This window comes from Triticum urartu, chromosome 4 (genome assembly GCF_003073215.2).
Source record: "Triticum urartu cultivar G1812 chromosome 4, Tu2.1, whole genome shotgun sequence".
Taxonomy (NCBI): Eukaryota; Viridiplantae; Streptophyta; class Magnoliopsida; order Poales; family Poaceae; genus Triticum; species Triticum urartu.
The window spans coordinates 415,831,546-415,903,366 of record NC_053025.1 but is presented as its reverse complement, the minus strand read 5'-3'; the positions used below and the strand labels follow the sequence as shown (position 1 = coordinate 415,903,366).

The 71,821-nt window shown below is 49.7% G+C and overlaps 2 protein-coding genes across 3 annotated transcripts in view; one reads left to right on the top strand and one right to left on the bottom strand.

Moving 5' to 3' along the window:
- The first annotated feature begins 24,548 nt into the window (after positions 1–24,548).
- LOC125551825 lies at positions 24,549–32,341 on the top strand. 2 transcript variants are annotated; one of them, XM_048715195.1, is made up of 9 exons: positions 24,550–25,025; positions 27,661–27,846; positions 28,104–28,196; positions 28,387–28,569; positions 28,671–28,773; positions 28,859–29,044; positions 29,316–30,439; positions 30,762–31,720; positions 31,970–32,341. In XM_048715195.1, the coding sequence occupies exons 1-9, from the start codon at positions 24,816–24,818 to the stop codon at positions 32,034–32,036; spliced, it is 3,111 nt and encodes a 1,036-aa protein (XP_048571152.1). In that variant the 5' UTR covers positions 24,550–24,815; the 3' UTR covers positions 32,037–32,341. The 2 variants fall into 2 exon arrangements, with proteins under 2 accessions (XP_048571153.1, XP_048571152.1); XM_048715196.1 differs by lacking the exon at positions 31,970–32,341 and having other exon boundaries at positions 24,549–25,025; positions 30,762–31,724.
- Positions 32,342–71,245: 38,904 nt separating this feature from the next.
- Positions 71,246–71,821, bottom strand: part of LOC125553887 (transcription repressor OFP1-like) — a 1,261-nt gene continuing 685 nt past the window's right edge. Inside the window, exon 1 of the mRNA XM_048717538.1 lies at positions 71,246–71,821. This exon is cut by the window's right edge and continues 685 nt beyond it. Coding sequence (XP_048573495.1) covers positions 71,538–71,821 — 284 coding nt within the window. The 3' untranslated portion in view covers positions 71,246–71,537.

Here is a 71,821-nt window from a genome sequence, read left to right as displayed (position 1 = left end):
AGTTTCTGACCAGTTCAGAGGGGTTCGACACTTTCGTCCATATAGCACTTCGAAGGGGGGCAACTTCAGACTAGCTTGATAGCTATTATTATAAGAGAACTCGGCATATGGAAGAGATTCCTCCCATTTCTTGCCGAAGGAAATTACACAAGCTCGAAGCATGTCTTCGAGAACTTGGTTGACACGTTCAACCTGTCCTTGCGACTGAGGATGAAACACCGTACTGAACGACAGATGAGTTCTCATAGCTTCTTGAAAACTTGCCCAAAATCTTGAAGTGAATAAGTTGCCACGGTCTGAACTGATAACCAGTGGAATACCATGAAGTGAAACAATTCTGGACATGTAGAGAGTAGCAAGCTGACTAGCAGTGATTGTCTCTTTGACCGCCAGAAAATGTGCAACTTTAGAAAGCCGGTCAATGACGACAAGAATAGCATCATTACCTTTCTGTGATTTGGGAAATCCAGTGACGAAGTCCATTTCAACATGGTCCCATTTCCATTCAGGAATAGAGATAGGTTGTAGAGTTCCAGCAGGCCTTTGATGCTCTGATTTGATACGGCGACAAACGTCACACTCAGCAACATAACGAGCAATATCCTGCTTCATATTAGACCACCAGAATCTTTGACGGATGTCTTGGTACATCTTTGTACTACCAGGATGAATAGACAAAGGCGTATCATGAGCTTCTTTCATAACCCCTTTAGTCTGATCCAGGTTTTTCCTTGAACGTGGTACCACTAGGCGGCCTTTGAAGTACAAGGCGCCATCATCGGAGATAGAGAAGAAGGAGGTCTTTCCTTCTGCTAGATGACGTTTAATCTTATGGACTTCAGAGTCACAACCTTGAATAGTCTTTATACCAGCTACGAGATCTGGTACGACGGCCAGGGTATTTAGAGAACCCTTAGTAACAACACGAAGATTCATCTTCTGAAACTCTGGGGGAGGGGGGCGACTGCTCCAGGAGGAACAATATGAAGGTTCAGCTTTCCAAATTCTTCGACAAGCGAGGGCTGAACTTTGTGAACCTAGAGGTGATTGCAGTAAGACTTGCGGCTCAAGGCATCAGCCATTACATTAGCCTTGCCGGGGGTATAGGATATACCCACGTCAAAATCTGCAACAGTCTCCATCCATCTCTGCTGACGGAGGTTCAGATCTAGCTGAGTAAACAGATACTTCAGACTTTGGTGGTCGGTGAAGATCTCAGAACGATTACCGAGAAGGTAATGTCGCCACTGCTTTAGTGCATGAATGACAGCAGCAAGCTCGAGGTCGTGAACTGGGTAGTTTTCTTCATGAGGGCGCATTTGACGAGAGGCATAAGCAATCACTCTGCGCTCTTGCATTAGGACACAGCCTAATCCTTGACGGGAAGCGTCGCAGTAAATTACGAAGTCCTTCTTAGTATCAGGTGGAGCAAGCACTGGGGCAGAAGTCAACTTGTCTTTGAGCGTCTGGAAACTTTCCTGACACTTTTCTGTCCGTTCGAACTTGACACCCTTATGCAACAGATTAGTCAGAGGCCTGGCAATCTTGGAGAAGTTCTCGACGAATCGACGGCAATAGCTGGCGAGACCAAGGAAACTTCGGACTTGTTTGACATTCTTCGGAGGAGTCCAATCGAGAATAGCCTGAACTCGTTCAGGGTTGACGGCAATACCATCCTTGGAGATGACATGCCCAAGATAGGTTACTTCGGGGAGCCAGAATTCCCACTTGGAATACTTAGCATACAGTTGATGCTCTCGAAGATTTTCCAGCACAAGACGAAGATGTTCAGCATGTTCTTCCTCGTTCTTGGAAAATACAAGGAAATCGTCCAGATAAACCACAACGAACTTGTCGAGGTAATCCATGAATATATAGTTCATCAGGCGAGAGAAGGTGACGGGAGCATTCGTTAAGCCGAATGACATGACGGTGTACTCGTATGATCCATACCGAGTCACGAAGGCGGTTTCTGGGATATTCTCTTCACGAACACAGATCTGGTGGTAACCCAACCTCAAATCGAGTTTGGAGAACACTGATGAGCCAGCCAGTTGATCATAAAGATCATTGATCCGAGGAAGAGGATATTTATTCTGAATGGTAGCTTGGTTTATAGGACAGTAGTCTTGGACTAATCGGTTTGTCCCATCCTTCTTCTTAACAAAGAGAGAACGTGCTCCCCAAGGAGAGCAACTTGGGCGAATGAAACCTTTTACAAGAGATTTGTCGATTTCCTCCTTAAGCTCAATGAGTTCATGCGGTGGCATCTTATAGGGTCGTTTAGCTATAGGGGTGGTGCCGGGTTTCAAGTTGATGATGAATTCGATAGCTCTAGCAGGGGGAATCCCTGGAAGTTCTTCTGGGAAGACGTCTTGGAATTTACAAACGACGGGAATGTTTTCAATGCCCTCGAGTGGTGTAGCGTTCAACGCATTCAAGGCATAAAGACGTGCCTCGGCGTTCTGAACTAGATGAGCCTGGTAAGCAATTATTTCATCAGAAGGGTGTAGCAGATGGACGACCTTAGTGGCGCAAACTATAGAAGCAGTATGTGCTTTCAACCAATCCAATCCCGGAATGAGGTCGATGCTACAGGACTTTAGTACGATGGGAGAGGCAAGGAATTCCAGTCCTTCAATTTCAATGGGAACGTTGTGACTAACCATAGAGGTTTGACACTGGCCCGCAGGAGTGTGTACCACAATCGCTGTGTTCATCTCTTCGTATTTAATGCCATGCATGAATGCAAACTCAGCTGATATGAATGAATGTGATGCTCCTGTATCAAATAAAACAGATGCTGGTACTGAATTTACGAGGAGTGTACCCATCACGGTAGCAGGCTGGTCTAGAACTTCATTGAGATCAACATGGTTGGCATGAACACGACCATAAGACTTGGCATTGGTGTTGCGGGGCTGGTTGCTTCCACGACCAGTTGCTGGGAGGGCCAGTTGATTCTGGTTCTGGTTGCATTCCCTAGCACGGTGTCCTGGTTGACCACACCTGAAGCACAGACCATTATTGGGAGTGGGAACAGGAGCTTGTGGTGGTGGAGCTGGAAGTCTTGGCTGCCTAGTTGGTGGAGCAGGCAGACGAGGTGCAGCATAGGGCTGCCTTGGGGCAGGTGTAGTTGGCTGGTACATGCTGTTGGGAATCCATATCTTACGCTTCTGCGAGGACAGGCCCGAAGATGAGTCCATGTCATGGTTGCGCCTGTGAGAGCCCTGGTATTCCTGCAGACCCGTTTCGACATTGATGGCCTTGTTCACCAGGGTGGAGAAATCAGCAAAGTCATGCACTAGAAGTGCGAGCTTGATGTCAGCTTGAAGGCCATCACAGAACTTCTCCTGTCTGCGTGCATCAGTTGCAATGTCCTCTTCAGCATAGCGGGACAAGTCCAGAAACTCCCGCTGATAAGCTTTCACAGTTTTGTTGCCTTGGGTGAGGTTGTGGAACTCACGCTTCTTCCGGTCCATGACTCCCTGAGGAATGAAGCGAGCATGGAAGGCAGCTTGGAAGTCTGGCCAGGTGATGATTGTTCCAGCTGGCAGAGTACGCCTGTGGCTGTCCCACCATTGAGCTGCGGGTCCTTTCAGGAAGAAGGAAGCAAAGGTGACATAGCTGGCAGGGGCTACATCAGCAGACTCCATCTCATAGGTGATGTCACGGAGCCAGTCATCAGCATCCAGAGGCTGAGTTGAGCTGCGGTACACGGTTGGGTTGAGGCGCATGAAATCCTGCAGAGTCACTTGGATTGGCTGCTGGTTCATATTGGGGCGAGGAAACTGAGCCATAATATTCTCCATGAACTAACGATTCAGCTCAAACTGTTGCATCATCCCAGCCATGTACTCAGGCGGTGGTGGGGCGTTGCCACCACGACCACGACCACCTGGTCTAACCATCCTGCTAATTTATAACAGGGGTAGTTCAGCATTGAGAAATTTGCAAAGACAAGAATCATTCATGATGAAACATGCACAACGAAAGCAGCACGATAGATACTACATAGTAGTTGGCATATCTTACAAAAGAGATCATGCATAGAGTTCGGTACACAGAGTTAAGTACATAGACTAAGACATCATAGGCGGCACGCAGGCTCGCAGCGAATGCATCTAACACTAACAAACAAGTCTACATCAGTCCCACTGTAGCGACCCGACCCGAATGGATCAAGTCTCTGTGCTTATGTGTCATCCCTGGATCAGTATGCTGACACACACAGTACTCGAAGGATTTATAACAGAGGTAAATCACATGTATAAAGTAACGTAAATACTATTACCTCAATCCATATATAGCGGAAGCAACAAGGTTGTGGATTCCCATCAACACCAACGGCAAAGTTGAGTGTAGAAATCGTAACCCTAACGTATCACTTACTCGTCGTAAGAAACCTGCAACATAAGACGTTGCAGCCCGAAACGGGTCAGTACATTGAATGTACTGGCAAATTCACACCATAGAGAATGATGAACAATGGCTATCACTACATGCATATTTGGCTGGTGGAAAAGCTCTGGTTATAAAGTTTTTGCGTAAAGCCAATTTTTCCCTACTGCAAAGGAATAAGATTAATTACTATCAGGGTGGTTGTGAAACATTGAGAATGGTTGACAGCATTCTCAATCCCAATTAAAAGTAATTAAAACCCAACAACATTAATTAGAAGTAACATGATGAGATTCACAATGATATTCAAGTACTAGATACTCAAGTTGTCCATAACCGGGGACACGGCTAATCATGATTAGTTTGTAAACTCTGCAGAGGTTGCGCACTTTTCCCCACATGACTCGATCGCCTCCGTTTGTTTTCTCGCACTACATGGTGTTTGAGAGACGGATGACCGAGACATAGTCTTTCAGAAGCACTAGCACCTTACATGTGGGGTAGACCGGTACACCTACATCCCCTACATCTGCTAGTCCACCCCGTAAGAGTTCGCACAACTTAGTCAACTATGCCAGAGCCCATAGTGGCATGTGGCTGCATACGGAAGTTTCTAGCATGAATGATCTTATGATCCCTTTGAGCCTGGGTGGCGGTCCAAAAAAAACAGGCAAGTCCTGATAGACATCAGGTGCCTCAATCCACCCAGATGTGTGTTTAAGTTGCCACCTTAGATAAACCATTAAAATTATCAATCTCACATCTGTCATGGATATCACTCACCCAATCCACGTCTACTAGCATAGCATGGCATAATAAGCAACGTAGAAGTAACTCCCAAAGGTTTCATAATAATACAGGTAATAGGTACTACCTCATCTACTTCCCATCCCACAATTTAATTAGATCCTAATCATGCAATGTGTGAGGATTGATCTAATGCAATAAAACATGGGTTGTAGAAAAGGTATGATCAAAGTGTGAACTTGCCTGCAATGTAGATGAAGATGATTCGCACTTAAAACTCTTGATAGATCTACTCGTCACACTCCGGTCAATCTATCGTAAGCAAACAATAGTAACCACACAATAAGTACTCATCTAATGCACAAGTAAAACTCAAACGAGAGAACGAACCAGAAAGTTCAACTTAAGAACTCCGGTTGCAAAGAAAGAACGAGCCGAACAAACAACGAAAAACAAACGGCGGAAGAAAACAAATCGGTTCTAGCAACTTGAAACTAGGTCAAATTTTACTGTAGCAAAAGCTTGTTCAAGTTGATTAGACGGAACGGCGGTTTCGAGATGAAACTTCAGGCGCTTGAATCACCTGATTCCGATAAACGAGCGAGAAGATAAACTAGAACGAAGATCGGATCTGAGATCGCGATCGCGGAATAAATCCGACGAGATGAAAAAGAAGAACGGTTATACGAACAGGCGTCGTTAACCGGGAAATAATCGGTGATCACGTTCGTTGAGACAAACGGTCCGAAAGAAGAACGAAAACCAATCTAGGGTTTTCGGGAAGGAGATCGAAACGAAAAACCGATCTAGAACACCGGAACGGTTTAGCGAAAAATCGGAAAGAAAACGAATCGGTAGAGAAGAAAAGAATCGGAACGGTTTATAAGAAAAACCGAACCGAGGGAAAGAAGAGACGCGGCGCGGTACCTCCGCGAACGGCGGCAACGGCGACGTTGGGCGGCGGCGGTGGTGCACAAGGCGGTGGCGGTGGTGACGCAGGGCGGCGGCGGCGCGGCAAGGTGCGGCGGTGGCGGTGACGCAGGGCGGCGGCGGCGCGGCAAGGTGGGGCGGTGGCGGTGACGGGTGTGGGGTGGCGACGCGGCTTGGGGAGGAGAGGGGCTTGGGTTTTGGTGTGAGGAGAGGGGGGGTGCTTGGGTATTTATATGGGTGAGGGGAGACAAAACTTGGGGTAGAGGGCAAGGAATTAGAATAGGAGTAGGAAAGATCTAGAAAATAAACGGAGTAGGACTAAAGAAAACGAAATAAGGAAAAGGGGACAAGGGGGCGCCCTAGAATCCTAAAAGGATTCGGTCCTAGCAAGAGGCGGCGGCGGCCGGCCGGCTCCTGGCTCGGCGCCTGGCGCCTGGGAGCGCAGCGGTAGGTGGCTTGGCTTGGGCCTTTGGCCCAAGGCGCTGCTCAATTTTTTTTTTATAAACAGATTTCGCGCGCAGACAAAAAACGAAAAAGAAAACTAAACGGGCTCCAAAATTCTAAAAGTAAATTTTCCCCGACTCCTAAAAATGAGCCGAACAAAATGAACTTTTCTCCGGACTTAAAATAAAAAATTTCAAAAACGCGCATTTTTCCCTATCCAAATAAAATGCAAATAAACTCCGGAAAAACAAAATTGATCTATTTATTAAATCTTCATTTTTTCCTAAATTTGGGAAAGTCATATTATTCCCTCTCTCATATTTTTTTGATAACGAAAAAATAATTGAAGATGAAATAAATCAATCAAATGATCCTCTTTTCCAATTCGAGAAAACTCTCAAATAAGAAAATAACGAAATCTCCAACTCTCTCCGAAGGTCCTTGAGCTGCGTGAAATTTCTAGGATCGACCAAAAAGCAAGAAAATAAGATATGCATGATGATCTAATATTCCAAATTGAAAATAAAATAAATTCAAAGAACTTTGAATTTAATTCTTTGAAACTCCCAACTCATATTTCATATAATTTGAAGAAGTCATTTTATCTTCTCTCGTGAAAATCATTGAGTTGCTTAAAGTTTCTGAATTGGAAATATTTTCAAATGAAATTCAAATATTTTCAACACCCCTTGTCATTTAAATAAATGGAAGAAGTCATGTCATCTTCTCTCCGGGGTTTTGTGTTGAAAAGAATTTGAATTCACGAAGATCAGAAAACCAATATGAAAGTTTGGGAAAGTCCTTTTATTCCCTCTCATTTAACTTTCAAAAAGAATTTGAATTTCACTCAATTCACGCAATCAATCAAACAATCAATCAATCTATCTATGTGTTTATAACATTCCAAAATTTAGAATTTTGGGATGTTACAAACCTACCACCCTTAAAAGGAATCTCGTCCTCGAGATTCGGAGAGGCTAGCAAGAAAAGGTTAGGGTTTGGGGGTCTCCTCAAAATCCATCGATCATCACACGGGGTCTGGGGTGCTACCACCCTTAGAAGCATGGTTACGGTTCCATCAAAACTCATATACTTCATCCATATTCTTGCAGCGTCAGTCTTCTTAGATCTTCAGGATAATTCCTTATCCGGGCTCTTCCGGTAGTGGCATAACCTTACCACAAGTCTTTTGTCCTTTCCTCTTGGTCAGGTTATTTCGAGATTGGGTCTTCTTAGCTGATGGGTCTGGCGCCATTACTAAACAACTATCGATATCTCATGGTGGTTAACAATTTTATAGCTTCTCCTGCAGGAAATGGGTCTGGGTGATCCTCACCGTATAACCTACGGTTGGCAACAACTGCCGTGTACAAGGGAAAAATACCTATATCATTCTAAGGTTTAACAAGGTTTAATATCGTCATCTCTCTACTATAGGTAAGTCACTCAGATTTACCATCCCATATAGCAAGGCGAATAATAAGAGTAAGTCGGTATGGTGATCAATCCATCCCGCACCCAAATCATTACCATGTATACAGTTTAGCGAATCTCGCATTCTAACACTCGGTCATCCTCACAAGCATTGCAGAATTTCTCTTGTCGACGAACTAAGTTCGGATAATCCATGGATTCTGCAAGCCAGACAAACATCTATCGTTCCTTCACAACTCTCAGGTTTTGCGTAAACTCCTATAAAATCGTCTGTCGACAAAGGTATATCCACTTCCAGGGTTTTTCCTTCAGCAAGAGGGTGCTTGCTTCTTGGCAGGTCCTGGGGCCTGTGGGTTATGGCACATCTCATCACTTGTAGTCCTTGAACTTATCATCGGGCAACTGTTCATTATTCCAACTTCCAACTTCCTAGTATTCTTAAATCCATCCAATTGTATCATCTTCCTTCCTTCTATTGGTACCAATATTAGGACATGATTACTCTGACTCATCATGGAGTTTCCATTGATCCATATTTCCGACATCATACCTCCTTTATATCCAATAGTAATTTATTTCTTCATCTCGGGGAATATCCCTCATACCGAGATAAAAACTTATACTTATGACGTCCATATTCCACTTCGTGGAACATCATTATCCTTTCTAGGGTCAAGCGTCCTTACAAGGGAATATTGGCCATCTCTGCATGGCACTTCTTCAACTGGGAACCGTGAAACACATCTTGAACTCCTGACAGTCCTTCGGGTAACTCAACTTGTAGGCCACTTCTCTCATACGCTCCAAAACTCGGTATGGTCCTACAAATCTCGGGGCTAACTGTCCCTTAACTCCCATCCGTTTAACTCCTCGCAGAGGGAACACATGAAGACATGCTCTATCTCCAATTTCATAGACTACCTCCTTGAGTTTGTGAGTCTACATAACTCTTTTGCCTGGACTGAGCTACCTTCAGCCTATCTCGAATCAACTTAACATTCTCTTCTGACTCCTTGATCACATTTGGTCCAAACAACTGTCGGTCTCCAACTTCATCCCACATACTCTTGGGGCATCACACATATCGAGACAAAACTCGTATTCATTTTGTCCAAAATCCACGCAGTGGAGTATCTTTATCCTTTCTGGGGGTCAAAGGTTCTTACAGGGTACTTTCACCCTTAAAATGCACAATCTTCCATAGACCATATTTCTCTTATCCTCAAAATGGTCAAAATTCTTCTTCATAGAGTAACAACTCATAAAATCCATATCAGTACCAACGATGCTACTTTATTCCTTCTCAAATGATTACAATCTCCTGTTTTTCCATTACATGCCTCAACTCAATACCTCAATATAAAAGAAAATGTTCTCACTACCACTACTATATTACTTCTGTTACAAACTCAACTATTTATCACAAGTCTCCTTCTCCTTCGGACAACCTCTGGCAAAGTGCCCTGCTCCATTACAACGGAAACATATTACTTCGGGCAAGTTTCGAGGTTTCCTTGTGATTATATAGCCTATTTGGGTCCTTGGCTCCATTTGTGGGCAATTGCTGAGGTAGTGCCCTGACTCCTTGCATTTGTAACAGATGATATGACTCAGGTTCCTCCTGGGCTCCAATCGGTTTCTCTTCCTGGACCTTTCCATTCCAATCATGGCTTCTATTTCCTGTGGGTCATATTCTACTTCCTCTGTCGGGAATTCTACTAGATCCCCCTTCATACAATTTTGAGATACGTGTCCTTCTTCTCCACATGAATAGCAAGACTTGGTGCAGGGTTTAATTGGTTCCTCTTTCGGTGTGTCCTCCACCTCTTCCTTCATCACGGGTTCTTCTAAACTTTCCATGAGGGCTCCTTTCATTGCTTATTCCTTCTGCCGGATGGTTCTTTGTACCAAGGGGTAAATGTGACACTATGCAGGGTAGTGGGTAGTCCCTTCACACAAGAAACAAGTAATCTACCTATTTGGGCATTCTTCAACTGGGTGACTCTCTTTACAATTAGGGCATTCATCCTTGTGTTCTTTATGGTTGTGTCCGATTTCTCCACAAATCTTGCATGCACATGGTTTCCTCATATCCTTTCCATAAGGCTTCAACTTCTGGGACACAAACTGTGACTTTAGCAAAGTCAACTTAAATTCTTTCCAAGTGGTTACTCCTTGCCATCCATTGATGATTTGGTACATTCTCCACCAAGTAGCAGCACCTCTTTCAAAGCACTGAAGAGCATGCTGGGTCATATCATTTCCAACTATAGGGTTACTCTCCATGTGATCCTCCATGTTCTGGATCCATCGGTCCGTCTCCAATTGACTCATCGGTCCAGAAAATACAAACTCATCTCCATTCATCCTCTATTGGGTCCATGTGGGTTTAGGGTGAGATAAGAGAGATAGAGAGGGATACACAAAATGCAAACAACAGTTTTGAAAAGACAGATTTTTGTTGTGGCTGTCGAAAAACATCAAACAAGTGACAGCTCACAATCGTCGCATCTAACGTAGGTATATAATAGGGGTTTGGTCTTCTAAAGGTCTATAAATCTTCAACGTCTCCAAACTCTTCAAGCCTTGTTCATGCCTCCAATGGCTTCTTTCGGTCGTGCTTGATCTTTCTCAAGTCCTTTCGCCAGATCAACTCTGTTGACGCGAAGTCTCTCATGACATCCTTGAATATTCTAGAGTTGCATTTCAAACTTCTGGGTTTCAACATCCTTGGCATGATCCATGGTCATACTGTCCTTCCGTTCCTGATAAATCTCCGGTATCTCGAGGTTGTAGCTCCTCCAGATTGGCTATTTTCAGCTTTTGGTCCCTGAGTTCTTCACGAAATGCTCCTTGTCAAAATACGGCTTCTTGTAGCTCCACCTTAAACTTCTTGATGTACTACTCCAAACCCTGGTGTTACACCGGCTAAGGTTAAAACTTCATCTTACTATTAGGTGCTCCATCAGCCTTCTTCCATCAAATCCATTCTGAAGAAATGCATCCTTAACTCAGCACGGTGACAGTAGCATCAGCGGGCGATGACATCACGGATAACCATGTTTCTGCTCTTGTCATTCATGAGCTATCATTCCATAGTTGATATCTTCTGCCTTAGGGTTTTTCTTAACAGAACTTTGAGTTCTCATGCTCCTTGTTTCGGTCTTTCTCCCATACACCTTGATCTCGGGTATTGACAGCTTCCATAGTCTGCCAAGTTCCATAAGGGTAGCCTTCCTAGGCCATACAAATCTGGGGATTCTTCAGAGCCTTCCAATTCTACTTGTCTTCGGCCTTCAACCGTTGTAGTTTCCATTATCATAATGTATGGTAAAATCCCCTTCCTTCCGAATGGTCTCGGTTGTCCGATATCTTGTACTTCTTGGAGTGGTCTCATCCTTCGAATCTTCGAATGGTCAAAAGGGGAAAGGGGTATGGTCTCACTAAAGGGAATTTTTGAATAAGCTCAGAAGAGAAGAGAGGTAAAAGATCTTTTTGAAAGGGAAAGTTGTAGAGAAAAATCTTTGCTATGGGCTTGCCAGTTTCTAGGGTCACGTCCTACAGTCAACATGTGCTCTGATACCATCTTGTAGCGACCCGACCCGAATGGATCGTCTCTGTGCTTATGTGTCATCCCTGGATCAGTATGCTGACACACACAGTACTCGAAGGATTTATAACAGAGGTAAATCACATGTATAAAGTAACGTAAATACTATTACCTCAATCCATATATAGCGGAAGCAACAAGGTTGTGGATTCCCATCAACACCAACGGCAAAGTTGAGTGTAGAAATCGTAACCCTAACGTATCACTTACTCGTCGTAAGAAACCTGCAACATAAGACGTTGCAGCCCGAAACGGGTCAGTACATTGAATGTACTGGCAAATTCACACCATAGAGAATGATGAACAATGGCTATCACTACATGCATATTTGGCTGGTGGAAAAGCTCTGGTTATAAAGTTTTTGCGTAAAGCCAATTTTTCCCTACTGCAAAGGAATAAGATTAATTACTATCAGGGTGGTTGTGAAACATTGAGAATGGTTGACAGCATTCTCAATCCCAATTAAAAATAATTAAAACCCAACAACATTAATTAGAAGTAACATGATGAGATTCACAATGATATTCAAGTACTAGATACTCAAGTTGTCCATAACCGGGGACACGGCTAATCATGATTAGTTTGTAAACTCTGCAGAGGTTTGCGCACTTTTCCCCACAAGACTCGATCGCCTCCGTTTGGTTTCTCGCACTACATGGTGTTTGAGAAGACAGATGACCGAGACATAGTCTTTCAGAAGCGCTAGCACCTTACATGTGGGGTAGACCGGTACACCTACATCCCCTACATCTGCTAGTCCACCCCGTAAGAGTTCGCACTACTTAGTCAACTATGCCAGAGCCCATAATGGCTTGTGGCTGCACATGGAAGTTTCTAGCATGAAAGATCTTATGATCCCTTTGAGCCTGGGTGGCGGTCCAAAAAAAACAGGCAAGTCCTGATAGACATCAGGTGCCTCAATCCACCCAGATGTGTGTTTAAGTTGCCACCTTAGATAAACCATTAAAATTATCAATCTCACATCTGTCATGGATACCACTCACCCAATCCACGTCTACTATCATAGCATGGCAATATAAGCAAACGTAGAGGTAACTCCCAAGGGTTTGATAATAATACAGGTAATAGGTACTACCTCTTCTACTTCCCATCCCACAATTTAATTAGATCCTAATCATGCAATGTGTGAGGATTGATCTAATGCAATAAAACATGGGTTGTAGAAAAGGTATGATCAAAGTGGAACTTGCTGCAATGTTGATGAAGATGATTCGCACTTCAAACTCTGGATAAGATCTACGTCATCACTCGGTCAATTCTATCGTAAGCAAAATAATGTAACCACACAATAAGTACTCATCTAATGCACAAGTTAAAACTCGAACGAGAGAACGAACCCAGAAAGTTCAACTAAGAACTAACCGGTGCAAAGAAAAGAACGAACCGAACAAACGACGAAAAACAAACGGCGGAAGGAAAACAACTCGGTTCTAGCAAGTTGAAACTAGGTCAAATTTTACTGTAGCAAAAGCTTGTTCAAGTTGATTAGACGGAACGGCGGTTTCGAGATGAAACTCCAGGCGCTTGAATCACCTGATTCCGATAAACGGGCGAGAAGATAAACTAGAACGAAGATCGGATCTGAGATCGCGATCGCGGAATAAATCCGACGAGAAGAAAAAGAAGAACGGTTATACGAACAGGCGTCGTTAACCGGGAAATAATCGGTGATCACGTTCGTTGAGACGAACGGTCCGAAAGAAGAACGAAAACCAATCTAGGGTTTTCGGAAAAGAGATCGAAACGAAAAACCGATCTAGAACACCGGAACGGTTTGGCGAAGAATCGGAAAGAAAACGAATCGGTAGAGAAGAAAAGAATCGGAACGGTTTATAAGAAAACCGAACCAAGGGAAAGAAGAGACGCGGCGCGGTACCTCCGGCGAACGGCGGCACGGCGGCGTTGGGCGGCGGCGGCGGTGCGGCACAGGTGCGGCGGCGGCGGTGACGCAGGGCGGCGGCGGCGCGGCAAGGTGCGGCGGCGGCGGTGACGCAGGGCGGCGGCGGCGCGGCAGGGCGGGCGGCGGTGAGGGGGGTGGGCGGCTTGGGGAGGAGAGGGGCTTGTTTTGGTTTGAGGAGAGGGGGGTGTTGGGTATTTATATTGGGGAGGGGTGAGGAGACTTGGGGTAGGGGACAAGAAATAAAAATAAGAGTAGGAAAGATCTAGAAAATAAACGGAATAGGACTAAAGAAAACGAAATAAGGAAAAGGGGACAAGGGGGCGCCCTAGAATCCTAAAAGGATTCGGTCCCAGCTCCTGGCTCGGCGCCTGGCGCCTGGGAGCGCAGCGGTAGGTGGCTTGGCTTGGGCCTTTGGCCCAAGGCGCTGCTTGATTTTTTTTTATAAACAGGTTTCACGCGCAGACAAAAAACGAAAAAGAAAACTAAACGGGCTCCAAAATTCTAAAAATAAATTTTCCCTGACTCTTAAAAATGAGCCGAACAAAATGAACTTTTCTCCGGACCTAAAATAAAATTTTCAAAAACGCGCATTTTTCCCTATCCAAATAAAATGCAAATAAACTCCGGAAAAACAAAATTGATCTATTTATTAAATCTTCATTTTTCCTATATTTGGGAAAGTCATATTATTCCCTCTCTCATATTTTTTTGATAACGGAAAAATAATTGAAGATGAAATAAATAAATCAAATGATCCTCTTTTCCAATTCGAGAAAACTCTCAAATAAGAAAATAACGAAATCTCCAACTCTCTCCGAAGGTCCTTGAGCTGCGTGAAATTTCTAGGATCGACCAAAAAGCAAGAAAATAAGATATGCATGATGATCTAATATTCCAAATTGAAAATAAAATAAATTCAAAGAACTTTGAATTTAATTCTTTGAAACTCCCAACTCATATTTCATATAATTTGAAGAAGTTCATTTTATCTTCTCTCGTGAAAATCATTGAGTTGCTTAAAGTTTCTGAATTGGAAATATTTTCAAATGAAATTCAAATATTTTCAACACCCCTTGTCATTTAAATAAATGGAAGAAGTCATGTCATCTTCTCTCCGGGGTTTTGTGTTGAAAAGAATTTGAATTCATGAAGATCAGAAAACCAATATGAAAGTTTGGGAAAGTCCTTTTATTCCCTCTCATTTAACTTTCAAAAAGAATTTGAATTTCACTCAATTCACGCAATCAATCAAACAATCAATCAATCTATCTATGTGTTTATAACATTCCAAAATTTAGAATTTTGGGATGTTACACCCACGTGGCACTGCGGAGGTAGCTGTAGCCTGAAAGCTGGTAGTGTGGCATCGGGAACTCCACGTCGGCAACCTGGGGTCCGCGGGTACTCTGGTACAGAACTCGACGCTCAAGTGGCAGAAGAGGACCAAGTCGGTTGGCCAGACGCTCTTGTAGCCTCCCACATCTGGCCAACCGACGCCCTGGGGCATCACGGTCCTGACTGGGTAGATCGCAGAACACGGTAGCTCTCTGGATCCAACAAAGGGGTGCAACATCATTAGAGCATGGTAAAGGTGCTGAGGAGTGGTGTACAACTCATGGCGAAGAGCTCGGTTAGCTCTATCCAGCCCATCAGCATGCAGAACCAGGTTCTGATGGTAGAAGGGCTCTCGGGTGACAGTGGAATAGGCAGCAGTGTAGTATCCCTCCACACCAACATCAAATGCGATAGCAATGTGCCTGAAGGGGGAGGTGTCCAACTCCTGATACTCTCCACGAAGATGTGTCAGAGCAGCATAAGCAGCATCGTGGACCGCCATATCGATAGTCACTCCAACACCATGAGCAGTGTGCAGCACGGTAGTGGAGTCATACTCCCGAGAGTAGAGGTGGGATGGCACGGTACTGCTCCTGGTTGAAGTCCTGATACTCCTCATAGACGGTGTACTCAGGGTGCCAGCGATAACCCAGATAGGTCATCATCTCAACCAACACAGCAGGTGATCCTGAGGCACCAATGGCGGTCGTGTGGCGCACGACCTGCCTCGTGGGTTCCATATGAAAACAAAGATGTTTTCACAGGAGTCAAATGACAATGTGGATAATGTTCAATATACTACTCTAATGAATAGCTAGGGCTTATCCAACTTTGGGGTGAACGTGGTCACGGGATCCTAATGTTAAAGTTAGTAAAATCGTTTAACTCGAGTAGAAGAGAGTTCAGAGTCCCAGAGTAAGGATCAAGGAGTAAAAGATTCTTATACCACCCAGATGGCGACGTGGGCCCGTAAGGCACACAGCCATGTTAGTAAACGTTTTTTGTAATGTCTAGAGTCAACTTTGGCCAAGGAGTATGGAAGGGGGATTCCTACAGGCAGTCGGCTCTGATACCAACTTGTGACGCCCCCGATTTGACCGTACACTAATCATACACGCAAACATGTACGATCAAGATCAGGGACTCACGGGAAGATATCACAACACAACTTTACAAATAAAATAAGTCATACAAGCATCATATTACAAGCCAGGGGCCTCGAGGGCTCGAATACAAGAGCTCGATCATAGACGAGTCAGCGGAAGCAACAATATCTGAGTACAGACATAAGTTAAACAAGTTTGCCTTAAGAAGGCTAGCACAAACTGGGATACAGATCGAAAGAGGCGCAGGCCTCCTGCCTGGGATCCTCCTAAACTACTCCTGGTCGCCGTCAGCGGGCTGCACGTAGTAGTAGGCACCTCCCGAGTAGTAGTAGTCGTCGTCGAGGGTGGCGTCTAGCTCCTGGGCTCCAACGTCTGGTCGCAGCAATCGAGTATAGAAAGGGGGAAAAGAGGGAGCAAAGTAACCATGAGTACTCATCCAAAGTACTCGCAAGCAAGGAGCTACACTACTTATGTATGCATTGGTATCAACTGGAATAAGGCTATCATATGTGGACTGAACTACAGAATGCCGGAATAAGAGGGGGATAGCTAGTCCTTTCGAAGACTACGCTTCTGGTAACCTCCATCTTGCAGCAGGAGAAGAGAGTAGATGGTAAGTTCACCAAGTAGCATCGCATAGCATAACCCTAACCGATGATCCTCCCCTCGTTGCCCTGTGAGAGAGCGACCACTGGTTGTATCTGGCACTTGGAAGGGTGCATTTTATTAATTATCCGGTTCTAGTTGTCATAAGGTCAAGGTACAACTCCAAGTCATCCTGTTACCGAAGATCACGGCTATTCGAATAGATTAACTTCCCTGCAGGGGTGCACCACATAACCCAACACGCTCGATCCCATTTGGCCGGACACACCTTCCTGGGTCATGCCCGGCCTCGAAAGATCAACATGTCGCAGCCCTACCTAGGCACAACAGAGAGGTCAGCACGCCGGTCTAAATCCTATGGCGCAGGGGTCTGGGCCCATCGCCCTTTGCACACCTGCACGTTGCGAACGCGGCCGGAAGCAGACCTAGCCTAGCAGGCGTTCTAGTCCAATCCGGCGCGCGCCACTCAGTCGCTGACGTCACGAAGGCTTCGGCTGATATCACGACGTCGAGTGCCCATAACTGTCCCCGCATAGATGGTTAGTGCGTAAAGGCCAGTAGCCAGACTCATATCAAATACCAAGATCTCGTTAAATGTGTTATCTTGAAATAACCGCGAATGCCGACCAGGGTCAAGCCCACCTCTCTCCTAGGTGGTCTCAACCTACCCTGTCGCTTCGCCACAAAGATCCACTCAGAGGGCCGTCGGGACAAACGTCCTTTCGGACCCAATCCATGAATCACTCGCGGGTACTCCTACGAGCCGACCCGTCTTTAGTCACCACAAGTATCATATATTATGTATATAAGTATATACCCGTGATCACCTCCCGAGTGATAATGACCCGATAGTATAGCATGGCAGACGGACAAGAATGTATGGCCACTGATGATAAACTAGCATCCTATACTAAGCATTTAGGATTGCAGGTAAGGTATCAACAGTTGTAGCAACAATGACAGGATATGCATCAGGATAGGATTAACGGAAAGCAGTAACATGCTACACTACTCTAATGCAAGCAGTAGAGAGAAGAGTAGGCGATATCTGGTGACCAAAGGGGGGCTTGCCTGGTTGCTCTGGCAAGAGAGGGGGGTTGTCAACACCGTAGTCGTACTGGGTAGCAGCAGCGTCGGTCTCCATGTCTAGCGAGAGAAGAGGGGGAAGAAACAATAAATATAATGCAAACAAATGCATGACGATGCATGACATGACAAAGCGCGATGCTATGCGTGCCCTAACACGATACGAGGTGGTACTGGTGAAGGGGGAAAACATACGGGAAAGTATTCCCAGTGTTTCACGTTTTCGGACAGCTTAACCGGAGGGAGAAAGTTGCGTGTTCACTATGCTAGGGATGCGTGGCGGACGAACGGGCTACGTATCCAGATTCGTCACATCGTTCTGAGCAACTTTCATGTTGAAAATATTTTAATCCGAGTTACGGATTAAAAGATATGGTTTTCTAAAGATTTTATTAATTTCTGGAATTTAATTAATTATTTAATTTAATTCGAAAATGGATTTACGACATCAGCATGAGGTCATGCTGATGTCAGCAGTCAACAGGGTTGACTGGTCAACCTGACCAGTGGGTCCCACTGGTCAGAGACACATTTTAATTAGTCATATCATTTAACCTAATTAGTATTAATTAGGGGGTGGGCCCCACTATCATACTAATTAATTAGCTAATTAACTAACCAGGTTAATTAGATAACTAATGTTTAATTAGTTTAATTATTTGTTTAGTTTAATTAATCAAAATTAATTAAAGTTAATTATTTCTGTAATTAATTAATTAATTAATTATATTTTTTGTTTATATATATATTTTAATATTTTTTTAATAAAACGTACTGGGGCCATGGGGCCCCCGTGTCAGTGGCCCAGAGGGCCTTAACGGGGCGTGGGCGGCGGATACGGGCGCTAGCCCGAGTGGGCACTGGCCCAGGCCAGCCACGGCGAGGCTCGCCGGCCCGAGCAGCAGCAGGCAGCGGCTGCGGCAGCAGCGGCGGAGCCGGAGCCGGAGCAAGCGGGCGAGGTGAGGTCGGTCGGCGGGGAGCAGCCGGCGTGTGGGGTGAGCACGGGAGCAGGCAGGCGCGAGGCAAGGGCGGGGGGCGACGTGCAGGGGAAGAGGCGGGAGGCGCGACGTGGCCATGGTGAGCGCGAGGTGGCACGGGTGTGTGCGCAAGGGGCTGGGAGCCCAGGGGCGACGCAACGGGTGCAGAGCCGGGGGTAGAGGGAGCAGGGGCGTGCGCGCGCTGGGCGTGCGACAGGGTGGAGAAGAGGGCGCACGGGCGCGCGGCGCGCCACGGGCGGGCGCTGGAATGCGACGGAGATGGGGAAAGGGTGAGGCGCGGGCCGCGGCTCTGAGCGGTGCTACGAGCAGAGGGCCGCGACGCGTGCGTGCGCGTGGCAGCAGGGAAGCGGGCGGCGAGGCGGAGCAGGGCCACGCGGGCGGGGCGCCGCGAGCGCGGGCGCAGCAGAGCTGCGAGGCGCGGCAAGCAGTGGTGCAGGGCGCGGGGAGCTGCGGGGAAGCGGACGCGGGGCAGAGCGCGGGGCCGGCAGCAGCGCGGGGTGCACGCTGCAGCGCGTGCGCGGGGCTGCGGTGGTCGCGGGCTGCGGTGAGCACGGACGGGCGGGTGGCTGCGCACGGCGAAGAGCGTGAGCGTGCGCAGGCGGGGTCGTGCGAGGCGGGGGCGCGGAGCGGGGTTGGAGTGTGACACGGGAAGAGAGAGGGAGAGCTCACGGTGGGGAGTAGGGCAATGGTAGCGGGGCGTGGGGTGGACGACGAGGACGAGGCGGCGTAGAGGAGGCAGGCCGGTGGGGGAGCGCCGGCGACGGGCGACGGGGCGACGGAGTCCGGGCGCGGCGTCGAGGGCGAGGGGATCTGGATCCCGATCCAGATCCAGCGGGGGGGGGGAGGAATGGTGCGAGGAGTGGGGAGTGGGTGGTTAGGGTTTCTGTGGGAGAGGGGTTATGGGGAGTGGGGTGGCCGCAGCTGGGCCGGTGGTTGCGGCCTGGTGGGTCTTAGCCCAAGGGGCCGAGGGGCTTTCTCCCTTTCTTTGTTTTGTTTTGATTTTTGTTTTTGTAGTTTCCTTTTTTGTTTTAATTAATTCTAGCGCATTTAAGGATTTTATAAAATTGTGTTTTCTTTACTATAATTACCCTTGTAATACTCATCACCGCCCGAACATTTTTGTTACAACTTTTGAAAACTTTTGTTGTTTACATTAATTTAAATTTGAATTTGACGCAGTTTGAACTAACGGAAGTTTAGCAACAGTAATCGAGGTGACGTGGCATGATTAGCGTGGAATTACTGTAGCAAGATTATCCGGGCGTTACAAGCATATTCTCATGAACATTACAATCAGTACCAAGAAATGAAAGTGCCTGATAATTTAATTTACGTGCGCGAGCTCTAGTAATTGGCCCAATATGTATAACAGCAGGGGCTGTGGGTGTAACAATGGTATTGATGTCCTCATCAAGGCCTACATGCAAGAGCTCCGCCGGCAGCACCCGAAGCTCGTGGAGGCGGAGCGGGTGATCTTTGCCGGCACGGAGGGCGGCGAGGATATCGTGCTCTCCTCCGATGACGAGGTCGAAGGCGGCAAGGACGACGACACGGTGGGCATCGAGGTGGGCGGTGAGGACGAGGAGATCGACATCGTCGAATGGAGGAGTGTCTTCCCCAACGACCCTGACGACGGTACCGGCCCGGACCCGGCTCGCGGCACACCGTACGTGACGAGGAAGGATTGGCTCGACCTCTACTTCGGCCGAAAGTAGTTTAGTTTAGTTTAAATTTATGTTTTATGTTCGGTTATGCAAAACTATCTATTTTATGTTTGATTGCATGCTACTTTCGGTTGAACCAGCTTTGAACTTGATCAAATTGAAGTTTACAACGTTAAGTTTAGGGAATCGACTAGAAACGGCCACAAATTGTTGGAGTATATATATATATATCGACTAAGGGTTTTAGTCTGTTAACTTTTAAAGGATTGGCTAGAGATGGCCTTATGCCTTGTTTATTTCAGTTTTTCACAATGTGATGCTCTATATGTGCAACTATTTGCCGTGTAGTTCAATTTCATCAATAACAGTTTCAACAATACCACTATGAATTACGATATTTGGTTGTTGTTAAGGATGTTGCAGTTAACATGCCTTTTCGTTTTTTAACAATAACTAGTGTACTTTAGACCTGCACAATACCAGTTTGAATGAATATTTGCTTGTTTTTAAATGTTATGCCTGATGCAGTTAACACACCTTTCCACTTCTTGTTTTGCTTAACTAGCGTGCTTAAACCTGCACACTGAAGCTATCATTTGTAGATTATGTTGTCTACCATGGATATATTTGGTTGATGTTTAACATGTTGTGCTTAACATGCCTTTATATGTAATCATACAGGACAATATTGAGAACAGTGCAGTTTTCCATCAAGGTTAGTTTCACCGCATTGCTTATATGTACTCACTGTTCAGGATATCGACGTTGTCTGGCGTTGTGGTGGCGTCGATGGCAGAGAGGCCTGACAAGGTCGATGCGTCAGTATATGCTTTGAGGATGGATCGATGGAAGACGGAGGTGACGGCCCTTTACAGCGTGTGCGTGTGGTACTCACTGAGAGTGTGCTGGTCCAGAGTGTTACCCAGTCCCGCCTATGTGGCTTGGATGGGGCATCTGGCATTAGATGTTAGGCTTTTGTGCGATGTTTGTTTGGTATTTGGCTCGGACATTCGGCACCCCTTCATCAAGAGGATAGGAGTAGTGACAGGTGTCGTCTAGATGGTGGCCTCGGGCTTACTGTTGTATTACCTTATAAGGTCTTTGTGAATAATAAATAAAATGGTCGCATGCATCTACCAGATGTAGAGGCCGGGGGTGCTTCCTCCTTTAAAAAAAACTGTTCAGAATATCGGTAGCTAGTACCATATAGCCTGGGGGCTGATAAGGGGTTAATCGTTGAATCGGACATTTCACTGAATAAATTTGTAATCCATTTATCAGTAGGTTAACTAGGGCCATATTTAATATATCTGAGGCTACATAGCAACATGCATTGTACTGAATGACTAAATATGCAATCACAGGCTACATAGCAACAAGGAAGAGTATTACCTTAATGTTCTGATGATGTCTACATATACATGTAATAAAATCTTATATAATGGAATGAGGGAGTGTTGTACTACATCATTTTGCAATTGTTGTTTAGCTTCTAATATTAACTTGATGCTTTTAGATACATATGTCATTACCAAAGATCCACACTTCGACCATTTCTGTGTATGGGGCAATGAGATATTCATGAACCAGCATCAAGTGAGGAAACTGATAAAGATTGTTATTAAAATGGGTCAAAATATGTCAATCGAACTATTTGTTTATACTTTATGCAAGACAACAGTGAACTGCAGGATGGTAAGTAAGAACTCTGTAGCCTTCTTTTTACTATTCGTAATGAGTTGTGTTAGATGACAATGTCTGAATCTTTTTTTCCTTTGCAGTGGATTCTGAAGCAGTTTACTCAAGTTTACCTCTCAAACTACATGATTGGCGGCCGACCATCACAAGGGGTTGGACTAGAGTCGTGCGTGCCTTCTGCATCCAGGAGAGCACAATAGGGCCATTCCGCTTCACCATGTTTAGCAACCAGAATGTCTGTCGCCTCTTTCTTTACCATCTGTAATAGTACAAGTACAGAACCCTCGTTCATCATTCTTTATTTGGTACTTATGTAATTCTTGAACATATGTACCTGTGAATCGAATAATGCATTGGTTGTTTGAACCTAATGGATATGAATAAAGCTATAACCTACTTTTAAGTTCAAATTAGGTACAATTTTAAATAGTAGCAATTAAATTAGGGTGAAATTACGGTTTGCAGGTCATTACAGAGCACACAGTCTATAAAGCACAGCGTGTGCAGTATACATCATAATCTGACACTATTCACGGAGAGGAAACATGTGTAACAACGCACACAGTTGTCGCTTGCAAAGCGTGTGTGATGCCAGACACTATCACAAACGGTGCGGGAAAACTAGATGTGTGTGATTGTCGATCTATCGTACACTGTTTACAATCATGAGTTGTTTATGATGTGTCAGGCATCGTAAATGTAGAGCCAGTTTGGTACGTGCTTGGAAAACTCCCGTGCCTGGAATGTGCCTGGTTTTAGGTAAAACCACATAACTCCGACTGCGATGGCAATGCAAGCACAAACGAGTAGTAAGGATGAAGCGTTTCGGATATTCGAGATATCAGAAACGGTTTTATAGGGACAAGTGTATGCATCAAGGCTCCCTATCCCCGACGGTCTAGGTCGTGTGGGAAAGCCCCCCCTATCGCAGTCACTCACTTGGCGACGGTTCCAAACGCCATCGCGGAAAGGGGTTAAAAACCGTTTGTATAGCACCTCGTTGTACCAGTGATGTATCCACCACGTGATTGCTCTAATGAATATGAGATGTCTCAGTCCCTCTATTGACTAGTATGGCCTCAGTTTATATAATGCACCGGAGGCCTAGAGTTTAGAAGAGTCTTCATCTTGGGCGCCAAGTCTTACGGAATCTTCCTTGTATTCGTCATGGGCTGTCCGAAGTGGGCCCATTAGGGAACCGCCATGGGGTCCTCAGCCCGGCCCTCCTGGTCGGGAGACGATGTGGTGAGTATCCCCTGGTCTGTGACTCCATGAGAAGAGGAGACGGAAAGGTAGGAGGCGACGACTCTACGGAAAAGAGGAGATTGAGGCTGGGGGGGGGGTGTGGAGGAGAGGCGTGTGAACCGTGTCTTGCTCAGTACCAGATCCGCTACTTCCTTTTTTTTCTTCACAATTTGACACTTTTGTTGCCACTTCAACACTTGGTGCGAGGACATAGCCTAATACTCAAAATAAAATTATGCTTACTAAACCCGTTCGCAGTGTCATAGAAACCATATCACTCTAGACAAAATCAGGTTGAAAATGTCCCCGCAAAAAAAACCAGGTTGAAAATGAGCGGTTCACAATCTTAAAAAGCAATCAACAAATGAAATGGAAAATATCGAAAGAAAAATAAATATGGCCAACTGTAAACGAGTTCAAAGTGGAATTTTTTCAAGGAAAAAAAATATTAAATGCCGCCATTTTTTGTAGCTGAAAACGAGCTACTCATGAAAAAGAAAAAACTTGCTAGTTCCTTTTGGACATGGGTAATCTGATAAGGGATAGTTGTTGGACGGTTAGTGCCCGAATGGAAAGCAGTGCATCATGGCGTGAGACGACGAATGCCGCTAGGGCGGCAAGGCATCGTGTGCACGAAAGGGCTGGCCGACCCCTCCTTTTGGCCGGTTGTTTGCTTCTCTCGGGATTTGGCAACGCCTGTGCTGTAGTAGTACTACACCGGGCGGGAGCTTTCTGTTTGTGCCGCGCACCGCAGGCCGAGGCAGCACCGCGGCCGTTTTTGGATGGAGGATGGAAACGCGGCTGGCGTGCGTGGCCGGCTAGGCCCCTGGGCGTGCCGGCGTCGCGCGTGGCGTACATGCACATCGGTCGACCTCAATCAACGGAAAAGAAAGTTGTTGAGTGGATTCAGCACTTGATCGACGGGGCTGTGTCGCGGTCGCATTGGCATCGCTTCCACTGGCACGCAGCGTTGCATTGCACCTGCCTGCACCGCGTTTGCTGCCGTCATCGTGTTTCCGGGGACGTGTAATGCCTGCCGATTAGGCACACCCGCACGCATAAGCAACGGAGATGCGCTTTGTGGCTTATCCATCCATCCATCGCCACACCCACACCGATCTTGCTCCAAAACAGCACTGACAGCCTGCCAAAAAAAAAAAACCCAGCACTGACTAGAACTGTGGGCTCGCTAGGCGGTGGCATGGGCCGACGAGGCCACCACCTGGCACGCCCCGTGCATCGCCACCACAACACGCACGGGCACACGGCACGGCACACACTACCTTCCCCTATAAATGCGGCACCAGATAGGGACGGCCGCCCCTTCCTCCTCCTCTCCCGGCTCGTGGGTTTTGTTCACACCCCGCAGCGCAGAGGGGTTGGTTCATCTCGTCGGACTCGGAAACTCGCGGACTTTGGCGCACCCCCCCCACCCCCCCCCCCCCCCCCCCCCCCCCCCCGCGAGTATAACGCCTCGCCAAAAACCCAAACCCCCAGAATAAGCAGGCGATTCCCCCCCAAACCCCTTCCATTACCGTCCTCCGATTTCGCATGCCTCTGCCGGCCGCCTAAGCCTAGCCCAGCCTTCCCATGGCACCGGGCGGAGGGGGCGCGCTGCCGGCGGTCATGGCGCGGGATGTGCCTGGGCCCGCGGCGATCCCGGCCGCGGCCATGGCCAGCGCCGAGGTGGCGGCGGCCGAGGTGGTGCGCCGCGTCCAGCCCACCGACGCCTCGGAGCGCCGCCGCGCCGAGGTCGTCGACTACGCGCGGAGGATCGTCGGAACCGCGCTCGGATGCGAGGTGCGCGCTCCTCCTCCGTTTCGCGAAACGCTCGCCAGCGTAGCCCCCCCCCCCGCCCCCCCCCCCCTCCTTTTCTTCTTCAGTTTCCGGTTTTGTCTGGTTAGGGTAATCCTGCGGCGTCTGGGGATCCTCGTTCCTCTTACATTATTCTTCCTTTAGATTTGTTTACTTTGCTTCCGTCGCTTTCTCTCCTCCGGACTAGTACTAGTACTACATTTCAAAGACGTCGGGTTAGGGTAGGATTATTATTATTCCTTGATTAATTGCTTCGTACGGACCAGGAGCTAAACTAATCGGTGGCGGCGCGGCGTTGCGATTCCGTGACTAGTTTTACTATCTGCTGGCATCCACAAGGATTTCTGTTATGTACTGTACTAGGACTATATTTGACTAACAGAGTTGTGTTGGACCAAGTCGGCCCATTTGTTCTGCGTGTCACGGTCTCACAAAAGCAACTTCATCCGTTTAGAAATCAGAAATAAGCTTTCTGTCTGCTCTGATCTATGCGTTTTCGCTTTTTAACCAAGGAAAAGCCACCGTATGCTTTATGAAATACTACAACTTTTACCATCTCAACAGGCTTCCTTTCAGAGGGAAACAAACTTTGGCATTTTGCCAAAAAGATTAAAGCCTTTTTGTTTTGGTTCTGGCCCCCGCCCGTGATGGCATGCTTGACTGGCAGGCGGATGCAGACCATGATGCGTACACTTCATACACGGTGACCCATCCACGTGGTTACCGAACAGTGTGGCAACTGATCAATGCTGCCGTGGTTGAATCTTGTTGTGGTTCTCTGTCTCCATCACAGCTTGCAGTGGATTTTGACATAGCACTAGTGAGATTTAGTATAGTCATTCACCGACAGCTGCCTGCCAGCATCCTGCATTCAACTCCGTCGCGATCTGTATGTTCCTAGATTGCATTATAATATGAACTCAAAGTCCATCCTTATTTACTGACGAGCATTCCGTGGTCCACTGTTTGAATCGTACTTTGACGTGTGCCCACGGGCTCATTTATTTACATGGAAGCTCTTTACTCCGTAGCCATAGAGATGGTAGGTCTGGAAAATGGTCCTTGTGGCTAGTATTATGCTGATCACTATAATGTGTACGTGATGTCTTTGTACTTGTATAGCTGGAATTGCTTCAAAGCGTGTGGCTGTTATATCTTATAGGCACTACTTCTGCAGTAGGAGTCGTGTCATAAATGTTTCCTAGCATTTGGTGCTTCTCGAAAAAGATCGGTGTAATGATGTCTGTTCTTTTTGGATTATCGTCACATGCGTGTACATGAGATGGGACATTGTTCTAGTGGTCCATTATTTTTTATGTGATGCCAAAAGTGTGTAAAACAATCAAAACGAGGACCCGTACACTGCAAGATACTATACTTCCTTACCTCCCGTAAGTGTGTTACTACAGACCAGTTCTCTATTCTTGCACTTGTTGAGTTTTGTGATCGAATTGTGTGTGAAGGTAAGAATTGGAGTGTGTCTTAGTTACCTGTACTGGTTGATGGGTCACTTTGTGAATCATGTGATCAACTCACTTTGTGACATAATGGGATGTTATTCCATTGTGGAGACTACATACTGAGTTATTTCAGATGGAGAATGGGAATAGCTAGGAGGGGACTAGGTACTATATCAGTTAACAAGAAAATAAATAGGCACTCAAATCCGAGCCGAAGATACCCACACCTCCCACCAAAGAATTTAGATCAGTTCCTCTGATTAGCCTTGAACTTCCTATTGTAAGGCCAATGGTAGCAAACAGTTAATCCTACTGCCAACATTATGGTTCTTGTAGTACAACTTGTGTATGTTGAAACAATGCTTTCTATATCTACTCTTATAAATTGGAGTTGGAAGCAGTGATGGTAAGTTCACTCCCCCACTCCATTCCAATCTCCCTTGCCCATCTAGGAACCACTAGACCCCATCCGACTTGATTTTTTTTATAAACAAAACAGAGAAAAATAATGTAGCTGGGGAGCCTCGAACCTCACACCTACCTCTACACATAACTCTGTCAAACCAGCAAACAACTGTCTATTTTGAATGGGAAGGTACATTATTAGTACTCCCTCCGTAAACTAATATAAGAGCATTTAGAACACTAAAGTAGTGATCTAAACGCTATCATATTAGTTTACAGAGGGAGTACATGACAGTACACAATTGTTTTTACCGGGACACTAACCAGCCAGTCAATCCACCAAAATTGATTTTGATTTTTTCCCCCTGCCGCGGCTCCTCCCCGATATGCATTCTCCGGTTCCCGCTCCTCCCGACACGCATCCTCTGGATACCGCCACTCCTCTCAACTTCCAATGTCATAACTTTCAAATTTCAAAATCTGGCCATGGTGCTTCAAATCTTGTAATGGTGCTCCCATGTCTGCTGCAGTTATGCAAGTGCAGTATTGTCTGCTTGCTTGAGTTTTTCTCTGCAGTGCTGCAAGTGCATTGGTAGTTGGTATACCATATTAATCCAATAGAACAACAATCATTTTTGTGGTTCTGTGGCAACACACGAGCATTATGCTAGTTCCGCCTAACATTTTTGTCTGGTATAACTTTTCAGATGCAGTTTTCTAATGTGACATCATTTCTTCTTTATTTGACTGGTTAGGTGTTTGTGTTTGGTTCGGTTCCATTGAAGACTTATCTTCCCGATGGGGACATTGATTTAACTGTAATTGGAAATACATCTTGCGGTAGTACTTTGATTGATGATGTTTACTACATCCTTGGGTCGGGGGAGGAGAATGGTGATGCTGAATTTGAAGTGAAGGACTTGGAACACATTGATGCAGAGGTGTGCTATCCTGTTTGCTCCTCATACACATTTATAGTTCTTTCATTCTGGACAGAAGTCTGGGAAAACTATGATATTGCACTCCTAAACCTTTTTTGTCCTTAGCATACATTTCTTCTCTTTTAACAAATCCTTGGTACACATGGAAGTTAGGCTTAACAACCATATACATGTTTCTTCCTTCTGATGCAGTTTTAGTCTGTTACTGTTTTGCACATGGTAGCTGCCTCTAAATTTTCAAATATTCCGCCATCCAGGTCAGACTCATTAAATGCACTATTGGAAATATTATTGTTGATATCTCATTCAACCAAACTGGAGGAATCTGCGCAGTCTCCTTCCTTGAGCTGGTAATGTGTTGTGATTTTTTTTGGAAAAATAATGCAATTTACGCTTGCTGTTCTGCTTCAGTCTTTATAGTGAAGTTGCTGAATATGTAGAATAGAATGCTCAACATGTTCCTGTGCTAGTCTAGGTGTTCTTTTATTTGGTTATTACTATGCCTAGTCCTGGAAAAGTAAACGAGTGTTCCTTCTTCAGGTTGACCGCAAAGTTGGGAAAAATCATCTATTTAAACGGAGCATTATATTAATCAAGGGATGGTGTTATTATGAAAGTCGCCTACTAGGAGCTCATCATGGTCTTATATCAACTTATGCATTGGAGACACTTATCCTATACGTCTTTAATCTATTTCATAAATCTCTCCATGGTCCCCTGGAGGTAAGTCCTGGCAGGAATGACTTATCTCAGACATTTGGAAACATCTTTAGACAATGCAAAAACTGATACACTTTGTCTCCATCTTTTCTTATATTTAATAGGTTTTGTATAGGTTTCTGGAATATTTTAGCAAGTTTGACTGGGACAAATACTGCATAAGTCTAAATGGCCCTGTTGCTTTATCGTCTTTGCCTAATCTAATTGGTGCGTTACCTTGTAATCTATTTCTTGGCAGAGTTACCACCTGATTCCTATTTTGTTTCAATCCTAAAACTTGTATCTCTTGCAGTTGAAGGTTTAAATGTACCTAGCGATGACTTGCTGTTTGACAAAGAGTTCCTTGAGAACTCAGTGCAAAAAGCATCTGCACCTCCAAGAAATTCTGATGCACGCTATTCCAAATTCCGTGTGAAATGTCTAAACATAATTGATCCACTGAAGGAGTGCAACAATCTTGGCAGAAGTGTGAACAGAGGTTTGAACTAACCAAAATATATGAATTGATTGTCCCTTTCTAAATTATCTTCCAAAACTTTGACGAACATATATTGTTTGCCTTTAGCATCATACTTGTGATGTGCTGATGTGTACATAAAGTTGTGCATAAATCCGTAACAGCATGATCTCATACTGAACATATGTAGGGTTTTATTTGAGTGATGTCTATTATATGGAGTATTTTCTTTCTATATTTCTTTGCTGGCGAGGGATTGCCAAGTCTTGTTTGACATTTTATTATTGTGCAGCGAATTTCCATCGTATTCGAACTGCTTTCTCGTTTGGTGCTCGAAAGCTTGGTCAAATTCTTATGTTACCACCAGAACTTATTCCTGATGATATTTTCGCATTTTTCAAAAACACCTTGGAGAGGAATGAAAATGGAGTAAGGTCAGATATTGACCATGTTGGTGCATTTCATTGTCAGCCCTTCCTTGGTCCCAGCAATCAACTCTTAGATGGCATGTCATGCATGCAGATTTCTTACAAGGAGGAAGAGAAAAGTCGTCCTCGTGTTTCAAAGAAATTAGCTGAGCACGCAGTAAGTGTCAGAATAAATGTGCCTACGCAGGGTGGATGTTTTTCAGGAGATGACTCGTTTGCACCAAGTACTGATCTGAGTGCAAGATTATCCCACTGTGTCCGTCATGAACCGAATGACCATGCGTATGTTTTTCACGAAAATAGAAACTATGTGGCCCCTGAGATGGATGGACAGGAATCTCGCTATGCAGCTGAAGCCTATATGGGTGACAAATCACTGATACAGCCACAGCATCATGCACACTATTCGTCAAATATATTGAGCTCTATCCATGGCAGTGATTTAGGACTTCCAAAACCTGGTCCCACAAAAATGGAAAAGTTAATTGGAACTTCACTCCATGTGGAAGAACATCTCCATCCACTGTCATTGTTGAACTTGTCGGATCTATCAGGGGATTTGGAATCACAGTTGAGATGCCTCCGTCAAGTTCAGTACAACTTAGAATACTTGTTTGATGAATTTTCGCAGTCTGTCCAAGAAGCATCTTCTGATGGTAAGGTTGACAAGGATTTATTTGACATTCTAAATCGTGGCATCCTGTTAAGTACTGATACGGCGCTACCTGGGCTATTGCCGCCTTCATATGCTGAAACGAATGGAATGAAGTTATCTCCAGTTTCTTCTCATAGCACTGAAGTTTCACAGCAATCACAGGATGAGGACAACTGGGATATGCCCTTTCAGTTGAATGCCTGTGGAATAGATGTCCCATCTAATGGATTATCGCCATCTTATATTGCTGATTCAGATATTTCTGTTTCGTGGTGGCATAGATCAGGGGCTATACCCAATATGCGTGAAACAGTCGGATATATTCGTGAAAAGGTAGGAATAGGTACCCTCAATTCTCACTTTTGGATATCTCATGCATTGATCCACGGCATTCCTGTGTTCAGTAAACTGTCTCAAAGCATTTTTATGTTTACTATATGTACTGGCTTTTGCCTACATAGATCTAGTTTTTATCTGGTCGTTCTGTTATTGTCCTCTTAGGATTAAAAAAGGGGAATATAGTTTATTGTTTCGGTAAGCGGGAAAGTCTGTTCACTTTAGAAAACATGTATTGCTACATTCCTCTGAAATATATCTGTCCGTTCATTGTTATTTGGTGTATATGATAGTTACAAGTTCTGTTTCTGTATTACAGCACATGACATCTATCGGAGAGAAAGGGAAGATCCTGATCAATCAACCAGTGAAGATTAAAAGCAACCACAAACGAAGTTTTGTCCCTTGCCAGGAGCAAGTAGCGCCAGACAGTGGGACCAAGGAAATAAGTCTGTCATTGGGAATTGGCGATGGTCTAAATGGATATACTCTCTTAGGTATGAAGACGACTGAAAAGCACAGTGGTCATACTCGAAAGGAATTTGTCAAACCTCACTATGAAGCAAGGCACACACGGAGCTCCTATGGGGATGTCGGCTCGAACAAAACCTTCTTCCAGAAGCGAAATTACGATACTGGCATGAAGTGTGCACGACCAGTTAGTGCAAAATATCAGCCACCTGAAGTTGAGGGTACTCCAGATGAGTGCACATACATGAACAATAACTTGGCAAGAAATCAAAGCTGCAACACTCCTAAAGGGTATGGGACAAATCGAAGACTAGCCTCTGAGCCATTAAAACTTCAAAGCAGCACAAGAGGAAGGGGTTTCTCGAAAAAGAACTTGCCTGCAAAACAAAAGTATGATAATCACAGTGGGCTCCCATATTCTTTTGTGAGAGATACAAAGCATGCACCGAATGGCCAAGTTGCGACCATTCTAACTGGTTCGACAAAGGAGGTTGCCCTGAATGAAGAATTGGTTGAAAATGGAACTAAACCAATGCCAAATGTTTTCATTCCTCGTGATAGCAGCTGGAATAACCAACGGATGCTTCTGGCACCTAGTACTTGTCACCCCTCCGTCCCTGTCACAAAAGTATATTCTCAATCTGGAGCCTTGGAGACACAGCCAGATAGGATTATTGAGTTTGGCTCTTTGGGGCCTTTCTCGTTGACATCTCCCTCACCAAAGTCAAACAAGGCCTCGCCAAAGGCATGTGCAGACGCCTCTGCATTGGCGTTACAGAGCTATAGAGCCAGTGCAACCCAAAGCAGGTAACATCAAAGGATCTTACAGATCAATATATTAGAGTAATCTTTAGCCTTGAAATATGCTAGAGGTCAAGCATCTAAGAATGATGTCACAAAATAGTAATTTGGGTTTATTTTATTATAAAATGACACTAGGTTTGTTTTTGTTCAATGGTCAACTTCGCATGCTTATTTATCTTCACTGCATTCAGTCCATTGACCCTGTACTACTACCTTAATATGGTTAATCTGTTAACTTTGACACTGTCTCAGGTCGTCAGGATTTTACAGAATAGGAGATGAAGAGCAGTTCCCACCACTCCATGCTAGGACCCGCTGAGACTTACAGTAGCATGCAAATGATCATCATTTAACTAGAGGAAAAGAAGAGTTAACCCAGTTGATGTTCACAAATATGACCATCCTAATAGTATACATCTACCTTGTAAAGTTATATCGACACCTTGCGTTTCTAGCTTTCGTGTCTATAGGTAAAGGTACCAAAGAAAGGTTTTAGGTGCAAGGACTAACTATACAGTTGTAGTTTTCCCTTCTCAAAATTAGAAATGGGTAAAACAGGAGAAAGATAAACATATTTATGAGTTTTTCTTGAGACAAAATTATGAGCCTTTCTGCTACCATGAACTGTGAAAGTGTTCTTTCAAATAGTAAATTGCAAAAAAATTAGGTAAAAAAATCCATTTTTTTTCATAAACAGAGATGAATGTTTCAACCCCGTGCAATTTTTTTGAGCTGAAATGACATTCATGTGCCACGCTGGTGTTTATGAAAAAAAGGTGTGGTTAGGACTCAGTCGACCGAGACTAACCAAGTCTTAGGTGAGAGAACGTGTAAGAAAAGAAAATGTTCTTTTGCACGGCTTTTGATGTGAAAGCTCATGAATATAACCAAGTCTTTCGTTGGCTGAAATTTAGCAAGATTGAAGAAAAAACAGAATTTTTATTTTACTCTGTTTTCTTATTTTTACTATTTATCAAGACAGAGTGAGCTCGAGAGCAGAAACTCTATGTCTCAACTGTTGCTACACATGTACTCAACTATGCATGAGAGTAATACATCGTGTAATTCACATATTTTACATGGTATCAGTTTTTAGGTTTTAATTCTCGTCTTCTGTTGCCGCCGCCGCGCTTTTCCTCATGTGTCGCCGCCGCCGCCCGTGCGATTTCCCGCACCGATTGAGCTACTTCCCTGCTAGCCGCCGCCCGACATCTACCCAGCCAGCGCGCTCGCTTCTCCCGATCGCTTCCCGTGCCCGCTGCCCGATCGCTCGCCGCCGCCCGTGATCTACCTAGCCACAGCGCCCGCTACCCGCTCGCCGCCGCCCGCGATCTACCCAGCCACAGCGCCCGCTACCCGATCGCTACCAAGCCACCGCGTCGCCCGCCCGCTAGCCGCTCGCGCCCGCCAACTCCCAATCGCTAGCCGCCAACACGCCGAAGCGCCCAGCCGCCCGCGGCTTGCTGACTCCAAGCCGCTCCACCTTGCGCCCGCCGCTACCCAGTGTCACCGCTGCTGCTCCGTGTCGTAGACATCCCCTTCCTCTAAGCTTTCACCGCAACACCCGCCTACTGCAGCCGTCCGAGTCACCCGCGCCGTGTCGTTCCCGCCATGTCGTCCGTCACCTCCTCCGCGTCCACCAACTCCAACCCGTTCGCCGATGCCAACCCTCCCGACGTTAACGACATTCGCAACCTGAACATCTTCGAGCGGGTACCGGTTCGTCTCTCACAGATGGACTCCTCCTACTACACGTGAAAGACGTATTTTTTCCTCGTGTTCCGAGTGTATCATCTCATCGACCACGTGGACGACACCGTTGACTCCAGCCTCGTCCCCAAGTTCTATGACTGGTCCACCATCAACACCATGATCATCCGCTGGTTCTTCCTCACCATCTCGCCGGACCTCTTCTAGACGGTCGTGGCGGACGGTGACGATGCCTGCGCCGTGTGGACCAAGCTGAACGGGCTCTTCACCGACAACCAACTCCAGCGTCGCATTTGTTTGCAGCAAGAGTTTTTTGGGTGTCACCAGGACAACTCCTCCGTCGACGACTACTGTCGCCGCCTGAAGACTCTCGCCGATGAGCTCCACGATATTGGTGCGAAGATCGATGATGACCTCCTCCTCAGCACGCTCACAGCCGGACTCAACGAGGACTTCGGCAACGCCGCGGCGAACCTCAGCCTCATCCCCAACCTGTCATTCGCCAAGTTCGTTGCGTACCTCCGCTTGGAGGAGCGGTGGATGAAACAGGTGAAGGCGCGGGCCATCCACACCGCCCTCGCCGCCGACACCACCCGCGGTGGCTCATCGGCGCCTCCAGCCGTCCCGGCTGCGCCCCCGCCGCAGCGCCACCCGACGCCGTTCCTGGCGCCACCGTCATACCCGGCCACCCAGCAGTTGGGCCTGCTCCCACTGCCCTATGGGCCGCCCGCCCCTCCCGTCGAACGGCGCCGCGGGGGCCGGCATGGTGGGGGCCGCCGCGGCGGTCAGCAGCAGCCACAGGGCGCCGGCCAGCCCCGTCAACAGCAGCAGAAGAAGTTCCAGGTGCCCCCTCCGTGGGCATCCGGCTACAACCCGTGGACCAGTGTTGTTCATGCCTACACCATGTCGGTTCCACGGGATCCTGCACCGACCCTTCCCGTGCCGTGCCCGCCGGCGCATCAAGCGTACTACGTGGCTCCACAGCCGTACGGAGGATACCCACTGCCGCTGCTGAGCGGCGCCTACGGTCTCCCTGCGGCCCCGCCACCACTCTTGCCGGCCCTGCCACCGGCGCCTTGGGATCCGGCGCTCCTCGCCGCGCTGCACACCGCGCCTACGTCGAACAACTACACTGGAGGCGGGGATTGGTACATGGACACCGGGGCTACGGCTCACATGTTTGCTCATCCTGATAATCTTGTCTCCTTCACTCCTGTCACCACCGACCGCCGTATCATTGCCGGCGACGGTTCCACTCTACCTACCACACATGTCGGGCACACCTTTTTTCCTTCTAGTTCCATGCCTATTACTTTGTCTAACATACTTGTGTCACCTCATCTTATTAAGAATCTCGTTTCCGTTCGTTGTTTAACTCGTGAAAATCCTATTACTGTTGAATTTGATGAGCTTGATTTTTGTGTCAAGGACGCTCAAACCAGGATGGTACTTCACCGTTGTGACAGCCTCGACGAGCTCTATCCGGTGCATCCGCCGTCCACCTCCACCACCGCACCGTTGCTCCCTCCACCGGCGTCGATCTCTGCCACGCTCGTTTGGGTCATCACAACCCCGTCAGACTTTGTCATATTCTTAGCAGTTTCAGTTTCTGTTGTAATAAGATAGAGGATCACACTTGTCATGCCTGTCGTGTCGGCAAACATGTTCGCCTCCCGTTTAATAACTCCACCACCATAGCTTCTTTTCCTTTTCAGTTGATTCATAGCGATGTGTGGACCTCTTCGGTTCCTAGTAATTCGGGCTATTTATATTATCTGGTTATCCTTGATGATTATTCTCACTATGTGTGGACGTTTTCTTTACAACAAAAGTCGGATGCACTCTCCACTTGGACGGCTTTTTACTCCTATGTCAGCACGCAGTTTGGGCATCCCATCCTTACTCTTCAGACTGACAATGGAAAAGAGTTCGACAACCTCGCTTTCCGCACCTTTCTGTCGCACCACGACACAGTTTTTCGTCTCACATGCCCGTATACTTCACAGTAGAACGGTCGAGCCGAACGCGTCCTTCGCACTCTGAACGACTGCGTTCGCACACTCATGTTCCATGCTAATGTGACGCCTCATTTCTGGCCGGACGCACTCGCTACTGCTTCACTTCTCCTTAACCTTCGCCCTTGCTGCACACGATGGAACTATGCACCTCACCATCTTCTCTTCGGTACGCCCCCATCTTATGATGGCTTGCGTATTTTCGGGTGCCTTTGCTATCCTAGCACTGCTGACTCCGCCCCTCACAAACTCGCACCTCGTTCTGTCACTTGCATCTTCATCGGCTACCCCTCCAACTCCAAGGGATATTGGTGCTACGATCCCGTCTCCCACCGTGTGTTCACTTCCCGACACATTTACTTTAATGAGCATGTGTTTCCATTTCAGCAGGTACCCCCGGCTGTTCCTCCCGCCACCGGTGACGCGGGCTTCTCGACGCCGCTCCCAGGGCGCTCACGCGCCTCTCTTGGCCCACCCCTGGCTTTGAGGCGCGCCCCCCGCATGCGGCGCCTCCTACAGCCGCGCCCCCGACGTTGGCGCCTGCTGCCCCCGCGGCGTCCCCGGCGCTCGGTCCGGTCACCCGCGCCCGTACAGGTGTTTTTCGCCCGAGCTCGCGCTACGCCACGGATGACTACGTCCGTGCGGCGTCCACCTCTGAGCCGTCGCCGTTGTCGCCCTCTGTACGAGCCGCTCTTCGTGACCTGCTCTGGATGGCTGCGATGCAAGAGGAGTTTGACGCCCTGTTGCGCAACTGGACGTGGCACCTTGTTCCCTGTCCCGGCACGCCAACGTGATTACCGGGAAGTGGGTCTTCAAACACAAGCTCCATCCTGATGGTACCCTTGATCGCTATAAAGTGCGTTGGGTCGTCCGTGGCTTCCACCAGTGTGCTGGTATCGACTTCACCGACACCTTTGCTCCGGTCGTCAAGCCCGGCATGATAGCACGGTGCTTCACCTTGCGGTCTCCCGTGCTTGGCCGGTGCACTAGTTGGACATCTCCAACGCCTTCCTCCATGGTCACCTCGAGGAGCAGGTCTTCTGCCAGCAACCCACCGGGTTTGTTGACCCGACTCTTCCCGACCACGTGTGCCTACTCTCGCGGTCCTTGTATGGACTTAAGCAGGCCCCGCGCGCTTGATACCAGCGCATCGCGGCATTTATCCACCAGCTTGGGTTCCGCTCTACCCGCTCGGACGCCTCACTCTTCTTCTATCATCAGGGTTCTGACACGGCCTACTTGATACTCTATGTCGACGACATCATCCTGACGGGATGTACGACTGGTCTCCTTAGTCAACTCACGGCTCGTCATCACGCTGAGTTCGCCATCAAGGACTTTGGTCCTTTGCACTACTTCCTCGGTGTCGAGGTGGTGCGCCGTCCGGATGGCTTCTTCCTTCATCAGCGGAAGTACGCTCATGAGCTCCTGGAGCGCGCCGGCATGCTTAACTGCAAGCCCACCGCCACGCCTGTTGATACGAAGGCCAAGCTTTCTGCCACAAATGGTTCTCCTGCTTCGGATGCTGCTTTCTATCGGTCTATTGTGCGATGGCCAACACCATTGCCGAGTGCTCGTGGCTTCGCTAGCTGCTTCAGGAGCTCTCCTGCCCTGTTGACCGTGCCATGATGGTCTACTGTGACAACGTCTCGGCGGTCTACCTCTCCGCTAACCCGGTACATCATCGACAGACCAAGCATATTGAGTTGGATATTCATTTTGTTCGGGAACAAGTGGCCCTTTGCCATATTCGTGTTTTACACATTCCTACTTTCCAACAATTTGCAGATATCATGATCAAGGGCTTGCCTACGGCGTCATTTGAGGAGTTCTGGCCCAGTCTTTGCGTCAGCCGGGTGCCGCTTTGACTGCGGGGGGGGGGGGTGTTGAGTATATGTGTTATGTGCATATTGTGTATTGGGCCCGCCTCCTAGTTCCTTGTATAGTTGAGGTCTGTGGCCTACCGTTGTACATCATATATACGTGCATATGCACGAGAGCAATACATCGTGCAATTCACATATTCTACACTACCTCCTTTAACCGCCATAAACAATAGCCGAGACCCGCCTTGGGTGGTGGAGGAAAAGCCCGACACCGCCATGAAATCACGACTGAGGTGCACAATTGGGAAGCCTGGCACACGAACCACATTTCAACGAGACAACCCCTAGATCTTCGGATGAGAGCTCGGGGGAGGAGGACGCGACAACGGAGGAGCTGGCACCCAAGCCGGTGGCTGAGTTCACCCTGAAGCAAGCGGAGGCGCACTACAACCGCTTCCAGCAGCAGTAGGCCCTGCCTTTTTCCGTGTTTCGGGTGCTACAGGAGGAGCACCGGCACAACATACAACTCCTCTCAGAGCACCAACTGGCGGAGGGCCAGATCGAGGGCGAGCAGGCCTCCAGTCAAACCGTCGTGGCCATGGATGAGCAATGGTGGCACTCAAGTCCATGCGAACGCCTTCGCTGCGAGCGGTGGCAGCTCTACATTAATGAGGCAAAGTGCAACCGCCTCTTCGCCGAGATCGCAAAGGAGGCGCAAGTTGTGGCAGACAGGACCAATGTCAGGATCGGCAGCGCTGCATTCGCATCGGACCGCAGCAATGACGAGGCCGGACCGTTCGGCTCAATCATCGACCTCACCTTCATCGGTGACATCCAAGGCCAGGTGGAATCCGATGAAGAGTAGGACGTGGGACACATGCCCACGTCTGATTAAGAGTAGACTATGGCTGGATCCTTTTACATTTTTATTTTTACTATGTAAAAAATCCAACTATTAATGAAAACCAATGTCTATTTTTTTAACACAACCAATGTTTATTTTTAGTTTGATGCATTGTGTTGGATGGCCGCCCCCCTGATGTCTATGGACACATCAATACACATCTGTTTGATGAAGTTGCGCTAATGCAATAGCCCGATGAGAAACACCGAACAGCTCAAGGTTTTCTACCAATCAAAAGATTATCAATGGATGCAATTGCGCCCACCCATGTCTGCATCGCCTGACCGACAAATGACACCACTTTTGGATTTCTCCTTGTGGCAAGGACTGGCACATTACGCTTTGGAGATCCAGAAAGGCCTTCATTCCTTGTAGGGGCGCCCTTCCTTTTCGACTTCCTGTTTGCTCCTTATGGCAGCTGCCGAAAGCTAGATCTGCACAATTCACCACTCTCAAAATCAGAGATGAGATGGTGAGCTGCTTGTACCTTGTGCTCGTTTTCTTCTTGCGGTGTGTACTTGATGTCTCTTGTCTTTCAAGAAAGTAAAGGTGACATCACCATCGCGAATTTACTATGCTCAACATCTGTGCTCACGAGCTTCTGTTTGGGTTTTTGCATCACCTCCTAGATGATGTTCCTAAGCACATCCCAGAATTTGGGGGGGGGATAAAACCACAGGTGATCTCCTCGCACTTGTCCTTCTTCCATCTAATCATCAAGCAGTCAATCCCTAACCTCCTAGGCCTTATTCGGTTCATAGGAATAGTAAACATAGGAATCGAAGAAGCCGTAGGAATGACAAAGGAATAGAGGTGCAAAACTAAGGATTCAAAAACAGAGGAAAAGGAGAGCAATGTGCGTTCGGCACAGCATAGAAAAAATGGAGGGAGACTTCCATCATTACTCCCTCCGTTCCTAAATATAAGTCTTTTTAGACATTTCAAATGGACTACAACATACAGATGTATGTAGACATATTTTAGAGTGTAGGTTCACTCATTTTGCTCCGTATGTAGTCACTTGTTGAAATCTCTAGAAAAACTTATATTTTGGAACGGAGGGAGTAGATACTAAGAAAGCTAAGTGTTGGAAATATGCCCTAGAGGAAATAATAAATTGGTTATTATTATATTTCCTTGTTCATGATAATCGTTTATTATCCATGCTAGAATTGTATTGATAGGAAACTCAGATACATGTGTGGATACATAGACAACACCATGTCCCTAGTAAGCCTCTAGTTGACTAGCTCGTTGATCAATAGATGGTTACGGTTTCCTGACCATGGGCATTGGATGTCGTTGATAACGGGATCACATCATTAGGAGAATGATGTGATGGACAAGACCCAATCCTAAGCCTAGCACAAGATCGTGTAGTTCGTATGCTAAAGATTTTCTAATGTCAAGTATCATTTCCTTAGACCATGAGATTGTGCAACTCCCGGATACCGTAGGAGTGCTTTGGGTGTGCCAAACGTCACAACGTAACTGGGTGGCTATAAAGGCACACTACAGGTATCTCCGAAAGTGTCTGTTGGGTTGGCACGAATCGAGACTGGGATTTGTCACTCCGTGTAAACGGAGAGGTATCTCTGGGCCCACTCGGTAGGACATCATCATAATGTGCACAATGTGAGCAAGGAGTTGATCACGGGATGATGTGTTACAGAACGAGTAAAGAGACTTGCCGGTAACGAGATTGAACAAGGTATCGGGATACCGACGATCGAATCTCGGGCAAGTATCGTACCGCTAGACAAAGGGAATTGTATACGGGATTGATTAAATCCTTGACATCGTGGTTTATCCGATGAGATCATCGTGGAGCATGTGGGAGCCAACATGGGTATCCAGATCCCGATGTTGGTTATTGACCGGAGAGTTGTCTCGGCCATGTCTGCATGACTCCCGAACCCGTAGGGTCTACACACTTAAGGTTCGATGACGCTAGGGTTATAGGAAAAGTATGTACGCGGTTACCGAATGTTGTTCGGAGTCCCGGATGAGATCCCGTACGTCAGAGGAGTTCTGGAATGGTCCGGAGGTAAAGATTAATATATAGGAAGTATGGTTTTGGCCACCGGAAGTGTTCCGGGCATCACCGGTAGTGTACCGGGACCACCGGAGGGGTCCGGGGTCCACCAGGTGGGGCCACCATCCCCGGAGGCCTACATGGGCCAATAGTGGGAAGGGACCAGCCCCTAGGTGGGCTGGGGCGCCTCCCACCAAGGCCCAAGGCGCCTCCAAGAGGGGAAGGGGGCAAACCCTAGGGCAGATGGGCCCTAAGGCCCACCTCAGGTGCGCCTCCCCCTCTCCCCCTTGTGGCCGCCACCCTAGATGGGATCTAGGGCTGCCGCCACCCCTAGGAGGAAACCCTAGGTGGGGGCGCAGCCCTCCCTCTCCCCATATATATAGTGGAGGCAAAGGGGCAGCCCAACATATGAAGTTCCTCCCCTGTTGGCGCAGCCCTACCCCTCTCCCTCCTCGTCTCTCGTAGTGCTTGGCGAAGCCCTGCTGGAGTCCCGCGCTCCTCCACCACCACCACGCCGTCGTGCTACTGCTGGATGGAGTCTTCCCCAACCTCTCCTTCTCCCCTTGCTGGATCAAGGCGTAGGAGACGTCACCGGGCTGTAGGTGTGTTGAACACGGAGGTGCCGTCCGCTCGGCACTAGGATCATCGGTGATTTGGATCACGGCGAGTACGACTCCATCAACCCCGTTCACTTGAACACTTCCGCTTAGCGATCTACAAGGGTATGTAGATGCACTCTCCTTCCCCTCATTGCTAGATTACTCCATAGATTGATCTTGGTGATGCGTAGAAAATTTTAAATTTCTGCTACGATCCCCAACAGTGATATCAGAGCCAGGTTTATGCGTAGTTTCTATGCACGAGTAGAACACAAAGCAGTTGTGGGCGTCGATATTGTCAATTTACTTGCCGTTACTAGTCTTATCTTGATTCGACGGCATCGTGGGATGAAGCGGCCTGGACCGACCTTACACGTACTCTTACATGAGACTGGTTCCACCGACTGACATGCACTAGTTGCATAAGGTGGCTAGCGGGTGCCTGTCTTTCCCACTTTAGTTGGATCGGATTCGATGAAAAGGGTCCTTATGAAGGGTAAATAGAAATTGGCATATCACGTTGTGGTTTTCGCGTAGGTAAGAAACGTTCTTGCTAGAAACCTATAGCAACCACGTAAAAACTTGCAACAACAATTAGAGGACGTCTAACTTGTTTTTGCAGCATATGCCTTGTGATGTGATATGGCCAAAAGGATGTGATGAATGATATATGTGATGTATGAGATTGATCATGTTCTTGTAATAGGAATCACGACTTGCATGTCGATGAGTATGACAACCGGCAGGAGCCATAGGAGTTGTCTTAATTTATTTATGACCTGCGTGTCAACATAAACATCATGTAATTACTTTACTTTATTACTAAAGCGTTAGCCATAGTAGTAGAAGTAATAGATGACGAGACAACTTCAAGAAGACACGATGATGGATATCATGATGATGGAGATCATGGTGTCATGCAGGTGACAATGGTGATCATGGAGCCCCGAAGATGGAGATCAAAAGGAGCAAAATGATATTGGCCATATCATGTCACTATTTGATTGCATGTGATGTTTATCATGTTTTACATCTTATTTGCTTAGAACGACGGTAGCTTAAATAAGATGATCCCTCGTAATAATTTCAAGAAAGTGTTCCCCCTAACTGTGCACCGTTGCGAAGGTTCGTTGTTTCGAAGCACCACGTGATGATCGGGTGTGATAGATTCTAACGTTCGAATACAATGGGTGTAAGCCAGATTTACACACGCAATACACTTAGGTTGACTTGACGAGCCTAGCATGTACAGACATGGCCTCGGAACACGGAAGACCGAAAGGTCGAGCATGAGTCGTATAGAAGATACGATCAACATGAAGATGTTCACCGATGTTGACTAGTCCGTCTCACGTGATGATCGGACACGGCCTAGTTGACTCGGATCATGTTTTAATTAGATGACTAGAGGGATGTCTATCTGAGTGGGAGTTCATTAAATAATTTGATTAGATGAACTTAATTATCATGAACATAGTCTAAATTGTCTTTGCAAATATGTTGTAGATAAATAGCTCACGTTGTAGCTCCCTGTTTCAATACGTTCCTAGAGAAAGATTAAGTTGAAAGATATTATAAGCAATGATGCGGACTAGGTCCGTAGTCCGAGGAGTGTCCTCACTGCTACACAGAAGGCTTACGTCTTTGATGCACCGCTCGATGTGCAAACCCCTACAACGTCGTCTGTGGATGTTGTGAACACCTGACAGACACATCCTGATGACTACATGATAGTTTAGTGCACCATACTTTACGGCTTAGAATCGGGATTCCAATGACATTTTGAACGCCATAGAACATATGTTCCAAGAGCTGAAATTGGGATTTCAGGCTCATGCCCGTGTTGAGAGGTGTGAGACCGCTGACAAGTTCTTTTGCCAACAAGATGGAGGAGAATAGCTCAGCTAATGAGCATGTGCTCAGAATGTCTGGGTGCTACAATCACTTAAATCAAGTGGGAGTTAAACTTCCAGATAAGATAGTGATTGTGTCGGGTGGTAGGTGCGACATATGCCAACGGGTGGCTTATCATTGTGGGAGCCAGTAAGACGTCGCCGGTGCCTAGAAACGGGATGAGGCGAAGACATGCACGCCGACGAATCTTACCCAGCTTCGGGGCTCTCCGTGGAGATAACACCCCTACTGCTGCTCTGCGGGGTCTCCGCATGATCACTAGATGAACAAGTAGCTACACGATGCTCCTTGAGCTGTTCGGCGAGAGGAGGAAGAAGGGCACGGCTCGCTCTCTTCTCCTCCCTATGTGGTGTCTAAGACTAGCAGGGATCAACCCTTTTGCATGGGCATCCCGGGGGGTTTATATAGGCCTACCCCCCGGGGGTACAATGGTAATCCGGCTGGGCGTGGGGCCCAGCCGTCTGTGTCTACACTCGCCGGCTTCTGCGCCGGCTGCCGGGGCCCGCCGGCTGGTGGGTCCCGCCGGCTGCCGGCTCCTTGGTCGACAGGCAGGCCCCACTGTCCAGGGCCCGGTCGGGGGCTGGTTACTGTTGCTCAATCCTGGTGACGAGGGCTTCGCCGAGGTGGACGTGGCTACAGTGCCGCCGTCCGGCGGGTGATCGTTGTAGCCTCACCGCGTCTTGTCTCCTTAATGGGGCGTCTCCTTCGAGGGAGGTGGCAAGCCGGCTATGGAGAGCCGGCTTTGTCTTGGGCCGACTGGGGGAGGCCTGGCCGCCTTCAGGTGTCTCTCTGCCCGAAGGGGCCCACCGCCCGTGGGCCGCACTGGCAGCCCGTCGTGGATGACATCAGGGTCAACGTGGCAACAGTGCCGCGCTGGACGGGTCATGGCCACCCGTACGGCGCACTGTGCCAGACATGCTTCGGGATTCGGGGGTGGCAGGCTTTACTGTAGCCACGCCCCGTCACATTGCCGTTATGAGGACGCAGACTTCGAGGGTGCGATCTTGACCTCTTTGTGGGAGCCGGCCTCTAGGAGTCGGCCTTCTCGCGGCCGGCTTCTCGGATCCGGCCCTCCCGCGGCTTCTTCATGAGGGCTGAAGTCGGGCCGCCTTCCGATAGTCGGCCAGGGGGACAGCCGGCAAGGGGAAGGTGGCCCCGCATCTTGGATTCTTGAGGGCCGGATCGGCTCGTAATTTTTTCAGAAGGGCCAGGGGTGCCAGCTAGGCTACCCGTGGTCATTTACTCTGACAGTAGTCCCCGAAGCTGATCGAGCTTCGAGGCTAACAAAGGGACGAGAAGCTAGGTCAGCTTCCTATCCCGAGGGGCCGGCTTTGCTTGTGCGCGCCGTCTTCGGAAAGCTCCGTTTCTCGTAGGCGGGAACGCGAGTCACCCTGCAAGCTGACCGCGCTCCATTCCGCGGGCCACATGGCAAGGAAATCCTGCCAACGCACGCGCGCGACGGGACGCCGCCGCAGGCCCGGGCCCGCCACTCGTAGGCCTTGGCCCGAGCGCGGATCTTTTGCGGCCCACATGGACCGCTCGCCTTCCCGCGGCGGTTTTATTATGCCATCAGGGCACAATAATCGCGGGACGTGGGGGAGTGGGCGTAGTTGATTCCCATGTTCCCCCACGCCACGCCTCCTCGGCTCCGCCGCGCGGGTCTATAAGTAGGAGGAGGAGGGGGAGCGGCAGAGGCTCGCACGCTCTCCCTCACTCCGCCCCTTCTCGCCCTCCTTCTTCTTCTCTTTGCCGCCGCAGCAACCCATTGCCGCGCCGTTCCGCCGTCGGGCCTCTCGGTTCCTTTGGTCCTGCCGTAGCGGGGTCGCGCGTGTCACCGCTGTCGCTTCGTCTTGCTCCCCGCCGCATCGCTCCCATGGCGCTGTCGAGCTCGTGGGATGGCTCCAACGTCCACGAGGACCACGTCGAGTTCCTCCGCCGGACACGGCGCCTGCCGGGCGAGAACTTCGTGCGGGTTCGTCGGGCACCGAAGAGGGAGATCTTGCCGGCGCCGGAGGAGGGCGAGCGGGTGATCTTCTGCTCGCACTGCCTGCGCGGCTTCGGCCTCCCGGCGAGCGGATTCCTTCGAGCCTTCCTCGAATTCTACCACCTCCAGCTGCATCATCTCACGCCCAACGCGATGATGCTGCTGTCTGCTTTCGTCACCCTGTGCGAGGGATTTCTTGGGGTTCTCCCCACTCTTGAGCTCTGGGAGGAATTCTTCCAAAGCAAGCTCGGCACCGTCGTCGCGGGCGTGCCCGCCCCCTGCGGAGCCTTCATTGCCATGAGGCGGACGGGCGAGAACAATCCGTTCCCGCCCATCCCGCTGATCCAGTCGGTGAAGCTCTGGCAGAAGTCCTACTTCTACGTGAAGAACGTCGCCCAGCAAGGCGACTACGTCAACCTGCCGGCTTACGTAGCCGGCCCGCCGGCTGGGAGGCAACCTTCGTGGAGCTACCAGGCCAGGTCGCTGTCTCAGGCCGGGAACGCAGCCGTCTCCCGGCTTCGGGTGATGATCCAGTCGGAGGGCCTGACCGGAGCCGACTTGGTGGCCGCCTTCGTGGAGCGCCGAGTACTTCCGCTCCAAGGCCGGCCTCACATGATTTGCCAGATGAGCGGCCGCTTCGACCCGTGCCGGCTGAGCACCAGGGAGATGCCTCATGCAGATGTGTCTTACATGGTGAACTACATCTCCAACTGCAAGCTCGCCGAGGATTGGCGATACGGCAAGGGGCCGTATTCCCGCGCCAACCCTCCGCCTGCCGTAAGTTTTTCTTCTTTTTCTTCCTTCTTGTGGCTGGCCTCATGATAGCCGACCTCTGATCAGTTGGTTTGCCCTTAGCAGAACCCTCTTCTTCCGCCGATGGCCGGGGCCGTGGGGGTAGAGCGCCAGCTCCTCCCCGACCGCACGGTGGACGACGCCGACGATCTGGACCTGGGAGCGGCCGCCATGGAAGACGCCATCATGGGGGAAGGCGACGAGGCAGGAGGCGCGGGGCCCGGAGCCGGCTTCGAGGACTGGCCGGACGACGATGAGGTCGAAGCCGCCCCGCACCGCCAGCCGACACTTGATCATCAAGGCGCGGGCTCGTCTGCCGCGCCGGCTGCCCGTGGCGGCGCGCAGAAGCGCCGGGCCGCGTCGACCTTCTTCGGCAGCCGGCCGAAGAAATCCAAGGCTTCCACGGCGGCGACCAAGCGGGATGAGGCGGCCGCGAAGGCGGCCCGCTTCCGCAAGGCGGTGAAACAGCCGCAGGCGATCTCGGCGTAAGTCGTCGAACGTCTTGCATATTTTATATATAGTTTTTTGTTGTTGTCCTTTTCGACCGAAGCTCTTCTAAACCTTTCTTTGCTTGCCGGACAGGGCGCCACTTTCCCTTAAGCGAGGTCCTGGCGGCTCCGTAGTCGGGCCGACTGGAGGGTCCTCAGGCTCCCGTTGCGTGGATCCCCGTGCCGACCTTAGGGAGTCCACGGAGCGGAACGCACGGGAGGCGCGGGAGGAGCGAGAGGCGGCGGAGCGAAGGACCGCCCAGGCGACGAAGGAGCAGGACGACGCGGCGGCCAAGGCCCGGGCGGAGGCGGCAGCCGCGGAGACGGAGGTGGAGGCTTCGCACAACCAGCCTCCGCTGCTCGTCGTTCCCCTCCGCGCCGTGGCCCCCGACATTCCCGTGCCCCCGCCGGAGGAGGTCGACCAAGGCCCGCCGGTGATGGAGAGGAGGGAGGACCACGTGATCTTCATGGAGGGGGCGCCGCAGACGGCGCCGACTGGAGCGGGCCAAAGCGGCCAATCAGCTGCGGCGCCAGAGCAGCCGTCCGGGGGCGAGCCGGAGGCAGGGGCCGTCCTCGAGGTGCAGCCGGCATTGCGCCGGCGCGTAGGGGGTGGCGCCTCCGCGCCAGAACCGCACCGAGCAGCGGGTGCTAGCCAGACAGCGGAGGCCCTGGAGGCAGCCAGCGCCAGCACGTCCGAGTGGACTCCCAGCGGGGGGACGGGCGAGCTGAACACGGCGGCCCAGGAGGTCCGGAACCGGCTTCAAGCTCAGGCCGCCTCGCTGCAGCGATACACCCAAGAGTTCCTCACGACGCGGGCCGTCATCCGGGTGAGTCTTCTGGCCTTGGTTATTTTGCTCTTTTGATTTCTTCCGTGGGGGCGCGTCAGCGCACCCACTGGGTGTAGTCCCCGAGTTCCGAGTCGGCTGCTGCGCAGGCGGCTTGGAACTTACTAGGTCCTGACAACTTAACTTATCCTCGCCTCCTGTATAATCTTCCAGGAGTATCATAACCTCCGCGCAGCCGCCTTCAACTCCCAGGCTCAGGAGCTGGGCCGAAGAACCGAGGACCTGACAAGCAGCCGGAGTGCGTGCTTTGTCTCGTTCATCTCCTGTGGGGGCGCGTCAGCGCACCCAATGGGTGTAGTCCCCGAGATTCGGGCCGACTGCTGAGCAGCCGGGTCGGATCTTCCTTGACGACTTCTTCCTTATTAATTTTTCCTTTGTCTTCATGCTTGTAGGAGCCAATGCCGACTTGAGGGGGCAGCTCAGCGGGGCCCAGGCCGCCCTTCGCGCCAAGGAAGCCGAGTACAACGCCTTGGTTCTGGAGCGTGACCGCCTGGCGAAGAAGTTGGCCGACCAGGAGGAGAGCCACAAGGCGGCCCTGAAGAAGGCGCAGGACAGCAAGGACGCCCTGAAGGCCGAGTTCGAGACCGAAGCGGCGGGCTGGGCTGAAGCGAAGTAGGCGCTGAGCGAGGGCTTCAGTCGTATCGAGGATCTGATCGACGGTAAGCCGCCTTCTTCACTCCCTGCTTGCCCCTTGATCCCTGATTTGTGTTCTGACTTGTGCTGCTTTTTGTTCTCTGTGCAGACTACTTTCCCGGCTACTCCGTCTTCGCCACCCAAACCATCGAGGCCCATCGCGAGGCGCGCCGGCAGGCGGGGGCTGAAATCGCGCCGGACGTGAGCCGGACGCTTGAGGAGCAACTCTTGGCGGTCCAAGCCCGGCTGCAGCCGGCTCACCGTATGCTCCGCCGCCTCCAGCGCGCCGGGGCGCAGGTGTTGGCTGCCCTCTGGCCAAGCGAAACGATTCCCCGCACCCCGAGTCGGACTGCCGACTGGCTGGAGGTTGCGGTTGGCCGCTTCGAGGCCTGGAAGGCATCGGCAGCCCGGCTTGGAGCTGGGCGGGTGCTGGAGTTCGTCCGAGCCTGGTATCCGGGGCTGAACCTGGACGAGCTGCGCACCTGGCGGCTGGAGGCCGACGAAGAGATGGAGGAGGTGCGGCCGGCTATCGCTCAGCGCGCTTCGACGATCGCCGAGTGCACTGACATCAGCGTCTTCGCTCCTGAAATAAATGACGACGGCGTTGCCCAGCCGGAGGAGTGGTTCGGGCTGGACCCGGCAGCGGGTGAGGAATCGGCAGAGGCGATCGCCTCCAGCGATGAAGGCGAAGATGACGAAGGAGAGGAAGGCGAAGATGTTGAGCCAGTCGGTGAAGCGGCCAGCCAGCCTCAGCCTGATCGTGCCTCCAGCAACGAGGCGCGTGCTAGCGCGTCCTCTGCGGGAGGCGGTGATCATGCCGAGGTTCGCCAGCCGGCCACTCCTCCAGCCGGCACTGCCGTCTCCACCGACCTGCCCGACTCGCCAGTCGCTCCCTTGGCTTAATCTGCCATCCTTGTTTTTTCCTGCTTGTTGCCTTTTGAACAATTTTATTAAACTTGCGCAGTTCCACCCACTGGGGGTGTATTCGAACTATGTTGAATGTTGGCCTTTTGAAGGTCTTTTATGTAAATATTATTGTGTGCGTGTTTGGTTTCCATTCATGTATGCTTTTTTATCCTTAGGCTGTTTCCTTTGCCGCCTTCCCCTTTTGGGAAGGCAAGTACTCGAGCTTTCTTAGATTGAAGCGAGGTGAATGGAAGCCGGCCGGCCGGCTACTCTGGTAGTCGGTCGGTGGTGGGAGAAAAACCGGCTTTTGTTATATTAGTCTGTTAGTCCCTAGCCGTTTTTCGTGTGGGCGTCCTTTCCTGCCTTTAACTCTTGCCAGCCGGACAGCCGGTTCTTCGAACTGCGACTTTTGGCAAGACAAGGCTTGGGTGCTGGCACACTACTTGTCTGACCGCGGGTAGGACTCCTAATATAACTCCAGGCGGCCAGTCCCCGGGCCGACTAGTCGAACCCGGTGCCGGACGGAAAAAGTTAATGTAATGCCAAGGTCATAAGCATGATACTTTTTATTCATAGCTAAAAGATGGCAGTCCCTGAGCTCTCCTTGGGGGGCCTATTGTCTCGTACTTAGTACAAAAGTTAGCGTGATACATACTGCATTTCAACTGTAAAACCTTTGGAGGAGGTTGGCGTTCCATGGTCGTTCCGACTCCTTGCCGGAGTCGTCTCTCTTTCGTGCCTTCGGCTTCTGTGCGTCGATCAGGTAGTAGGAGTCGTTGCCTAAGGCTCTGCTGATGACGAAGGGGCCCTCCCAAGGGGCCGAGAGCTTGTGCTGGCCGGCTGTTCGCTGGATCAGCCGGAGCACAAGATCGCCCTCTTGGAAGGATCTTGGCTTGACCTTCCGGCTGTGGTAGCGGCGCAGGCCCTGCTGATAGATGGCGGACCGGCTGAGGGCTAACAGCCGGCCTTCTTCCAGCAGGTCGACGCCATCTTCTCGTGCTTCCTTGGCCTCGGCTTCCGTGTACATGGTTACCCGAGGCGAGTCGAACTCGATGTCAGTTGGGATGACCGCCTCGGCACCATACACGAGGAAGAAAGGAGTGAAGCTGGTTGACTTGTTTGGTGTAGTGCGCAGACTCCAGAGGACGGCCAGCAGCTCATCGAGCCAACAGCTGGCTGAACGCTCCAGTGGTACGACCAGTCGGGGCTTGATGCCGGAAAGGATGAGGCCGTTGGCTCGCTCGACCTGGCCGTTTGACTGCGGGTGGGCAACGGACACTAAGTCCAACCGGATGCTTTGCGTCATGCAAAAACGTGCCAAGGCTCCCTTGGCGAAATTCGTGCCATTGTTGGTGATGATGCTGTGTGGCACGCCGTACCGAGTTGTTATATCTGCGATAAATGTCACGGCAGTCGGCCCATTCAGCTTCTTGATCGGCTTTGCCTTAATCCATTTGGTGAATTTGTCCACGGCGACAAGTAGATGTGTCATGCCGCCACGCGCTGTCTTGAATGGGCCCACCATGTCCAGTCCCCAAACGGCGAAGGGCCAAGTGAGGGGAATGGTCTTGAGTGCTGAAGCCGGCATGTGTTGCTTGGAGCTGAAGAGTTGGCATCCTTTGCAATGTTTAACTAACCCCTTGGCGTCATCCAAAGCAGTCGGCCAAAAGAAACCATGGGGGAAGGCTTTGGCGACGAGTGATCTTGAGGCCGCATGGTGGCTGCATTCTCCTTGGTGGATGTCTCTAAGGATTGCAATGCCCTTCTCTTGCTCGACGCATCGCTGGAGGACTCCAGTGACACTGCGCTTGACGAGTTCTCTGTTGACTATTGTGTATGCTCCGGCTCGATGTTGGACTTGTCTTGCCTCTGTTTCGTCAGCCGGCAGATCTTGGTTTATTAGGAAGTTGATGATGGATTGAGCCCATGATGGAGCTGCGACTTCTTATATTGCCAACACGGCTACTGCGACCAGGGCGGGCGGGCTGGGTGGTGAAATGCTGGAGTCAGCCGCCGCCTGTTGTGTTGGTGCAGTCTCCGGGCCGACTACCGCAGTCCCCGAGCCGGGTGTGGCAGTCCCCGGGTCGGGCGTAACTACGGAAGTCCCCGAGCCGCCTGCTAATGTCCCCTGGCCGACTATCGAAGTCCCCGAGTCACCTTCTTGGTTCTTTGAGACGGGACCGACTGTATCGGGGTCAGGCGGTACGAAGATGGAATCAGACTCTGGAGACGGCTTGATAGACGGCTTGAGGAGGCGTTGTAGAGAGACACCGGTTGGTATTGCTTGCCGAGTGGAGCCTATTCGAGCCAGGGCATCAGCTGGCTCGTTGTCGGCTCGCGGTACGTGGAGGAACTCGCATCCTTCAAAATACCCACTGATCTGCTGAACGAGGAAGCAGTAGCTAGCCATATTTGCGTCCTTGGCATCCCAGTCGCCGGATGATTGCTGGACCACCAAGTCCGAGTCGCCATAATATAGGATCCGGTGAATGCCGAGTTCTTTGGCAAGCCGGAGCCCGTGTATGAGCGCCTCGTACTCGGCCACGTTGTTGGAGGCGGCAAAGTGAATTTGCAGCGTGTATCTGAGCTTGTCGCCTTTGGGAGAGGTGAGGATGACGCTGGCTCCCAAGCCGGTGCGCATCTTGGACCCATCGAAGTGCATGCGCCAATGAGTGGAGTCGGGAGCTGGCGGTAGGTACTAGGTCTCGGCCCAGTCGACGAGGAAGTCGGCCAATGCTTGGGACTTGATGGCGGTGCGAGGCTGGTAGAAGATCGTGTAGGGGGGCAGCTCGATGGCCCATTTCTCCACCCGGCCGGATGCATCCCGACTGCCTATGATCTCGGCCAGCGGGGTGGTGCATACAACCGTGATGGGATGCTCTTGGAAGTAGGGCTTCAGCTTCTTGGCGGCAAAGTACACGCCGTAGCACATCTTCTGGTAGTGCGGGTAGTTCTGCTTCGAGGTAGACAGCACCTCGCTCAAATAGTACACCGGCCTCTGGACCGGCTGGGCTCGGCCCTCTTCTGGGCATTGGACTACGATGACGGTGCTGACCACCCGGCTGGTTGCGGCAATGTAGAGGAGCATAGGCTCTTTCTCAGTCGGCGCCGCCAGGACAGGCAGCGTGGCCAGCATCTTCTTCAGCTCGTGAAAAGCTTGGTCGGCTTGGTCATTCCACTCGGAGTGGTTGGTATTCTTCATGAGGCGGTAGAGGGGAAGAGCTTTCTCTCCGAGCCGGCTGATGAAGCGGTTCAGGGAGGCCAAGCATCCGGTAAACTTCTGGACGTCTCGAAGTTTGGTGGGAATCGCCATTCTCTCAATGGCCTTGATCTTTACTGGGTTGCATTCAATGCCGCGTTCGAAGACCAGGAAGCCTAGGAGCTGGCCGGCTGGCACTCCGAACACGCATTTCTCGGGGTTGAGCTTGATTTGGAACCGGCGTAGGTTCTCAAATGTTTCCTTGAGGTCTTCCAGCAAGGTGCCGCGCTTCTCCGTCTTCACCACAATGTCGTCTACGTAGACGTGGGCATTTCTGCCGAGCTGCTTGAGGAGGCACTTCTGCATGCAACGCTGAAAAGTGGCACCGGCATTTCTCAAGCCGAATGTCATAGTCAGGTAGCAGAAGGCTCCGAATGGCGTGATGAAGGCGGTCTTCAGGCGGTGTGCCGGATCTAACTTTATCTGGTGGTATCCTGAGTAAGCATCCAAGAAACTCAATAGCTCGCATCCGGCCGTGGAGTCTATCACTTGGTCAATCCTTGGCAGGGCAAAGGGATCTTTGGGGCAGGCCTTGTTGAGGCTCGTGTAGTCTATGCACATGCGCCACTTGTTGTTCTTCTTTAGCACAAGGACCGGGTTGGCGAGCCACTCTGGAAAGAAAACTTCCATAATGAAGCCGGCTGCCAGAAGCCGGGCTATCTCCTCTCCCACAATCCTTCTTTTCTCCTCCGACAGTCGGCGGAGGGGTTGTTTGACTGGCTTTGCGTCTTCTCGGACGTGTAGTTTGTGCTCAGCGAATTCCTTCGGAACACCCGTCATGTCCTTGGGGGACCATGCAAAGATGTCCCAATTCCCACAAAGAAAATCGGCGAGCTCGCCTTCCTATTTGCTGTTTAGGTTTGCCCCGATGACGGCAAACCTATCTGAGTGCTCGGGGTCAAGAGGTATCTTCTTCGTCTCCTTGGCCGGCTGGAAAGATCCTTGAGCATCATGCTCCTTGGGATCGGGGGACAAGGCCGCTGTTTGCCGGCCATGGCCACGACTCGGTCCAACATCTTCTTGTCTTCGGCAATCACAAGGGACTCGGCCAGCCGGCTGCTGCGCACTCGGAGCACTTCTTGTAATCACCGGCTATGGTGATGATGCCCTTGGTGCTCGGCATCTTCATCTTGAGGTATGCATAGTGGGGAACTGCCATGAACCTGGCCAAGGCAGGTCGGCCAAGCAATGCATGGTAGGGGCACTCCAGGTCCACCACTTCAAACCAGATCGCTTCCTGGCGGAAATGCTCCTTGTCCCCCAAAAGTACATCAATCTTGATCTTGCCAATGGGGACGCAGGACAGGCCAGGTACGATGCCATGGAACACAGTCCGAGTAGGCATGAGTTGCTTCGTCTTGACATTCAGCTTCTCCAGGGTGTCACGGTACAGGATGTTGATGCTGCTCCCGCCGTCTATCAGCACACGGGAGAAACGGGCGGCGCGTCTATCCGTTGCAAGGGTGGCATCCAAAACCAACGCATAAGAGCCGGGAGACGGCATCACCTCTAGGTGGTCGGCCCGGCTCCAGCTGATAGGTTTTTCTGACCAGTGCATGTGCTCGGCGGGGTTGGCAGCGACCATGCTGACTTCTTGGTGCTCTCGGCGTTTTTTGCGCCGGTCTTCGGGCTGGCTTGTAAAGATGACATAGGCGGCATGCTCGTCGGGGAACTCATCGTGCACGGCTCCGACTGCGGGCCGAGCGGTCGGCGGCTGCGGAGCCGGAGGCGGCGGACCGGCAGGCGGAGGCGGCGCGAGCCCTTCGCCTTTGGAGATTCGGGTGAGCCAATGGCACTTCCGGGTCGTGTGGTTGGACGGCTTCGCGCCGCTGTGGAACTTGCACGGGGCGTCGAGGGTCTGCTCGTAGGAGAAGGCCGACTGCCAAGCCGGCTTGCCGCCCCTCTGCTTCTTGGGTGCGGGCCGCCCTTCGGGCTGCTCGTCTTCGACTGTGGCCACCTGCCGACTGGTGGAGGGAAGCACGGGGCCCTTGCCCTTGTGGTCGTTCTGGTGTGGGCGTCGGCTGGAGTCCCCAGCCGGCGTCTTAGGCGCCGGGTTGAGTACCTTCCCGGACGCGTCCACCCGGAGTTCGGTCTTCATTGAGGAGTCGGCGGTGGCGTACTTGTCCGCTATGACCAGAAGCTCGTCGAGGGTAGTCGGCTCGTCGCAGAGGAGCTTGTGCTTGAGGAGGGTGCCTTCTCGGCACCCGGCAGTGAAGTATTCTATGGCTTGCACCTCGTGCACCCCTTTGCAAGAGTTGCGGAGCTCGGCCCAATGCGTGAGGTAGTCGTGAGTGGACTCGGCGGGGCCTTGTACGCACAAGGAGAGCTGTCTGGGCTTGGGAGCCCGCTTGTAGGTGCTGGTGAAGTTGCGGACGAAGGCTTCTGTGAAGTCTAGCCAGCTGTTGATGCTGTATGGCTTGAGGCTGTTGAGCCAGGTCCGCGCCGTGCCCTGCAGCATGAGGGGCACGTACTTCACGGCAACGCGCCTGTTGCCGTTGGCTATGCTAACCGCCGTGGAGTAGTCGATCAACCAATCTTCCGGCTTCACGGAGCTGTTGTACTTGGGCGTGTCTCTTGGGAGCGAGAACCCTTTGGGGAAAGGCTCGTCGCGGATGCGGGGGCCGAAGCAAGGCGGGCTGACATCGTCTTCTTCTTCCAGCGCCAGGGATCGCGCCAGGCGGTCGATCTGATGGCGGGCGTCGTTCTCGCCGACTCCTTCGCGGCGACCTAGCCGGCCGCTGAGAGTCGGATGCGCAACAGGCGGTGGGGTGGGATATCTCTCTCCACGGGGCCGAGGCGGAGGCGGGTTGCCCCGCCACTCCACGGCCCGGAGGTGGCCTTCTGCGTCTCGCTCGATGGAGACTCGGGTTCGGCTTCGGCTGGCAGCCGGCTCTTTCTCGCGCCGCGCGCGGGTTTTACCCATAGTCGGCGTCCGGGACGTCGCGTCGTGATCTCGGCGCGGGGGAGGGCTTTCCGCGCGGGCGTCGGCTTCGTGCCGCTGCGCGGCTGCATCGATTAGCTTCTGGATGTGTCGGGTCATGTGGGGGAGTTCTTCGGCCCCCAGTCCATCTAGCTCGTCTACGGCCGCCTAGGCGGCGTGCAGGTTCTCGAGTGGAGTGGTGTAGACTGGGCGGTCGACTCCTAGCGTATCGGCGACGATAGCGCCGCGCTGTCTGACAACGCCGGCCCGGCTAGGCCCGCCTGGGGGCGGCGTGCCAAAGGCAGCGCGGTCGGCCTCACGTCGGTGGGCCTCAGCGAGGCGTCTCATGGAAACCAACTTCCGGCCCTCCGCGAGGAGGGCGAGGCGGCGAGCCTCCAGTGCTTCAGCATCAGCATCAGCCGGGAGGGGGATGGAAAAGTCGTGGACCGCCGCGTGCGGGGCGTCGTGGGCGCTCTCGTCAGAAGCGCCGCCGTGGCCGATGACCATCACCTTGGTGGTGACAGCGTCGCAGCCATCGGCCCGGGGAAGCGGGTCATTGTAGATCGTGACGTCGGTGGGGAAAGTGTCGAGTGAGGCCGTGTCGGAGTCGACAGGCATCGGATCGATGGAGCCAACCGACTCCAAGTCCACAGCAGGCTCGCCGGAGACGTGGAGCTGGCCGAGGAGGTTGATGAGGTGGTCGGTGCCCGCGTCGGAGGCGAGCTCGTCGGAGATGAGGGTCTTGTCAAGGAGATCGGCGAGGCCGCTCGCCGCACAGACGTTGGTGACGCCTTGCAGCGCGTCGTGGCAAGCGCCATCGGGCGTGCCGGGCTGGCTACGCTCGCGGGGGAGGAAGAGGGTTCCCGTCCAGAACAGGTCTCCGGACAACGGTGCACCTGGCCCCACGGTGGGCGCCAAATGTCGGGTGGTAGGTGCGACATATGCCAATGGGTGGCTTATCATTGTGGGAGCCAGTAAGACGTCGCCGGTGCCTAGAAACGGGATGAGGCGAAGACATGCACGCCGGCGAATCTTACCCAGCTTCGGGGCTCTCCGTGGAGATAACACCCCTACTGCTGCTCTGCGGGGTCTCCGCATGATCACTAGATGAACAAGTAGCTACACGATGCTCCTTGAGCTGTTCGGCGAGAGGAGGAAGAAGGGCACGGCTCGCTCTCTTCTCCTCCCTATGTGGTGTCTAAGACTAGCAGGGATCAACCCTTTTGCATGGGCGTCCCGGGGGGTTTATATAGGCCTACCCCCCGGGGGTACAATGGTAATCCGGCTGGGCGTGGGGCCCAACTGTCTGTGTCTACACTCGCCGGCTTCTGCGCCGGCTAACGGGGCCCGCCGGCTGGTGGGTCCCGCTGGCTGCCGGCTCCTTGGTCGACAGGCAGGCCCCACTGTCCAGGGCCCGGTCGGGGGCTAGTTACTGTTGCTCAATCCTGGTGACGAGGGCTTCGTCGAGGTGGGCGTGGCTACAGTGCCGCCGTCCGGCGGGTGATCGCTGTAGCCTCACCGCGTCTTGTCTCCGTAATGGGGCGTCTCCTTTGAGGGAGGTGGCAAGCCGGCTATGGAGAGCCGGCTTTGTCTTGGGCCGACTGGGGGAGGCCTGGCCGCCTTCAGGTGTCTCTCTGCCCGAAGGGGCCCACAGCCCGTGGGCCGCACTAGCAGCCCGTCGTGGATGACATCAGGGTCAACGTGGCAACAGTGCCGCGCCGGACGGGTCATGGCCACCCGTACGGCGCACTGTGCCAGACGTGCTCCGGGATTCGGGGGTGGCAGGCTTTACTGTAGCCACGCCCCGTCACATTGCCGTTATGAGGACGCAGACTTCGAGGGTGCGATCTTGACCGCTTTGTGGGAGCCGGCCTCTAGGAGTCGGCCTTCTTGTGGCCGGCTTCTCGGAGCCGGCCCTCCCACGGCTTTCTTCATGAGGGCTGAAGTCAGGCCGCCTTCCGATAGTCGGCCAGGGGGACAGCCGGCAAGGGGAAGGTGGCCCCGCATCTTGGATTCTTGAGGGCCGGATCGGCTCGTAATTTTTTCAGAAGGGCCAGGGGTGCCGGCTAAGCTACCCGTGGTCATTTACTCCAACAGATTGATAGAGTTCTCTAGCCACTATCACTAAGCTACTAGATCTTCGTGATGAACTATGACATGCAAGGGATGGAGTTGATCCCGGAGCTGTTCGCAGTGCTTAAGACCGCAAAAGGTAGAAATCAAAGAAGGAGCATCAAGTGTTGATGGTTTAACAAGACCACTGGATTCAAGAAGGGCAAGGGCTAGAAGGGAAACTTCATGGATGGCAAACCAGTTGCCGCTCCAGTGAAGGAACCCGAGGTTGAACCCAAACCCGAGACTGAGTGCTTCTATTGTAAGGGGAACGGTCACTGGTAGCGGAATTACCCCAAAATGCATGGTAGATAAGAAGGCCGGCAACTTCAACAAAGTATATACGTGTTATTAATGTGTACCTCACTAGTACTCCTGGTAGCACCTGGGTATTGGATACCGGTTCAGTTGCTATTATTGGTGACTTGAAGCAAAAGCTACGAACTAAACGGAGACTGGCTAAGGGCGAGGTGACGATGTGTGTTGGAAGTGTTTCCAAAATTGATGAGATCACCATCGCACGCTCCATCTGCCTTCGGGATTAGTATTGAACCTAGATAAATGTTATCAGGTGTCTACGTTGAGCATGAATATGATTAGATCATGTTCATTGCAATACAGTCATTCATTTAAGTTAGAGAATAATGGTTATTCTATTTACATGAATGATACCTTTCATGGTCATGCACCCTATGTGAATGGTTCATTGAATCTCGTTCGTGGTAATACACATGTTCACGCCAAAAGATGTAGAGTTAATAATGATAGTACCACTTTCTCGTGGCACTGCCGCTTAGGTCATATTGGCGTAAGATGCATGAAGAAACTCCATGTCGATGGATGTTTGGAGTCACTTGATTTTGAATCACTTGACACATGCGAGCCATGCCTCATGGGCAGGATGACTAAGACCCCGTTTTGAGGTACAATAAAACGGGCAAGTGACTTGTTGGAAATCATGCATGCTGATGTGTGTAATCCAATGAGAATTGAAGCATGCGGTGGATATCGCTATTTTCTCATCTTCACTGACGATTTGGGTAGATATAGGTATATCTACTTAATGAAGCACAAGTCTGAAATGTTTGAAAAGTTCAAGCGATTTCAGAGTGAAGTTAAGAATCATCATAACAATAAGATCATGTTCCTACGATCTGATCAAAAGGGGATTTTCTAAGTTATGAGTTTGGCAATCACTTAAGACATTGTGGAATTGTTTCACAGTTGAAGCCACCTGGAACACCACAAGGTAATGGTATGTCCGGACGTCGTAATCGAACCCTATGAGATATGGTGCGATCTATGATGTCTCTTACCAATCTACCGTTTTCATTTTGAGGTTATGCGTTAGAGATAGCTGCATTCACTTTAGATAGGACACCATCTAAGTCCGTTGAGACGACATCATATGAACATTGGTTTGGCAAGAAACCAAAGTTGTCGTTTCTTAATGTTTGGGGACGCGATGCTTAGGGCTTCAGCCGGAGAAGCTCGAACCCAAAGCGGACAAACACATCTTCATAGGATACCCAAGGGTGACAGTTGGGTATACCTTCTATCTCAGATCCGAGGGCAAATTGTTTGTCGCTAAGAATGGGTCCTTTCTTGAGAAGGAGTTCTCTCGAAAGAATTGAGTGGGAGGAAGATAGAACTTGATGAGGTTGTCGAACCTTTACTTCAACCAGAGAGTGATGCAACACAGAAAGATGTTTTCTGTGGCGCCTACGTCTGTTGAAGAGGAAGTAAATGATAGTGATCATGAAGCTTCGGATCAAGTTGCTATCGAACCTCGTAGGTCGACAAGGATATGTACTACTCCTGAGTGGTACGATAATCCTGTCTTAGATATCATGTTGTTAGACAACAATGAACCTACGAGCTATGGAGAAGCGATGGTGGGCCCGTATTCCGACAAATGGTTAGAAGCCATGAAATCCGAGATAGGATCCATATATCAGAACAAAGTATGGACTTTGGTGGACTTGCCCGTTGATCGGCAAGCCATTGAGATAAATGGATCTTTAAGAAGAAGACGGGCGTGGGCGGTAATGTTACCGTCTATGAAGCTCGACTTGTGGGAAAGAAACTTTTCACAAGTTCAAGGAGTTGACTACGATGAGAATTTCTCATCTGTAGCGATGCTTAAGTCTGTCAGAATCATGTTAGCATTAGCTGTATTTTTCGATTATGAAATCTTACAGATGGATGTCAAAACAAGTTTTCTTACCAGTTTTCGTAAGAAAAGTTGTATGTGATACAATAAAAGGTTTTGACGATCCTAAGGATGCTAAAAGGTATGCTAGCTCCGGCAATCCTTCTATGGACTAGAGCAAGCATCTCGGAGTCATATTGTATGCTTTGATGGAGTGATCAAAGCTTTTAGGTTTATACAATGTTTGCTAGAAACTTGTATTTACAAGAAAGTGAGTGGGAGCACTACAACATTTCTGATAAGTATATGTGGATGACATATTGTTGATTCGAAATGAGGTAGAATTTCTGGAAAGCATAAACGGTTGTTTGAAGGGTGTTTTTCAAAGGAAGACCTGGATAAAGCTGCTTACATATTGGGCATCAAGATCTATAGAGATAGATCAAGACGCCTGATGACACTTTCAAAGAACGCACACCTTGACATGTTTTTGAAGGAGTTCAAAATAGATCAGTCAAAGAAGGGGTTCTTGCCTGAGTTGTAAGGTGTGAAGCTGAGTAAGACTCAAAGCTTGACCACGGCAGAAGAAAGAGGAAGGACGAAGGTCATCCCCTATGCTTTTGTCATAGGCTCTATACGGTATGCCATGCTGAGTACCGCACCTGATGTGTGCCTTGCCACATGTCTGGCAAGAGGGTACAAAGGTGATCTAGGAGTGGATCACCAGATAGCGGTCAAAATTATCCTTAGAGGAATAAGGAAATGTTTCTCGGTTATGGAGGTGATAAAGAGTTCGACATAAAGAGTTACGTCGATGCAAGCTTAACACCTATCCGGATAGCTCTGAGTAGAGATACCGGATACGTATAATGAAGCAATAATTTGGAATAGCTCCAAGTGGAACGTGGTAGCAGCATCTACGATATAAAGTTTTGCGAAATACATAGGGATCTGAATATGGCAAGACCCGTTGACTACAACCTCTCTCACAAGCATAACATGATCAAACCCAGAACTCTTTGAGTGTTTATCACATAGTGATGTGAACTAGATCATTGAGTCTAGTAGACTCTTGGATGTTGGTCACATGGCGATGTGACCTGTGAGTGTTAATCACATGGCGATGTGAACTAGATTATTGACTCTAGTGCAAGTGGGAGACTGTTGGAAATATGCCCTAGAGGCAATAATAAATTGGTTATTATTATATTTCCTTGTTCATGATAATCGTTTATTATCCATGCTAGAATTGTATTGATAGGAAACTCAGATACATGTGTGGATACACAGACAACACCATGTCCCTAGTAAGCCTCTAGTTGACTAGCTCGTTGATCAATAGATGGTTACGGTTTCCTAACCATGGGCATTGGATGTCGTTGATAACGGGATCACATCATTAGAAGAATGATGTGATGGACAAGACCCAATCCTAAGCCTAGCACAAGATCGTGTAGTTCGTATGCTAAAACTTTTCTAATGTCAAGTATCATTTCCTTAGACCATGAGATTGTGCAACTCCCGGATACCGTAGGAGTGCTTTGGGTGTGCCAAACGTCACAATGTAACTGGGTGGCTATAAAGGCACACTACAGGTATCTCCGAAAGTGTCTGTTGGGTTGGCACAAATCGAGACTGGGATTTGTCACTCCGTGTAAACGGAGAGGTATCTCTGGGCCCACTCGGTAGGACATCATCATAATGTGCACAATGTGATCAAGGAGTTGATCACTGGATGATGTGTTACGGAATTAGTAAAGAGACTTGCCGGTAACGAGATTGAACAAGGTATCGGGATACCGACGATCGAATCTCGGGCAAGTATCGTACCGCTAGACAAAGGGAATTGTATACGGGATTGATTAAATCCTTGACATCGTGGTTCATCCCATGAGATCATCGTGGAGCATGTGGGAGCCAACATGGGTATCCAGATCCCGATGTTGGTTATTGACCGGAGAGTTGTCTCGGCCATGTCTGCATGACTCCCGAACCCGTAGGGTCTACACACTTAAGGTTCGATGATGCTAGGGTTATAGGGAAAGTATGTACGCGGTTACCGAATGTTGTTCGGAGTCCCGGATGAGATCCCGGATGTCACGAGGAGTTTCGGAATGGTCCGGTGGTAAAGATTAATATATAGGAAGTATGGTTTTGGCCATCGGAAGTGTTCCGGACATCACCAGTAGTGTACCGGGACCACCGGAGGGGTTCGGGGGTCCACCAGGTGGGGCCACCATCCCCGGAGGCCTACATGGGCCAATAGTGGAAAGGGACCTGCCCCTAGGTGGGCTGGGGCGCCTCCCACCAAGGCCCAAGGCGCCTCCAAGAGGGGAAGGGGGCAAACCCTAGGGCAGATGGGCCCTAAGGCCCACCTCAGGTGCGCCTCCCCCTGTCCCCCTTGTGGCCGCCACCCTAGATGGTATCTAGGGCTGCCGCCACCCCTAGGAAGGAAACCCTAGGTGGGGGCGCAGCCCTCCCTCTCCCCCTATATATAGTGGAGGCAAAGGGGCAGCCCAACATATGAAGTTCCTCCCCTGTTGGCGCAGCCCTACCCGTATCCCTCCTCGTCTCTCGTAGTGCTTGGCGAAGCCCTGCTGGAGTCCCGCGCTCCTCCACCACCACCACCACGCCGTCGTGCTGCTGCTGGATGGAGTCTTCCCCAACCTCTCCTTCTCCCCTTGCTGGATCAAGGCGTAGGAGACGTCACCGGGCTGTACGTGTGTTAAACGCGGAGGTGCCGTCCGTTCGGCACTAGGATCATCGATGATTTGGATCACGACGAGTACGACTCCATCAACCCTGTTCACTTGAACGCTTCTGCTTAGCGATCTACAAGGGTATGTAGATGTACTCTCCTTCCCCTCATTGCTAGATTACTCCATAGTTTGATCTTGGTGATGCGTAGAAAATTTTAAATTTCTGCTACGATCCCCAACACTAAGATACTGAATTTTTTTATTTGGTTGCATGGTGCTTCTCTCACGTAAAGCACCCGCCTACTGAATTGTTTATTTAGAAAGCCATCGATCTGCCTCGGGCATACACGTAACATGAGTCCGGGCTGGATTTTTCATTTCCTGAGGAATCAGGTCGTCAGAGCACTATTCCAGAGGAAATCAAATCAGCATTTTCTATGATCCGAATGACCAACTTGCATAAATTCCTCTGGAACAGCACTTCCTGTAGATATCCTGTGAAAACCCTTTGAAACGAATAGCGGCATTGACCTGGATGCCGTTCTTGAGTGCTTTCCGGCCAAGCATGCTACTTTCCCAATACGCTACCTCGGCCTCCCGCTGTCCGTTCACCGGCTCAAGAAAATTGATCTTCAACACTTGGTAGACAAAGCTGCAGGGAGCTTGGTGCCTTGGCAGGGCCGGTTCATCATGGTGGCTGGGCGAACCGAGTTGGTTAGATCGGTGACCACCTCCCAGGCCACTTTCCATGCCACAACGATTAAACTTCCTGAGAGTACTCTGAGCAATCTCAATAAGCTCGAGAGGGCCTTCCTTTGGGCGGGAGCGGAGAAGGTCTCTGGCGGGCAATGCAAGGTCAACTGGAGGGCCGTGTGCAGACCAAAGAGCCTTGGCGGCTTGGGAGTCCTCGACCTTCACTTATATGCGAGAGCTTTGCGCCTGAGATGGCTATGGTACGAATGGAAGGAACCCGATAGACCATGGGCCGGCTTGGGAAACCCATGCGACTCCATGGACAGAGAGCTCTTCTATGCGGCGACTACTATCACCGTGGGGGATGGTCGGATGGCGCATTTCTGGCACTCACCGTGGCTGGAAGGAAAGAAACCCAAGGACATCGCCCCGCTCGTGTTCGCGAGCTTATCCAACAAGAATAAATCTGTAAAGGAGGCCACGCAGGATCAAAATTGGGTGCACTAGATTAAAATGGAGGATGGGCTTTCAGTTGACCATATTGCACAGTTCTGCACGCTTTGGGAGAAGCTCAGCCAAGTTGAACTTCGAGATGACCTGGCCGATGACATCATGTGGAACCTCACGACCAATGGCACATATTCGTCCGCCTCGACCTACAAGGTGCAATTCGAAGGGGCGGTGGCAACCAACATGAAGAAAGTGATATGGGGAAACTGGGCACCTCCCAAGTGCAAGTTTTTCGCGTGGCTCATCAACAAGAACAGGGTTTGGACGGCGGACCGGCTACAGCGGCGAGGGTGGCCAAATTGCAATTTATGCCAACTCTGCAAAAGGGAGCCGGAGACGGCGGCACACATTATGTTCCAGTGTAGGTTCTTCATGCGCATTTGGAATGTGGTGAGATGTTGGCTTGACACGCCGGAGCTCGACACCGCCGATTGGGTTGGAATCTCTTCGATCCATGAGTGGTGGACTAGAACGATCCTTGGCCGCGGACACCGGAGGAAGACGATCTCTTCGCTTATAATGCTAATCTCTTGGGAGGTTTGGAAAGAGAGAAACGCGAGGGTGTTCCAAAAGAAATCCTCAAAATGCCAACCACGGTGCTAGAGAGCATCAAGGTGGAGGCCAGGAATTGGGTTCTGAACGGGGCTAAACACTTGGGATCCTTGATGCCGCGAGAGTAGTTCGTTTTGTTTTCGCATTTGTTGAGGAGTAATGGCCCTCATTAAGACTTTGTTTTATACTCCTTCTTTATTAATGAGATGAGGCCTCCGTTTCTAAAGAAAAAAAAATAGGACCCTAAAATGCGTGTGCTGCGCTATAAAAACGTGAACCACGTCACTATGTGCTCCACTCTCTCTTTCAAACTCGGAATAGGTTTGTCCATCTCTTTCTCGCTTCCCACCGGCCTACTCAAATGAATACTAGAAGTTAGAAAAGTGATCATCTTCGAGTGGGTAAATAGCATAAAACTACTACTACTTTACAGGCCTAGGTTTTAAAAAACTACCGGTTTTTAACTTTTCTCACACTAGTTAATGTGTACGTTCAATGCATATTAATTTGAAAGTATATTAAGTGCATACGGATATTAAGTAGGATATTATTTGCGTATTATTATATGATTAGCATTATATTTGACATGAAATTAACTGCACGCTAAACGTGTTGAGCGCCCGACATTGAAGCAGTCTAGGTCGTTGGATTGACATGATTTGATGGCCGAGATTAATTGGTTCTGCCCCTTTTGAATTTTTATATTGGTATAGATAACTACCAAGTAGGTGGTCGGCTGTTTCAAAAAATCCGAATCGTCGAGTCTTTATCAGTTGATCACGATTATGAGAGGTTGGGCCCTCACCTAAACAAACCATCAGTTTGACCTTAATTTGACCGTTAACTTACATGTGGAGCCTACATGTAAGTTTCCTCTTCCTCTTCTCTTTCTTCTTCCTCTCTATCTCTTCTCTTCCCTGCTCTGTGCCTCTTGTGCCGGACCTCTCCCATCCCGAGCCGGTGACCCCCTTCCCCTCCCAAGCCGGCGACCCCCCTCCCCCCCAAGCCGGCGACCCTCCTCCCATCCCAAGCCGGCAACGACACTCCCTCTCCTCCCCAGCGTCCCGACGGTCGTGGTATGTGCTTGCCGGAGCTCCTGGTGGCGACCAGGCTGGCCTCGTCAGAGAGAGTACAAGCTAGGGTTCCAAAAAACTATTTGTTTTTAATTTTTCTCTCTTCGAGGTATCAAACCACCCACTCACGCACTGATGCGAATGAAGATGATCACTCTCTTTCTTTTCTTCATAGTACTCTCTCTGAGAAAAAATATAAGAGCGTTTAAATCACTAATGTAATGATCTAAATAGGACAGAGGCAATCCACTGGGACCCCTGTCGAAAGCTGCTTTCGCTTTCGCTTGCTCTGGGCACCACCGTGCAGCCTTTTCCTAATAGCTTTTCCTTCACGTCGTGCCTTTTTACCCACAACGCAGCACCAGAGAGGGATCTCATCTTTTCTGCTTTCCTCGTGTGGCAGGCGTCCAATGCCCGTCCACCTTCGCCCGGAGAAAGACAGCTCCATCTGTTTGGAAGCTGCCACGGGACAGAAAGAGGCCGGCCGGGCTTTGTGTACGTGCAGGGGCAAGGGCATCTCCAGCCGTTGGTCCCTCCGGACACATAAAAATTGTTTTTTAATGAGCCGGCGATACAATCGGCGCTGGGGTGGTTTTACGCCTAGTCGTCGCCCTCAGCTCGTCCTCAAGCGCTGAAATTGACCCACTTTGCAGCTCAATTTCAGCGAATAAAGGGCCCTATGGACGAGAATAGACCCATATTCAACGTGGTTTCGCCGTGTCTCGACGTTCAATTATCAACACAATTATTTCTTATCATATATTTCATCACAGAAAAATCAAATACTTCAACAAAATAGTACAACAACAAATAGTTCAATACAAATTATATAGTTCAACAAATAAAAACTCGTATTTCATCACATGGCGTCCTCTTTGAGCCTCCATAAGTGCTCAATCAGATCTTTCTGCAGTTGATGATGCACCTGTGGGTCTCGGATCTCCTGACGCATACTGAGATAGGCAGTCCAAATTGCCGGTAGCTGGTGATCAACTTCGGCTAGAGGACCCTGCCTGTAGTATGGTTCAGTGTCAAACACTGGGTATTCTTGCTCGCTCTCGATGATCATGTTGTGCAAGATGACACAGCAAGTCATAATCTCCCACATTTGATCTTTGGATCAGGTCTGAGCGGGGTACCGAACAACAGCAAATCGAGATTGGAGCACACCAAATGCCCGCTCGACATCCTTCTTGCAAGCCTCTTGAAGCTTCGCAAACCAGGCGTTCCTCCTCCAGCAGCGCGGCGAGCTCTTCTTCCTAGACGTCGGCCGCGGCTTCCTCCTCCAGCAGCGCGGCGAGCTCTTCCTCCTCATCCGAGTCCATCGCCGAGGCAGGCAAAACGCCGAACACCTTGCGCTCGGTGGGCGTGTACCCGCCGTTAAACCGCGCCTCCGCGGCCGGAAACGCCCAGCTGCTGTGGGAGGGGCTGCCGCGGCGAAGCGCTGCTATTTTCCGGCGGGGAATGGCTATCTAGCGGAGTAGGGCGGCGGCCGTCGCCGGGATATAACTAGTGGTGGCCGAGGGCGCGGGGGTGCGAGACGAGTCGAGGGAAGAAAACCTTGACTTTTCCCTTGTCGGTGTGGGCCAGGCGTGCTTTTCCCTAGCGCCGGAGCCCCCAACTGCTCCCCAGCGTGCCGGGTTCGGCCTGTGACCGCTGAGCGGAAAAAAGATCCGAACCGACGATTTTCGGCATCCTGAGGACGCGACTGAGTCGTTTTTTCGACGCCGGCATCGAAAAAGTGGCCTCAGGGACCCTGTTGGGGGCGCGGCTGGAGATGCCCTAAAGAACTGAAGACTGTGACAACGGGCAGATGGCGAGCTACATCACTCTCATTCTGACTTTCCGAGTGCGAGGAAACGCGTAAATATGAGGCGATGAATTGATGGTGACGGGTGTGTGGAGTTCTTCTTGCTTCTCTTTTGGTCGAAAAGCACCACAATGCCTTTGTTTTCCTGCTTGTGCTTGTCTTTCAGTTTGGTCTTACTCTTAAATCACCACGTGTATGATGCAACAAGCGGATGCATACAACCCGCTCTTTACTCCCTCTCTTCCCTTTTAGTCCACGTTTTAGATTTGTCTCAGGTCAAACTTGGTAACTTTGACCAGTTTTATAATAAAAGACATCAACATGTATAATGCCAACTAAATATAATATAAAAATATATTCTACAATGCATATAATAATATTGATTTGGTATTAAAATCGTTGATATTTTTCTCTACAAACTTGATTAAATTATAAACTTTTTTGACTTTAATCAAAGATAATATGTAGAATAAAAGTGATTGAAGGGAGTATCACTAGGGTATCTCCAACACCATCCATTAAAATGGACACGCTATTTGTCCATGGACTGGTCCGGATAGTCCACGGACATGGATACGGACCGTCCGCGGACATGGATATGAGAGCCGGTCATCCAACCGCATTCTCTAGATGTTCGATCAAGTTCGGCAAATTTTATTTCAAATGCATAGCAATATGAGCAAATTAAAGTGCGGTGTTCATAGCATCCTATCATAACTAAAAAGAGGTGGATGTTCTATGCACACAAAAAAACATTTTTGCCCTACCAGATAGGCTGTCCGAGCCTCCTCACTCACTCCGCCATCTGCTCCTCCACACCATCCGCCTCCTTCTCGGTCGCCTACATTTCAACCGCCAAGCGCTTCAACATCTTGACATGAAAAAACTTCAATATGCAAGAACATTGACCAAACAAAATATTTCTTTAGCGGGAATAGGAGGTTGCGGTGATATTCTTTGGTGATTTGAAACATACACCCCCTTGCACCAAATTGCGGAAGGCCCCAATCTAGACATGGTGTCGAGTCATGGTGTCTTCTTTAGTGATTTGAAACACAGACACACTCGTAGTGCCAAACACGTTCAACCCTATTAGCCATACAGAACACGTAGTCCTCAGTATATTTGAATGGTTTCGTGGAGTGAGCTTCGTCAGTATTGGATTCGGAGCCGACTCGACCTGGCCCATTTGGTATATCATGTACACTCCCTCTAGTCGGTGGGATTCTTAGTTGGCTCACCACGATGATAATTCTCAATCATTGCCACATCGTCATCCAAGTCGTTCATCCTCATGGTCAACATCTTGGTATCCTTCGAAGCGGTCGTGAGCCCAACCCTCCTCTCTTTGAGCTTGGTCTTTTTCTCTTCCACGTTGATCTTCTTGTTCATCGCCATCAAGATGTTAAACCTCTCGGCCTTCTTTTCCTCCTTCACATCGGAGCGATTGACACATGCCTCCTCCTTCGCCATGATACCCAAATCTCTTTGTCATCTTGGCCACCGCCCTTTTTCTCTTTTCCTTCTCTCCCCACTTCTTTGTCCAGAACGCCCTCCTAATCTTTTTGGACGGCTCTTTTGTTGAATCGGTTGGATCACTCGCTTCCTCATTACCGGTGCCGGAGGTCTTGATTGGGTTGACAATGGATAGTTGCCATTTGGGTTGCCCATTCAATTTCAACCAACAATGCGTGAGGACGAAGTTCTTCTTCTCCATATTCAAGAACAAGTTGCACACAAGGGATGGGAGGGGGGCTAAAAAAGACATTGTCAACAAGTTGCATATCCAGCCAAATGACTAACACACATAAAATTTACTTCCTCGGTGATTTGCGCACCACGTGGCACCGACCGATTAGTTGTTTTAAATGGCCACAATACTTGCTCACGGCCTCTTGGATGATGTATCATTGATGGTTGAGCTACTTTGTCCCACCATCAAGATGAGTTTGTTGCGGTAGGGCTCAAAATTCTTGTGCTCATGAAACCAAGAATGGATATTGGACCAAAATATTGTGCCCTTTAGTTTTGTGCCATGGCTCATATCCATGCTAGTGGCCAACCACGCATGCCACAATAATCCATCCTCCCGCATGTCGAAGCTTTCTCCTCTATCCCTCTTCTTTGGATCAGCCATCCAATCCTTCCGATCAAGGCTGCCATCGCCATATGTGTCCTGCTTCGGCTGGCCGGTGTATGAATCTGGTTGCTGGGTGTACGTGTCGAGCTAGGTGTATGTGCTGGGCTGCGTGTACGTGCCCGGCCGTTAGGCGTACATCTTCGGCTCTAAGTCATCCACTTGTCCTTCCTCAAAGCCTTCTTTGTCTCCATCATAGATTACCCCTATCTGTATGCCATCCTGTTCGGTTGAGACATATCGGCGAACAGAGAGCGGGCATCGAGCTGATCGACGTCCGCGAACGCTATGGAGATGCTAAGTCGGGGAAATGGAGCGGCGTCGCGTCAATGTTGACGAAATGCGACACGTACCCGACGGCGGAGGCTAGAGAGTGCTGCTCCCGGCTGAGCTGTTTGGCGGCATATAAGTAGGGCAGCTGATATTGCTCCAACCAACGCGGCGTGCGCATCAGCGCATGGATGGCGTCGGCGGACGGCGCCAGCTTCGGGTTGACTGCACCGCCATCGTGGTTCGCGCTCCGCCGCCACGCACACGAGGCCGACTCATGCACATCTGGGGCCATCGACACGGCGGGCTCGAGGGAGGAAGTGTAGCACATGGGACGCCACCACGTCTTGGGTCCCAGGAAGTTCACTCCTATTTTTTCATCCTGCTTCTGCGCTGTCAGTGAGCTTGCCGGACATGGAAGACAAGACGTTGGACATAGACTCCGCCACGGCCAGCAATTATTTAGATTTAGGTTAAAAAAGTCTCGTCGTCTTTTGTTTAGTTGAAATATGTCAAAAATGTAATGAATTTGATCCGGTCTAAATAAAAATCATCCGGTTTGCATAAAGTTCATCTGTTTTGTTTAAATTTGCTTCTAAATGTATGTACATGGTTGGATGACCGGCTTTCATGTCACTATCTGCGGACGTGCGACAAATACATTTTAGGAGTTTGCATTGGATATGCCCTTAGATGGTACTTCCTCGGTAATGACCTAAACGCTCTTCTATTTCTTTACCGAGGAAGTAGATTCTTATGGAACTGATGGTATTGCCATTATGCCATATTAGGAATGGAAATTAGACTCGGTGTAAAATAATGAAAGATTGAAATTTCAGGGTTACATAAGGAAGCCTTTATTTAACCCATGCCAAATTAGGATTTTTCTCTTGGTTAAGTGGCTTGTGAAGGCGGCTATATTCCCGATGCACCGGGATCAAATTCCAAGTTTGACCATCTTCACAGCGTGAACACTCTAATATAGCTAGCATCAGCTTTGTCCATGTGTTGATGAAGGAGATGTCTGTCAGTAGACATCATGACAGTGTGGGTTGTGTGTGGAATACACTGTACTTGGTGTTCCTTAAGAAAAAAAATGAAATCTTTACAGCGAAATACTGCTTGTAGCTTTAAAAAGATACTTGTCCCTCGCGTACAACATATAAAGGACGAAAATCAAATGTAAGGAAGACAGAGGGGAAAACAAAATTTCATGGTAGAGTGTTCCCATTTGCTAATTTTGTGGGTGACACGTCATTTATGATGCAATATTCAAGCATGTATGGAATTGTTAGACACAATTGCACAGGCCTTGGACCTAGCACATCGTGATATTTCTTTCTATAGGGACTTATTAGGGTCCCGCCTCATATCATGGAATGAATTGCTCACATGTTTGGAACACATTCAGCTGTCAAACGAACAAGACGAGTTTCAGTAGAACTTGCACCATAATGGTAGGTTTTCTGTTAAATCCTTGTATGAGGTGATTACCCACAACGATTTTCTTGTCGAAGTACCTCTTTTAGTGAAGATATTCCACTGATTATTAAACAATTGTGTGAGCTTGACTTGAGATTACTGCTTTGCTAAGAAAGCAGTCTCATGTTTTGGATAATCAGTTGCTCTCAGGTAGCCTAATTCTCCTTTCGAACTATGGAATTCGGGTTGGATATGGTGATAAGCCAAGCCTAAAACTACCATCGCTTAACCCGGTGAAGAAGAGTTTCCAATCGAATATGCTTAACAAACCCAGCCGTCGGGCTACGAGTGAGGATTTCTAGGGAGATTCAAGATGTGGCTCCGCTAGCTTTAGTCGGCATAAGAACAAAGAACTAAATGGGTCTTCTTAGCCTTTTGTTAGCTTCGGTGGCCTGGAGTCTTCTACGGGGCATCTCTTCTTTATAGATGAGAAGTCGATTCAGTGTGCCGCATTTGGCAAGGTAGCAAGAGCTATGTCTTTCGCCAACATGACGACTATATTAAAGATATATTTTTGTAGTGCAAGTTCGCTCTTGCGATGCCGACCATAGTTCAAGTAGTTTCAAACCTTTACAGGTCTGTAGTGCGCGTGATACATTCGGCTATTGATTGCCTGACAAACATTTTTCTAGATACATTTTTGTGAGGCCTGTAACCTCATGTTTGGTTCTATAGCTTGCCAGTTATGTTGCGGTTTATGTTTTAAAAATGTGTTTCATCTTTTCGGTAGGTTATTCATGCATGTATACAATGACTTCATACTTTGCCTATCCTGTACCAGACGGAGGTCGGAGGACATGACTTTTTTATGATGGCGTACCGCTAGAAAGGTTTTCTCCCATCATAATTGACGGTGTAATTTTCGAACAGTATCTACCTGAGTGAAGCATAGGACCTGCTGTAAAATGACATTTTATTTTTGTTTGTGATGAATCTGTATCTAGACAAATCTAAGTCGACTAATAGGGGATGGAGGGTGCTGATGGTATAGCTGGTCAGCAGTAGAGTGCAACTATCATTATTGGGTAATCACACGGAATTCTTGGACCGGCAAAGTGATAAACAGCGGAATTCCCATTGAATTATCCCAGCGCACGGATCGAGCTGCAAAGGCGGCATCTAATCCGCCTTTGAAGCTAGAGTGGGGTGCGCATATCGTGGGCGTGCTGTTCCATTCTTCAGCCTCACAACGCCCTGCCAGGACCAGAGCGGTTACCAACCGATGAAAGTTCGGGAAACGCAAAAGAAAGAAACTTGTGTCAACTTGACAGAATGCAAGCTATACTAGCCTTTTCATCAAGACTAAAACGCAACAAGAATATACTTGGATCATGACCATGAGCCGATCAATTGGTCAATGCTATGATTATGATCACACACACACACACACACACACACACACGCTATGCATGCATGATGCATCCTCATCCATGCATGCGACACCAAAGTGCATTGTGATGTGATTCCTAGAGAATTCAGAGGTGTTTAGGAGGCCTCGTACTAGCGGCGTATTCTTTGGCCGGCGATGTGAAGCCAGACGCGGCGGAACGCGGCAACGACGGCGCGGTGGTGCTCGGCCGCGTTGAGAGCGAGGTAGCACGCCAGCAGCTCCTCGAGGTCCTCCGATGACCGTATGCGGTTGGCCGCCACCATCTCCGCCATGCTCTCCGCCATCTCCCTCTCCGGGTCCGACGACGTCTTCACCACCACCAGGCTCTCGTACAGCCACCGCCGTCTCCTGCTGCCCGCGTCCTCGGCTGCTTTTTCCTTCCGGGCACTTTTGT

Coding starts and splice junctions, on each gene's coding strand:
- LOC125551825 (XM_048715195.1), top strand. CDS start 24,816: ATGGCACCGGGCGGAGGGGGCGCGCTGCCGGCGGTCATGGCGCGGGAT. Junction 25,026..27,660: donor GAACCGCGCTCGGATGCGAG/GTGCGCGCTCCT, acceptor TTGACTGGTTAG/GTGTTTGTGTTTGGTTCGGT. Junction 28,774..28,858: donor GTCTTTGCCTAATCTAATTG/GTGCGTTACCTT, acceptor TATCTCTTGCAG/TTGAAGGTTTAAATGTACCT.